This window comes from Moschus berezovskii, chromosome Y (genome assembly GCF_049115385.1).
Source record: "Moschus berezovskii isolate FMDL1 chromosome Y, NW_MosBer_1.0, whole genome shotgun sequence".
Taxonomy (NCBI): Eukaryota; Metazoa; Chordata; class Mammalia; order Artiodactyla; family Moschidae; genus Moschus; species Moschus berezovskii.
Window position 1 is genome coordinate 4,328,519 of NC_142489.1, and position 71,598 is coordinate 4,400,116.

Consider the following 71,598-nt stretch of genomic DNA (forward strand, 5'->3'; position numbering starts at 1 on the left):
TCTCCAGGCCAGAATACTGGAGCGGGCAGCTTTTCCCTTCTCCAGGGGATCTTCCCAACCCAGGGATCGAACCCAGGTCTCCCGCATTGCAGGCGGCTTCTTTACCAGCTGAGCCACCAGGAGAAGCGAAAAAATAATCAGACTGCTATTAAAACTCAGATTCAGATCCATAAAATGGAGATCATACACATGGGCGTTTGAGAAGGAAAAGCCAAGCTGTTAAACTGTAGCGGGAATTCACTCTGGCCTTATTGTTCAGTTTGGTGAATCATTCAGCTCAGTGGCCCAGGGTGGGTTACATGGAAAACTGCCGACTCGCCAATGCCCTCATTGGTCCATACGCAGGCTCAGGGTTTTGGCAGAGGTATTGTCCCCTGGGTTTAACCATAGGATTAAGGCAGATCCCACGCGTTTCTTTCATCCTGGCAGAAAGGAGTTCAGTTTCAGGGCTGAGCCAACATCTGAACTTGGGTTTGTTTAGCTCTCCTGAAAGCCTGTTCTCCTGGCAGGCAGAGAAGAACTATATAATGAGTCTGAAAATCTTAAGGAACTTGGATCACGCAGCATGGCCGTGTCATGCTTGAGGGCTTTGTCCGATGCGGTGAAGCAAAGCGTTCTTAATCCCCTCAGAGACACACACGCAAAGGTGAGCCCTGTTTAGATGTGCAGACTGTTTAGACTGTAGCCCAACAGGCTCCTCTGTCCGTGGGGACTCTCCAGACAAGAACACTGGAGTGGGTTTGTCTCCTTCCGAGGGGAATCTTCCTGACCCAGGGATCAAACCAGCATCGCCTGCATTGGCAGGCTGATTCTTGACCACTGAGCCACCTGGGAAGCCCCGTTTGCGGTCACACAGAATCAAAATCGGGGACCCAGAAAACTTTAAGGAAGGGCGAGAGTTCACCCCGTACCGGCCTTAGGACGGCGAGCGTGTGAAACCCTCGTGAGGACTCTGTCTAAAGCGCTCCATGCAGCCCACGGGGTTGAGCGGCGCAGGCTGCAGTTCTGAGAAACAGCATGGAGAGGCTCAGGCGGAGCGTGTCCATGGCTGCGGAGGAGTTCTCTGGCATCTCAGAGAGCAGCCGTCAAGCAAGAGGGATTCCCTGGCATCTCCACGCCCCTGAGACCTTTGACAGTGTCTGTGGACGCTCTTGGTCATGACCACTGTGGGAAGGGGCTCCTGGGGGGAAGACCTGGGATGCTGCTCCACACCCCACAACACACAGGATGCCCCACTTCAGAGAGGCGTCCGGGCCCCACATGTCAGCAGTGCGGAGGCTGAGAAATCCTGACTCAGCATTAGAGATCACATCTGTCTGTCTGTCTGTCTGTCAGCCATGTCTCTCTGGCTATATTGTCTATCTATATTCCTCTGTTGATCTGCCATCTCTCTGTGTGTTTGCCAATCAAAGACATCTGTCCATCCATCACCTATCTTTCTATCATGACTCTCTATCATCCGAGTCACAGCACTCTGATCTCTCTTTTCATCATCTCGCTACCTACATCATCACAGAAATATCAATAACCTCAGATACGCAGAGGACACCACCCTTATGGCAGAAGGCGAAGAGGAACTAAAGAGCCTCTTGATGAAGGTGAAAGAGGAGAGTGAAGAGGCTGGCTTAAAACTCAACATTCAAAAAACAGAGATCGTGGTGTCCGGTCCCATCACTGTATGGCAGATGGGGAAACAGGGGAAACAGTGGCTGACTTTATTTTTAGGGGCTCCAAAATCACTGCAGATGTTGACTGCAGCCACGAAATTAAAAGACGCTTGCTCCTTGGAAGGAAAGCTATGACCAACCTAGACAGAGAATTAAAAAGTGGAGACATTACTTTGCCAACAAAGATCCGTTTAGTCAAAGCTATGGTTTTTCCAGTGGTCACGTACGGATGTGAGAGTTGGACCATAAAGAAGGCTGAGGGCCGAAGAACTGATGCTTTTGAACTGTGGTGTTGGGGAAGACTCTTGAGAGTCTCTTGGACTGCAAGGAGATCCAACCAGTCCATTCTAGAGGAGATCAGTCCTGGGTGTTCATTGGAAGGGCTGATGCTTATATTGAAGCTCCAACACTTTGACCATTTGATGCAGAGCTGACTCATTGGAAAAGATCCTGGTGCTGGGAAAGATTCAAGACAAAAGGAGGAGAAGGGGACGACAGAGGATGAGATGGTTGGATGGCATGAGATGGTTGGATGAGATGGTTGGATGGTTGATGGACATGAGTTTGAGCAAGCTCCGGGAGATGGTGACGGACAGGAAGGCCTGGCTGTGCTGCGGTCCATCGGGGTCCCAAAGAGTCGGACACGACTGAGCGACTGAACTCGAACAGCAAGGCATGAAAGGGTCACTGACCTGCGTCTGCTGTGGCAGGTTTCCTGCTGGCTTCCCCCCAGCCTCACTTCTGCGAGTCCTCCGGGCCCGTTTGCTTTCCCCCCTCATCCCCTGCCTGCCTGTGACCACACTCTAGCCGCTGACCCCCTCTCTGCCTTCTCTGGATGACAGACTACTTCCGTGAGAAGCCCCCAGAGCTCCCAAAAGTCATTTTGCCCCTGACCCCTTACCGAGTCCCCCCACCCCAGATGCGACTTCCTCTGCTTCCTTCCTACATATGCGTCAGTCACATGTTACTGCCTGTTTGTTCCCATTCTCTCTCTCAGTTGCTAGTAACTACATCTTCCCCATCCAAGTGCCTGCAGAAACCCTTGTTCTGTTGTCTACGCGTGCATATGTTTGCACACGTCACCATGCACTTCCAACCCCGCATACTTGTTACCTTAATTGAAACCCACCGTTATAAAGTGAAAGCTTCAGTGGCTTCAGTCGCGTCTGACTCTGCGACCCCGTGGACTGTAGCCCGCCAAGCTCCTCTCTCTGTCCACGGAGATTCTCCAGGCAACAATACTGGAGTGGGTTGCCATTTCCTTTTCCAGGAGATCTTCCCCAACCCAGGGATCCAGCCCGGATCTCCTGCACTGGTAAGCAGATTCTTTACCAAGTGAGCTACAAGGGAAGCCTCAAGATATTTGCAGTCTTGATAGGTATGGTTTTGATGCAAGTTTTTGTCTGAAGAATGCCAGTGTATTCTTTTTTTCCCCAATTTTTTTTTGATGTGAATTGTTTTTTTGAAGTCTTTCTTGAATTTATTACAATATTGTTTCTGTTTTGGGCTTCCCAGGTGGCTCGATGGTAAAGAATCTGCCTGCAATGCAGGAGACCCAGGTTCGATCCCTGGGTAAGGAAGCTCCCCTGAAGGACAAAATGGCAACCCACTCCAATCTTCTTGTCTAGAAAATCCCTTGCACCGAGGAGCCTTGCAAGCTATAGTCCAAGGAGTCACAGAGACTCTGACGTGCCTGAACCTGCATGCACACATTGCTCCTATTTTATGTCTTGTGTTTTTTTTTTTTTTTTTGCCTTGGAGGTATATGAGATCTTAGCTTCCTTACCAGGGATCAAACCTACATCCCTCACATTGGAAGGCAGAGTCTTAACCACTGGACTCCTAGCCAAGCCCACCAACGCCCCCCCCCGCCCCCCCCGCCGATAGCCCTTTAATCACAGACTTCCTTTTATCCTGCATTTAATCTCCCCGTGCTGTGTCCCAGGACCTTGGTTTAAATGTTTCTGCATCCCTGGTGTATATGACTTCTGCTATTTTTGCACCACACTACTCTCAGAGTAAAACAAAACCAAACAGAATTATAACGGAGGGTTTCCCGAAACTGAGAGCAGTATTAGCGGTTATGCCTGACCCTTCCTTTTGGGCTCCCATGGTTACAGCCAGTGAGAAAGAAACTACAAACCTAACAGACTTCACTGCTGCGGCCCACGCACACAATTCACACCCGTTCCTCTTTGCCTGTGCGTTTACCGAGATTCTGGCCTCCGCGTGAGTCATTCTATAGGCATGCGGCTTCAGTGAGCTCCCGGTCAAAGCTCAAGCTTTCCTAGGCACCACCCTTAGCAGAAAAGTGGTTCTCCAAGCCAGGAGGGGTCCAGTCGGCTTTATTTATCCTGGCAAATTGGCTGGCAGTCGGCGATGGTTTTGTTGGCCCGGAGACGGCATCCAAATCGCTGAAACGTTTAGACTAATGAGATTTCCATTCGTCGCTTTGAACATTCTGCTTTGAGAGCCTTCTCTGTGTACCCACAGGGTCTTTCCAGAAGTCGTGTACAGATGTGAGAGTTGGACCGTAAAGAAGGCTGAGCACCGAAGAACTGATGCTTTTGAACTGTGGTGCTGGGGAAGACTCTTGAGAGTCCCTTGGACTGCAAGGAAGATCCAACTAGTCCATCCGAAAGAAGATCAGTCCTGAATATTCATTGGAAGGACAGATGCTGAAGTTGAAGCTTCAGTACTTTGGCCACCTGATGAGAAGAGCTGACTCATTTGGAAAAGATCCTGATGCTGGGAAAGATTGAAGGCAGGAGGAGAAGGGGACGACAGAGGATGAGATGGTTGGATGGCATCACCGACTTAATGGACAGGAGTCTGAGTAAACTCTGCGGGATGGTGATGGACACGGAGGCCTGGAGTCCTGAGGTCCATGGGGTCACAAAGAGCCGTGCGTGACCGGGTGACTGAACAACCAGATGGGTCTTTTCTCTTTCAGCTGGTTTTGCAAAGGAAACCTGTGCCTTTTTTCCTTTCCCCATGGGCCTGTTTCCCCTCGCCGGCTTCTGCGGTCAGGAGAAACAGCGGCATCGTCTGAATCACTGCCCCGTTCTCTGTGCTCTAGTCTTGTCCTTTTCTGCGTCTGCGATTCTTTCTTGCTGACTCCCGGGTGGGGTGCGGTAGGCTCTGTCTCTGGCTGTCCTTGGAGAGCCAAGGTCTTTCCGGGCAGCCACCTCTGCGAGCCATCCCTCGGGGTCCCCCACGTCCAGACACATAGCTTTCCAGGCCAGCCAGGACTTTGCTTCTGGACATTCCTGGCTTTGGTAGCAACTGACGGTTTTTCTGGGTGGGGGTCTTTATGGCCTCTGCTCCGGCCAAGTGAGAAAGATTTTATAGAAAGCTAATAAACGTTTCCCCAGTCTGCAAGCAGCACGTGTTTGGGGTTGTGACGAAGCATCTTGAAATCAAAATAAGAATCTCCGGTTTATGCCTTTGTATCAACCAGCCTGGAGGAGGGCATGGCAACCCACTCCAGTCTTCTTGCCTGGAGAATCCCATGGACAGAGGAGCCTGGAGGGCTACAGTCCATGGGGTCGCAGAGAGTCGGACACGACCTAACAGACTGAGCATAACACAGCATAGCATGCATTGGTAATCGCTTGAAATTCCCACTGAGCCAGCTATGGTTTGATTTTTGCCCTCAAAATCAAATCCTTCTTTTGGAATTTTTTTCCCCCAGTGTACGCCTTTTTATTTTATTTCATTTTATCAAGGGCATGTGTCAGTTTTAGCTTCCCTGATAGCTAAGTGGTAAAAGAATCCACTTGCCAAGGCAGGAGATGCGGGTTTGATCCCTGGGTGGAGAAGATCCCCTGGAGAAGGAAATGGCAACCCACTCCAGTATTCTTGTCTGGAGAATCCCACGGACAGAGGAGTCTGGAGGGCTACAGTCCATGAGGTCGCAAAGAGTCAGACTCGACTGAGCGACAGAGCATGCACACATGTATCCATTTTATAACTGAAAGTATTTTTTTTTTGGCTGCACTGCAAAGTATATAGGATCCTGTTCCCCACGTAGGGCTCAGACCCTCAGCCCGACCCCCTACATTTGAAGTGCAGAGTCTTAACCACTGGACTGCCAGGGAAGGCCTTGAAAACATTTTTATTGTGGTAAAATGCAGCATACAGTTTACCATTTTAAGCACTTTTTTTAAAGCGCACAGTTCAGTAACATTTAGGATGTTCGTATTGCAAATCATCACCACCATCCATCTCAAGAACTTTTTCGTCTTCTCGAGCTGAAACTTGGTGTGCACTAAACAATCCATCCCCATTCCTCTCTACCCTCGGCCCCTGGCGACCACTGTTTGACTTTCTGTATATGAATGTGACTGGCACGTTTTTAAGGTGAAGCATAGTTGATTCCAGTCCAGTTCAGTTCAAGCGCTCTGTCGTGTCCGACTCTTTGCGACCCCATGGACTGCAGCACGCCAGGCTTCCTTTACAGTAGAAATGTAACACTGTTCATTTCTACTGTATGGCAAAGTGATTCAGTTCATATATATGTATTCTTTTCGATGATATTTTATAGGGTATTAAATATAGTTCCCTGTGCTCTGTAACAGGGCCTTGCTGTGTCTCCATTATTCTTTTGGGGTCTTCAGCTCAAGTGAAAGTCGCTCAGTCGTGTCCGACTCTTTGTGACCCCATGAACTATGCCATCCGTGGAATTCTCCAGGCCAGAATCCTGGAGTGGGTAGCCTTTCAGTTCTGTCTGGCTCTTGACGACCCCCTGGACTGTAGCCCGCCAGGCTCCTCTGTCCAGGGGATCCTCCAGGCAGGAATACTGGAGTGGGGTGCCATGTCCACAACACAGCACAACGGCTCCATCAGAGTGCTTTTCCACCCCACACTCTGTGAGGCTCAGCTCTCAGCTAAATTGAATCATTCAACGCTTCTCAGAGACCCAGGATCCACACCCTGTCTCTTCCCCAAGATAATGTTCTGGCAGGGATGTTTGCCCGCCATCTGTATTTCTTGTGTTTAGTCGCCCAGGCGTCTCTGATTCTTTGTGACCCCATGGACTATAGCCAGGCAAGGTCCTCTGTCCGTGGGATTCTCCAGGCAAAAAACTGGAGTGGGTTGCCATTTCCTTCTCCAGCGGATCTTCCTACCTCCAAGGTGATTGAACCTGCGTCTCTTGTGTCTCCTGAGTTGGCAGGTGGATTCTTTACCACTGAGCCACCTTGTTCAGTTCAGTTCAGTTCAGTCACTCAGTCATGTCCAACTCTCCGCGACCCCATGAATCACAGCACGCCAGGCCTCCCTGTCCATCACCAACTCCCGGAGTTCACTCAAACTCATGTTCACAGAGTCGGTGATGCCATCCAGCCATCTCATTCTCTGTCGTCCCCTTTTCCTCCCGCCCCAGTCCTTCCCAGCATCAGACTCTTCCAGTGAGTCAACTCGACGCATGAGGTGGCCAAAGTATTGCAGTTTCAGCTTTAGCATCAGTCCTTCCAATGAATACCCAGGATTGATCTCCTTTAGAATGGACTGATTGGATCTCCTTGCAGTCCAAGGGACTCCCAAGAGTCTTCTCCAGAACCACACTTCAAAAGCATCAATTCTTCGGCGATCAGCTTTCTTCACAGTCCAACTCTCACATCCATACATGACCATGGGAAAAACCATAGCCTTGACTAGATGGACCTTGGTTGCCAAAGTCATGTCTCTGCTTTTTAATATGCTATCTAGGTTGGTCATAACTTTCCTTCCAAGGAGTAAGCGTCTTTTAATTTCATGGCTGCAATCAGCATCCGCAGTGATTCTGGAGCCCCCAAAAATAAAGTCTGACACCGTTTCCACTGTTTCCCCATCTATTTCCCATGAAGTGATGGGACCAAATGCCATGATCTTTGTTTTCTGAAAGTTGAGTTCAACATTCAGAAAACTGAGCCACCTGGGAAGCCCCATCTCTGCTTGACCAAACCACAAACCTCTGGGACTGACCCTTCCTCTAAGAATCCTTTCTCACCCAATTTGATTCCGACTTTTAGTCTGGGAGTAGCAGAGGCAAGGTCCGTCTAGTCAAGGCAATGGTTTTTCCCGTGGTCATGTATGGATGTGAGAGTTGGACTGTGAAGAAGGCTGATCGCCGAAGAATCGGTGCTTTTGAACTGTGGTGCTGGAGAAGACTCTTGAGAGTCCCTTATACTGCAAGGAGATCCAACCAGTCCATTCTAAAGGAGATCAATCCTGGATGTTCATTGGAGGGACTGATGCTAAAGCTGAAACTGCAATACTTTGGCCACCTCATGCGATGAGTTGACTCACTGGAAAAGACTCTGATGCTGGGAAAGGCTGGGGGCGGGAGAAGGGGACGACGGAGAATGAGATGGCTGGATGGCATCACCGACTCTGTGGACATGAGTTTGAGTGTACTCCGTGAGTTGGTGATGGACAGGGAGGCCTGGCGTGCTGTGATTCATGGGGTCGCGGAGAGTCGGACACAACTGAGCGACTGAACTGAACTGAACTGAGCAGAGGCAAACTTGTTGCAACTGAAACTCCAATCTTTTGGCCACCTGATGCGAAGAACTGACTCACTGGAAAAGACCCTGATGCTGGGAAAGATTGAGGGCCGGAGAAGGGGACGACAGAGGATGAGATGGTTGGATGGCATCACCGACTCAATGGACGTGAGTTTGAGCAAACTCCAGGAGTTGGTGATGGGCAGGGAGGCCTGGTGTGCTCCAGTCCAGGGGGTCGTAAAGAGTCAGACATGACTGAGTGACTGAACTGAACATACACAGCATATATAAACACCAAGGTCCTCTTGTATAGCACAAGGAACTCCGTCCGACATTCTGATAAACCATCATGGAAAAGAATATGAAAGAGGATCTTTATATGTGTATAACAGAGTCACCTTGCTGCAGGGCAGAAATGCAGACAACTGTGCAGATCAACTATACTTCAATCAAATAAAGTTTCAAAATTCTTTCAGGGGAGTTTGCAGGAGAAACGATCCGTGTATATGTATGCCTGAGTCCCTTTGCTGTCCACTTGAAACTATCAAAACATTATTAACTGGCTATACTCCAGTATAAAGTCTTGAAAAAGAAAACTCAACTACTCCTCTAAATGAACAGTTAATGCTGGTCTATTTCATCCCTGGGCTCGCTGGTATATCTCTCATTCGTGCCACCACATTGGGAATTGATCACCAATAGTAAATCTTCACAAAGCATCAGAAGATACAAATGAAGGAAGCTGATGTATATCTCAGGGCGTGAAATTCTCATGTCTCTCGAAGAACTCCATGCAAAGCGGACTACTGGTGAAACTCTACAGCTAAGAATTTGTAACTCAGTTCATAAACATGCTGGCATGCTGTCTCCTCGGCTATTGTAACAGCAAGCACAATAAAAACGGCACTTCGGGTCGCATGAAGCTAACATAAACACGATCGATAAGAGCAAAACCTGTTGCTACCTTGTACCGCTTATAAGCCCAAGCCATTAAGAGTCAGAGAGGAAAAGAAAAGTTTCCAAGCTCCTAAACGCATGCACACATGCAGGGTTTGGGTGGGAAGTGAGAGGCTATGAATTATTCCAACTTTTGTTTTTATTACTTGGTTTCTTTTCAAACCCATGTGGAACTCGTTAAGAGTTCTTTTCCATTGGAGTTCTCTGCTACACAGGAACAATAATATAATCTGGAAACCAAAAGGCCCGGAATTGGAGGGAAAAAAAAAAAACAAAAACAGAACCTGGGAATCTTTGACCCAGAGAATGTTTCTGATGAGATTGGCGGGTTCAGAGGCTCTCGTGTAGATTCCACTGTAAATCATATATCCTGCGCTTTTTCATCTCAGACTTCTCTCATACGAGTGAATCTTTATTACTCAACTCTGAGGCTTGGCTGTTCTTCCGGAAGCGGCTTCTGTTTACTGTGGCTAGCTAGCTGTTTAAAGAAAAAGTGGTCTCTCTGCATTTGATGTAGGGAATTCCAGTTAGGAAGCAGCTGTTTATATATTCACGGGGTCCGTGGAGAGTGCTGGGTGGGTGACTCGGTCACGGCTGAGGTTTCACATCCTCGGGGAAATCTTGGAAAATCAGGTCTTTAGAGACAGCTCCCTTAGATCCCATCTAATTCCAAACTCCCAGGCCCGCCATGCTCCAACTCCCAACCCCTCGGCAACCACACATCTGTTCTGTGAGTCTGTTTCTGTTTCACAGATAACTTTATTTGTGTCATATTTTAAATTCCACATATAAGTGATATCATACGGTATTTGCATTTTTCTGTTTGAATTACGTTGCTCGGTATGACCATCTCTAGATCCACCCAAGTTGCTGCAGATAACATACTTTTATTCTTTTTCCTGGCTGATTAATATTCCATCGCATATATGTACCAGGGCTGCGTCATCCATTCTTCCGTTGCTGGACACTTAGGTTGTCTCCACGTCTTGGCTATTGCAAATAGTGCTGCTATGAGTATTAGGGTGCATGGATCTTTTTCCATTAAGAGTTTTATCTGGATATATACCCAGGAGTAGGATTGCTGAATCATATGATAGTTCTATCTTTACGTTTTTTTTTTTTTGCAGAACCTTCATACTGGGCTTCCCTGGTGGCTCAGACAGTAAAGCATCTGCCTACAATGAGGAAGACCTGGGTTCGATCCCTGGCTCGGGAAGATCCCCTGGAGAAGGAAATGGCAGCCCACTCCAGTATGCTTGCCTGGAGAATCCCACGGACAGAGGAGGCTGGTGGGCTACAGTCCAAGGGCTTGCAAAGAGTCGGACACGACTGATCGACTTCACTTTCACTTTTCATACTGTTTTCCGAAGTGGCTGCACCAATTAACATTCCCACCAACAGTATAAGAGTGGTCCCTTCTATCCACACCCTCTTCAGCATTTGTTATATGTAGCCTATTTTTAAAAAATGATGGCCATTCTGACTGGTGTGAGGTGATGCTTCACTGTAGTTTTTTTTTTCTTTCTCTCTTACTGTAGTTTTGATTTGCATTTCTCTAATAATTAGCCAAGTTGAGCATCTTTTCCTGTGTTTATCGGCCATTTATATTTCTAGAAAGATTCTTCTTAACATTTGCTTTGTGGGGCCAGATGCAAATTTTCTCGAGTAGGAAAGTCCTTGTTTCTTTCCTTAGAGCATCAGCCAGAATGAGCAGCAGAAGCAGAGTTCTGAGCTTCACGTAGGTAATGCCCCTCCAGACGTGCTATCCTCCTATTAACCATCAGAATCTTTGTTTTCAGCCACGACTTTGGGATGAATAGCCATTAGTGTGTGCGAGCTAAGTTGCTTCAATCGCGTCCGTCTCTCTGTGACTCCATGGACTGTAGCCCGCCAGGCTCCTCTGTCCATGGGGATTCTCCAGGCAAGAGTACTGGAGTGGGTTGCCATCTGGTAGACATGAAGATGCGTATTATCTGCTTCTATGGATGCCAAACATCGAAGACATGTAACATCAACACATCACTGTACTTAAATTTGTAGCCGCTCAATTGTTGAATTAGCTCAGTGATTTCTTTTTAAATATTTCTTTATTTGACTGCATCGGGTTTTCGTTGGGGCATGTGGTATTTCTCCTTGCAGCATGCTGTCTAGTTTGGAACATGGGCTTAGCTGTTCCACAGCACGTGAGAGCTTAGTTCCCCAACCAGGAACTGGCATCCTTGGGTTTGGAAAGTGGATCCTTAGCCACTGCACCACCAGGGAAGTCCCTCAGTGATTCTCTCATAAAGAATTTTTAATTCTTTAATAAAGGAAGAAACTTAAAAGATTGAAAAAATTTAAAAATGCTTTTAAAAAATATGGGAGATGTCACTCACGCCCTTCTGTAGAAAGACTCAACCTCAAAAAAAAAAAAAGACAGAAATATTGCAAAACTAATCTTTGCTTTCAAAAAATTCCAATTGAAATGCTGATGAATTTTTGTTGTGAGATCTTTGTCCTTGAAATTTATCTCCAAGCAAAACTGGGCAAGAATGCAGATGGCAGTATGGAAAATATTAAGAGACTTGCACTGCCGTATTAACATATGAGATTTGCACTGTCATTAAAATATGGTATAAAACACTCTACGATAAGCCAGAGAGCAGACACCTGCAGGCATATTTAATGTGAGAAGAACTTATGGTCGGTGGGGAAATAACACATCAATACCTGCTGTTAGAAAAATTGGTTTAATTGGTCAAAAAAGTTAGATTTTTCATCTCATACCTTAGAGCTAAGTGAGTTACAAATGGTCTCACTTTTGATATTTGAAAGTGAAAAATATCTTAAAAGCTCAGAGGAGAATGTTTACTCTCAGAATGAAACACTTTCTAAACATAGCAAAAGAATTTTTTAAAAAAATGATAAAAATGAATGCAAGAGGGAAAAATGAGAGATATCTTCTTATTTCTCAACCTACTAATGATTTTAAAATGCTGTCATTTCAAAAACTGCCGTCCGTTCTACAAACAAAACTGCAAAAAAATGATGACTATATAAAAAAGTATTTGTGATACTTAGAACAAGTATTCATGCCTTGTTGTGTATTTGCGGTATTTAGGACATGCTCATGCCTTGTTATGTAAATTATTGTGATTACTCAGACAGCAAAGTGTAAACAGCTCAAAAGTTCATAAATAATTCTGTCATGAAATGAAAAGTTATGTATTTTGACTGTTAATGAAGAAGCATGAAAGAAAATACACGGGTATCTTTGAGTATGAAATTAGGGGTTCTTAAAATGGGAGCAGTTCTTGGGCAGAACGCGTGGAAACAGGTCTTTCTACGCCAGTACAGTGGCAACAGAAATTGGAAAGCCTTGTAGGGTTTTGTGAGGCAGTTCCAGAATGCCTGACAAGAACCTTAAAAATGTTCATACCCTTCAGGGCTGCAGTGATCCATCTCGGGATTCAGAGATTTATGGGAGAACCTCTGCAGAGATAGCCAAACATGGAAAAGACCAAGAGAGGATTCACCTCTTAATGGCGCGTGCATTGAAAGGGGTCTTAGTCTGACTGGAGACATGGGGAAACGCAAGTCATATTGTTATGTGTGTGCTTGCTGAATCACTTCAGTCGTGTCCGACTCTCTGCGACCCCATGGGCTGCAGCCCGCCAGGCTCCTCTGTCCATGGGATTCTCCAGGCAAGAACACTGCAGTGGGTTGCCATGCCCTTCTCCAAGGGCTCTTCCTGCTCCAGGGATCGAACCCAGGCCTCTTACGTCTCTTGCCTTGGCAGGCGGGTTCTTTACCCCTAGGGCCACCCGGGAAGCCCTAACACCATATAGTTTGGTTTATAAACAGAACATATATGTGTATACGTGTGTCTGTGTGTGTGTGCATGATATAATTGCTGCTCAATTGCTCAGTCATGTCTGACTCTTTGTGACCCCGTGGACTGCAGCATACCAGGCTTCCCTGTCCTTCACCATCTCCTGGAGCTTACTCAAATTCGTCTCCATTGAGTCAGTGATAGCATCCAACCATCTCATCCTCTGCCACCCTGTTCTCCTTCTGCCTTCAATCTTTCCCAGCATCAGGGTCTTTTCCAATGTGTGTGTGTGTGTATAATTTTTGCATACACTTACCAAAATCTGAGCATGTTCAGAGTATTTTTTTCCCCGCCTTGGTCCCTGGTAGCTCACATGGTAAAGAATCTGTCTGCAATGCAGGAGACCCGGGTTCGATCCCTGGGTTGGGATGATCCCCTGGACGAGGGCATGGCAACCCACTCCAGTATTCTTGCCTGGAGAATCCCATGGACAGAGGAGCCTGCTGGGCTACAGTCCATGGGGTTGCAGAGTCAGACACGACGGAGCGACTAACACACAATACAGTGTGAATTTCTGTGTTTTATAGTTTCCATTTTTTCCTATATTTGTTATTAATAGTTATTTATGCAACGTATACTACAGAATAAGGATTTACAAAAACTCAGTAGAGTACGAGCTTGCTGTGTGAAAACATTAGAAACTTGGTCTTCTCCTCCCAAAAGGCCCCCTACCCCCGATCAGATCTGGGTTTCGTTGTTATTATTGTTTAGTTGCTAAGTCCTTTCCAAGTCTTGGCGACCCCGTGGACTGTAGCCCACCAGGCTCCTCTGTCTGTGGGATTTCTCATTTCTGGCTAATTCTTTTAGTCTCTCCAGCAACCTGGCCTCATGGTGGGTGGCCATGTGAGCACTTTCCTGGTTTTTGCTGGAAAGACGTCAAGAAAGATCACTTTCCCCCCCGTTTTGAAATGGACTCAGTGCGGTATTTTCTGTAGGAAAAATCTCGGTAGTTTTTTTTTTTTTTTTTAATTATTAGTTTTAAATCCCGGCTTTGACAAAGAGTCTCACTTTCCAGAATCAACAAAAATAAAATGAAACAGCAGTGGATAGTAATCCTGTCCCCTGAAAATTGTGCTTTTAAGCTCCTCTTTTAACTAGTAATTTAAAATAGACCTGGAAGAAAAATAGAAAGAAAAAAAAAAAGCTTTTACACAGAATCTGTTTTTATAATCATTGAGAGAAAGATCTTGAGGAAGCCTATAAACTCCCAGCCTTCATCCAGACCCAGAAAAAGTATCACTGAATTATCCTGATATATTTCGCAGATTCTTATATACCATAAAGCAATAGAGAGAGACTGCAGGAACCTTCACGGTACACAGGAAGTCTCTTGGATATGTTTGATCATTATTTTAAAAATCACGTTGCCAGATCTTAATGGAGAAAATGTGTTAGTCCCTCAGTCGTGTCCGACTCTTTGCGACCCCATGGAACGTAGCCTGTCAGGCTCTCTCTGTCCATGGGATGCTCCAGGCAAGAAAACTGGAGTGGGTTGCCATTTCCTTCTCCAAATGGAGAAAATAGCCTTGTTTTTTTTTCCCTTCCAAAAGCTGTGTGTTTGTGCTTATTTTTTAAATAATGGAAAGTTGAATGAGGTTTCTCACAAACAGTGCCATCTCTGCTCCTAATCTCTTCATGAATTTGTAAAAATCAAAATACAGTTTATTCGTTCTCTTCTTTTAAAAATATTTGTGTATCTGGCTGCATGGGGTCTTAGCTGAGGCACACGGGATCTTGACTTGCAGCATTTGAACTCCTAGTGGCAGCATGTGGAACCCAGTTCCCTGACCAGGGATGGAACCTGGGGCCCCCTGCTTGGGGAGCGAGAAGTGTCAGCCTTTCCAAGGACACTGTGAAGGTCTCAGTGGTATACAGTGCATGAATGTGCTGTGCAAACAATAGCCATTTTAAACTGGAGGGGAGAAACAGCAAGAATTCTGGAAGTAGCAATGCATACTTGCATGCGTGTGCATTGTGTGAGTTGATTCAGTCATGTCTGACTCTTTGCAATGCCATGAACTGTAGCTCTCACCAGGCTCCTCTGTCCATGCGATTCTCCAGGCGAGAATACTGGAGTGGGCTGCCATGCCCTTCTGCAGGGGATTGATCCCGACCCGGGGATCGAACCCGCATCTCCTGTATCTCCTGCCTTGCAGGCGAATGCTTTATCTGCCGATCCAGTTTCGAAGTATCTCAGGACGTCTCACTGTGACTTGTCTTTACCAGAAAAATGTTTAAGAGTTGAGTTTTTTTCAGGAATGCTGTAACCAATTACACCAAACTGGGGGTCTTAACACAAGGCATTCCTCCATCCTTGATAACAGATGCCCATGTATCTGTTTTCGTCAGCACCTAGCTAGTTAGCTAGCTGGTATCTACCGATCTGCTATATATGTATGTGTCAATCATCTCTCTACACAGTTATTTCCATAATTCATCCATGCGTCCATCCACACGTCTGGATCTACATGTCAGATACTGTCTATGAATCATGCGTGTCATCTACTATATATTTATGTATCTATCACCTGTCTTTCTACCCATTCATCTATCCACACACCGATTTGTCTCATCTATCATTTAGCTATCTAATTTCTCGTATCTACCTATTTTCTGTCATCTCTTTTATCATCATCTAGCTAGCCAGCAATTACCTACTGTTTGTGTATGTATCCGAGCTTCCCCGGTGGCTCAGCTGGTAAAGAACCCGCCTGCAATGCAGGAGCCGCAGGAACTGTGAGTTCGGTCCCTGGGTGCGGGGAAGACTCCCCTGGAGGAGGGCATGGCAACCCACACCAGGATTGTTGCCTGGAGAAGCCCCACGGGCAGAGGAGCCTAGTGGGCTACAGAGCATGGGGTCGCAAAGAGCCGGACATGAATGAAGTGACTTACACGTAGGCACGGCTTTATGTATCTAGGAATCGTTTGTCCACCTGTCCCTCCATCCATCCACACATCTATCTTGCATATCATCTGTGTCTGTATGTATCATCCATCTAGGAATCTACATCTGTGTACCTATCAATCAATCATATCTATCAACACATACATATCTATACATGTACCTATCAAACATCTCTCCCTTTGTCTATCTACATACCGGTTTATCTATCTCATCTACCGTATCACTGAGAGAGTCAACTCCTAGGCAGGTTCATAAGAAGCCTGGGGGTCCCCAAGGGGAGAGGGGTCTGGAATTCTCAAGGAGGAGGAAAGGACAAACTTTTTCTTCTACATTGCTGCTTCACTATGCCAAAGCCTTTGACTGTGTCGATCACAATAAACTGTGGAACATTCTGAAAGAGATGGGAATCCCAGACCACCTGACCTGCCTCTTGAGAAACCTGTATACAGGTCAGGAAGCAACAGTTAGAACTGGACATGGAACAACAGACTGGTTCCAAATAGGAAAAGGAGTACGTCAAGGTTGTATATTGTCACCTTGCTTATTTAACTTATATGCAGAGTACATCATGAGGAACGCTGGGCTGGAAGAGGCACAAGCTGGAATCAAGATTGCCGGGAGAAATATCAATAACCTCAGATATGCAGATGACACCACCCTTATGGCAGAAAGTGAAGAGGAACTCAAAAGCCTCTTGATGAAAGTGAAAGAGGAGAGTGAAAAGGTTGGCTTGAAGCTCAACATTCAGAAAACAAAGATCATGGCATCTGGTCCCATCACTTCATGGGAAATAGATGGAAAAACAGTGGAAACGGTGTCAGACTTTATTTTTTTGGGCTCCAAAATCACTGCAGGTGCTGATTGCAGCCATGATATTAAAAGATGCTTGCTCCTTGGAAGGAAAGTTATGACCAACCTTGATAATATATTAAAAAGCAGAGACATTACTTTGCCAACAAAGGTCCATCTAGTCAAGGCTATGGTTTTTCCCGTGGTCATGTATGGATGTGAGAGTTGGACTGTGAAGAAAGCTGAGCGCCGAAGAATTGATGCTTTTGAACTGTGGTGCTGGAGAAGACTCTTGAGAGTCCCTTGGACTGCAAGGAGATCCAACCAGTCCATTCTAGAGGAGATCAGTCCTGGGTGTTCATTGGAAGGACTGATGCTAAAGCTGAAACTGCAATACTTTGGCCACCTCATGCAACAAATTGACTCACTGGAAAAAGACTCTGATGCTGGGAAGGATTGGGGGCGGGAGGAGACGGGGACGACAGAGAATGAGATGGCTGGATGGCATCACTGACTCTGTGGACATGAGTTTGAGTGAACTCCGGGAGTTGGTGATGGACAGGGAGGCCTGGCATGCTGTGATTCATGGGGTCGGGGAGAGTCGGACACGACTGAGCGACTGAACTGAACTGAACTGATGACTCCATTGCTAACACTAGTGAGGGGTACTCTTTCTGCCCCCTTCTGATGCCTATGTCAGAAGCTTTCTCTGTCTCCTTTATACTGTAATGAAACTCTATTACACAAATCGGAGAAGGCAATGGCAAGCCACTCCAGTTCTCTTGCCTAGAAAATCCCATGGATGGAGGAACCTGGTAGGCTGCTGTCCGTGGGGTTGCTAAGGGTCGGACACGACTGAGCGACTTCACTTTCACACATTGGAGAAGGAAATGGCAACCCACTCCAGTGTTCTTGCCTGGAGAATCCCAGGGACGGGGGAGCCTGGTGGGCTTCCGTCTATGGGGTCACACAGAGTCGGACACGACTGAAGTGACTTAGCAGCATTACACAAAAGCTCTGAGTGATCAAGCCTCGTCTCTGGCCCCGGACTGAATTCTTCTCCGGAGGCCAAGAATCCTGGTGTCTTTTGTGGTTTGGCAACAACCTTTCATCATCTAGCTATTTTTGGTCGTCTACCATATACTTATACTATGTAACGACTCGATGGACATGGGTTTGAGCAAGCTCTGGGAGTTGGTGATGGACAGGGAGGCCTGGCGTGCTGCATTCCATGAGGTCACAAAGAGGCGGACACGACTGAGCTGTATATATATATATATATATATATATATATATATATATATATATAAAACACAACTGGTTGTATATATCTATCAACCATCCATCCACCCATCCATCACCTATGTATCATCTAGCTAGCTAGCTATGTATTTTCTATCTATCAAATTGTGTCTACTTAAGATCTTTTATGGTGGTTCTCAACTAAGGGTGATGGGGGAGGCATTGAAAATATTTAGAGCCATTACTTGACTACCACACACCTGGAGTGCAAGACACTACTGGCGCTCCATGGGTGTAGCCTACAGATGCTGCTAAACACCCCACGATGCACCCCACAGCCCCCGCTCCAGAAAATGACCCAGGCCCCGAAGTTCAAGCTGCTAATGTTGACAAACCCTGTCCGAGGTAGAGCATTTGTCTATGGAGCATGAACGCCTCAAGCAGGACATGTTTCCAACACATCTGGGTAACCCCTGGTACCCCATCCTGGTACCAGGCACATCCTAAGGGCTGTGGAGTTATCCTTAAGCCCATAAATGGATTCACGTGTTGAGACAGCATCCTCGCTTCCCAGAATGGTGGGAAACCAAGTTCTCTTTTGTTTCTATGACTGCTATTTCTTTCCAGATTGGCGGCATGGTGAAAACTCACCTTCTTCCCAAATATTTATCTTGTTTTTTACCTGCTTCTCGGTGCAGAAAGCCAAAAAGTGCATGGGACATGAGGCGAAGATGTCTCTTTCCTAAAGAAAATTAGCTGCAGGACTGTCGTGACACCATTTTTTTCAGCCTCAGATTATCTTGGTTCAGATCAGAACTGTTTCTACCCTTTCTTCCTGTCAAAGGGGTCACCAGAGCCACCCCCTTGGACTCAGTTTCTTTGTAATAAAAAGAGTTTCAGAGAATGGCATAATTCTAGTGTGGTGGATAAAAGCAATTTTTAACCAATCTGATTTATTAAGATTGTTTTTTTTTTAATGTGGCCCACCATTTTTAAAGTCTTTATTGAATTTCTTACAATTCTACTTCCATTTTAGGTTTGGGTTTTTTGGCCCTGAGGCATGTGGGATCTTCAAAGTCTTAACCACTGGATCACCAGGGAAGTTAAATCAACCAATCTGATTTAAAACTCAAATGCAACTCATGTGCTTTTGCCCTTGAAAAATATCACTGTCATGACTGCTTGGCTCTTTGGAAAATATTATTTTATTATCCAATGTACATTATATAGACCTTAAAAATACAGTAAAGCAGTCATGGAAATAAGAGATCAACTATCAGTGGACACAAACAGACTGGGGGAAAGTGATTTCCGGGCTTGTCCAGAAGGCAGTGGGTTTATTCTCTGGGGTCACAACTTTGCTTTCTGCTCTGTCTCATCTCATCTCCCTGGGATAAATTTTATTATAAACAAGGAAATTCAATATGTCACTCCCACCACAGGGTCCCTGGGAACAGTAATATCTTCGTGGTTCATGAATTTGAAGGAAGTTGAGGAAACTTGCTTCAATTGCATTTCCATGCCTGCTCTAACGTATCCAAGTCTTGTAAAGACCAATAATTTATTATTTTTAATGAGAAAGAAAGTATGTCTTTTGCCTTTCTACTCTCATCGTCTGATTAGAAAGAAAAAAAAAAATATATATATATATATAAAACACTATATAAAAAGTGAGTTCCGGGAAGAAAGCATTCTTATAAAACGAGATGTATTGTATGACACTTGTACATGGGAGGAAAAATAAAAATTCAATCATTGTGGTTCTCAGCCCTTGCTGGGCAAAGCGGAATGTTGAAATAACGGAAACATGGATACTCGTTCTAGAAGGTTCTATCGTGTTGAAACTGCAGCAGGTTAACTAGGGAACGCATTTGGCAGGCAGGTAGCAAGGCACGGTGAATCTCTATGATTTATTTGCAGTGAGTGCTCCTTAGGGATCCTACAGACGCTCGTTCAAGGGGCAGGGTGGTACCAGCGACTCAGAAGTTGAGATCCGCACCCAAGTCCCGTGAAGAGCAAGAGCGGAGCGCTTGGCATCCTGTAAACACGTCGCAAAGCCCCCCACAAAGCGGCAGACACCTCCTTACAGGGTCTGTGGTTGTTTCCTCTCGTCATGAAGCGTGGGTCAAGGTCAACACGAGCCTGAAACCCACCAACCTGTAGAGGGGCCGCCACCATTGTTGCTGTCCAATCACTCAGTCGTGTCCAACTCTTTGGGACCCCATGGACTGCAGCACGCCAGGCCTCCCCTGTCCTTCACCATCTCCCCGGAGTTTGTTCAAACTCATGTCCATTGAGTCTCTGATGCCGTCCAACCGTCTCATCCTCTGTCATCCCCTTCTCATCCTGCCTTCAATCTTTCCTGTCATGCCACCATGATCTGAGACAAATCCCTTTCAAGCTCTGACCTTCTGGCCCCAGCTGTGACCCCCAAAGCAGGCTTCATTTTAGGTGAGTCTGAGTGAACTCCGGGAGTTGGCGATGGACAGGGAGGCCTGGCGTGCTGTGATTCATGGGGTCGCAGAGAGTCGGACACGACTGAGCAACTGAACTGAACTGAACTAAAGTGATCACAACCCACTCTAGTATTCTCGCCTGGGTAATCCCAGGGACAGGGGAGCCTGGTGGGCTACAGTCCAGGGGGCGTGGGGTCACAGAGAGTCCCACAGGACTGAGCAGACGAAGACGTCTGCTTTCAAGCGACCTAGGTGGAGTCCCCCGCTGCCCTGTTTGGCGTTTCAGTAGATGTGGACGTAGGTGGTCTTAGAGTCGCTGCCCAGGAGGTTTTTTGCAGTGCATTTGTAGAAGCCGGCGTCTCTCTGGGTGGCCTGCTGGACGGTTAGGGATCCCTGCGGGTTCAGGAATCTGTTGCCATAGAGACGCGGCTGAGTCCCCGCGGTGAGATGCGACTTGTCCGGCAGCTCCCAGCTTATCTCGGCTTTGGGGATACCCATGGCCATGCAGTTCATCTTCACGATGCTGCCGGGGCGGGCGTAGATGACCGGCGTGGGCTCGCTGGTGATCCGTGGGGGATAGGCGATGACGATCACTGGGACGCTCACGACGGTAGGGCCGTGTTCGCCCTCCGCATTGCACACGTAGGTGCCCCGGTCAAAGACCGAGGCGTCCTGCACGGTGAGGGTGCCGTTCTCCCAGAGCGCGAAGCGTCCCCGCACCTGGGGGCCGTCCAGCACCACGCCGCTGGGCAGCGTCCAGGAGGGGCGCGTCCCCCGGGCGCCCGGGGGGACGCAAGGCAGCCGCAGGGTCTCCCCAGTGACGATGCTGACCAGGTTGTGGTAGCGCTTGCTCGCCTCGGGCTTCAGCCCCACCTTCAGGGACACCAGCCTCTCCGTGTGGCCCGCCGCGTTGCTGGCCACGCAGCGGTAGGCGCCGGCGTCCTCGGACGAGAGGCCGCTGATGTGCAGCCGGCCGTCCCCCTTGTGGAAGAACCTGTGCAGCCGCTGGCCGCTCCGCAGCTCCGTCCCGTTGGGCAGGACCCACAGCAGCGTGGGCCTCGGGGTGCCCGCGGCCGAGCAGTTGAGGCTGATGGTGTGGCCGGCCATGGCCGTGATCTTCTCGCTGACCGGGTCGTGGAAGACGGGCTTCTCCAGGGGCTCCAGGACGGTGAGCTGGACCACCAGGCGGGCTTCTCCACCCTCGTTGCGGCCGATGCACTCCAACTGCACCGAGTCGCTCATCCGCAGGCTCTTGATGTCCAGGGTTCCGTTGCGATGGATGGTGATGCGGTTTCCGTAGTAGGGGGCGGGCAGGACGACGCCCTCGGGGAAGGCCCAGAGCACCCGCGGCGCGGGCACGCCTTCCGCCTGGCAGTCGATGAGCTTGCGGCTCCCGCCGGGGGCCACCTCCCGCACCGTGGTGATGGCCTCGCGGTAGCCGTTGATGGTGGGCGGCTGTACGTGCACGTGGATCCAGACGGTCTTGCGGTCCTCCCCGGCGCTGTTCCTGACCACACACGTGTAGTTGCCGCTGTCCGAGCGCTGGGCCTTCTGGATGAGCAGTGTACCGTCCTGGTACACCTGGTACTTGTCGGACGAGGCGGGGATGAGCCGGTGGGTGGGGGACAGCCAGGTGACCCTGGGCGCGGGCTCCCCTTGGGCCTCACAGGCCACGGTGACTACGTCCCCGTAGGGCACTTGGATCACCGAGTACGTCTTGTTGCGGATGGCGGCCGGCTGGCTCACCACCTTGACGCGCACATGCATCTGATCCTTGCCGACCTGGTTTTCGGCGAAGCACGTGTAGTCCCCTTCCTCCCGCAGGCCCACCTCGTTGAAGTAGAGCGTCCCGTTCTGGAACACCACGTAACGCTTGGCCCGCCCGCCGCTGTCGTCCGCCTGCATGAAGGAGTTGACGAGGCTCCCGTCCGGGAGGCTCCAGGAGATCTCGGGGTTGGGGAGCCCCGTGGCCAGGCAGTCCACCTTGAGGTCGCCCCCGTAGAGGACCCGGTGGTTGCTGGTTTCCTTGTGCTGGATCTTGGCGGCTTTCATGACCACGTTCACCTTGAGCGCCACGAAGTCGTCGCCCACCTTGTTCCGGGCGACGCACAGGTAATCCCCCGCGTCTTTGTCGGTGACCGACTTTACCACCAGCGTCCCATTGGCGAATGCCTTGATCCTGGTGTCGAAGCTGACGGGGAAGAAGAAAAGGAGGAAGAATGTCAGTCTCCCAAATGCTCTCTCTCGCCTGGCTTGAGATCAGTCTCCCAAACTTGAGATCACCAAAGCCAGGCAGAAACTTGGGGTTCTGAGAACTACCGGTGCTCGGGCTGTTGTTTATAGTCGCTAAGTCGTGTTCAACTCTTTGCCACCCCGTGGACTGTAGCCCACCAGGCTCCTCTGTCCATGGGATTCTCCAGGCAAGAACACTGGAGTGGGTTGCCATGCCCCTTCTCCAGGGGATCTTCCCCACCCAGGAATCAAACCCGCATCTCCTGCATCGCAGGCGGATTCTTTACCACTGAGTCACCTACTCCATGGGATTCTCCAGGCAAGCATACTGGAATGGGTTGCCATGCCCTTTCTCCAGGGGCTCTTCCCCACCTAGGGATCAAACTCACATCTCCTGCAGTGGAAGGTGGATTCTCTACTGCTGAGTCACCAGGGAAACTCCACCACTACACAAGGCTGCCACTCAAAATGTCTGATGGTTTTTGCAGCCGAGAGGGGACACTACCCAAACGCAGGAGCAATTTATTTACCATGAATAAGAACTTCCCGGTGTAGCCTGCCCTCTGGCTGGCCTGGCCACGGATTCCAAGTTGTGAAATGCAGCCTACGACATCAACCCTGTTAGTGTAGGGGGCGGTGTGTGTGTGTGGATCAAATATTTGCATGCTGGCCAGTGTGCTGCTTAGGGTAATGATAAAATCAGACCAAATGCTACAGTCACAGACAGGAATGAATATGCATTAACCTTAGGAAGAGGTGAAATCTTTCGTAAAGAAAGCACTTTACGGACGATTTCTACCCTTGACAAATCTCATGCTGCTGGACTGAACTGTGAGACAAACAGGAAGCAAAGTGGCGACACCATGGATCCCGGAGGTGTGGAGATCTGAAGAGTTTCGATGCTAAAGTAGGATGCTTCAGAGCTTGATGCTGTTGGTCTACAAGCTTCTTCTCTAGAATGTGTCGCCGTCCGTGTGGTCAGTGGCTCAGCCGTGTCTGACTATTTGCAACCCCCATGGACCGCAGCCCGCCAGGCTCCTCTGTCCATGGGGATTGTCCAGGCAAGAACACTGGAGTGGGTTGCCATTTCCTTCTCCACTAAAGCTTAAAGACCCTCACCAGCTTGCACTCCCCTCTGCTGACATGCCATTTCTCCACGCAGCAGACCTGCAGTCACTGCATTCACACGCTGCTGAGTTAATATGTAAGAAAAAAAAATTTTTTTTTTCAGCATAAAGGGGCAACACGGAAAGAAAGACAGAAATAGCTACCCTAGGCACGGGACATTTTTATAAATATATATTGGCATCTCCGCCAGCAGTGCAGAGCTGATGCTTTGAATAACGGGTTAAGACATCTGGGAAGTTGCTACTTTAAAAGTGTCCAACATCTCAATCACTTACAAGTGACTGTTCTGGCCTCTGTAGGGGGAACTTGAACATGCATCCCTAAATGTTTCCTGCACACTGCATCATTCTCATAGCATGTATGGAACGGTTAATCAAAAAAGAAACGCCTATGCTGGAATTCAACCTGATAACCTCATTATTGTTGTTAAATCATGGTTGACTCCTTAGAGACACCATAGGCTGTAGCCCGCCAGGCTCCTCTCTCCATGGGATTTCCCATGGCAGGTATACTGGAGTGGGATGCCATTTCCTTCTCCAGGGGATCTTCCTGACCCAGGAATCGAACCCAGGTGTCCTGCAGTGCAGAGAGATTCTTTACCAACTGAGCTACAAGCACCTATTGACAAGGACCAAAAAAACTGTTTTGCTGGCCATGAGAAAGAGAGTTGAGTCTACATGAATTCGTCAGTCACTGGATAGCAGTGGAGAAGACAAAGATGTTTAAATGTGTCTTGCAGTCAGACTCCAGAAATGTACACAGTAGCACATGTCTGAAAAACATTGAGAAATGCCTATGGCAGCAAATCCTAGTTTTGGTCACAATCAGAATCAACAGGGCAAGCCTGAAAAAGGCACCTGGCTCCATCGCACAGGAGACTTGGCTTCCAGACGCCAAAGTCCAATATCTCTGTTTTTTTTTTTTTTTTAAACAATCCCAGCATGCAGGCAGGGCAGAGAGCCCGCTCCTTTGTAAAACTCCCATGGGCTGTTTAATGACACATTTTTCTGAGAATGTCATTAGCCAGAAGCTAGGAATAATGAAGCTACAGAGACTGCCATTTGTGATTTACAGCGAGAAGCTGTAGGACGGCCCCCGTCGACGCTGGAATGAGCCTCCTTCATTTCAGCGTCCCTTCAACACTTGCCTCAGCCTTGCCAACGCCAATGGAAAACAGGCCTCCGCGTGGCAGGACACCGGCCCAGCTGGAAGATATTCTGGGGAAAACTGGGTACGTGGTATTCCGGATCGACTGTGCAAAAGTTCGCGAGGTACCACCCAGCCGCCTGAACTTAAAATAGCCAGGCTGGGAGAACGCGACAGCAACCTTTTCCCGCACTGGAAGGAAACTGGGTGGCTGCACGGAACCCTGGACGCTGCTTTTTTCGGTCCTGTCCCCGGGGAGGAACCCACACGGAGCTGCCTGGCTCTGGAGGCTGAAGAGCTGGGGAAAGGGGGAGTTTCAACACGGCGTCAGGGGCATGGCTTTGCCTCCCTGCTGCCAACCACTGTCTCCTTCCTCTGCAGGTTGAAACACTGAATAAAGAGACGCTGTCTTTGGGGGAACTAGCCCAGGATTTTTCAGCTTTGGACTACTAATGGACTACTAATATCAGGGCCTGGATGACTGTCCATGGTGGCATGTCCTGTGCGCGGCGGGTCTATACTGATTAAACAGCACCATGTATGCATGGATGGATGGATGGATGGATGGATGGGTGGATGGAGGGATGGATGGGGGATGGATGGATGGTGGATGGATGGATGGATGGGTGGATGGATGATGGGTACATGGAGGGATGGATGGTGGATGGGTGGATGGATGGGTGGATGGATGATGGGTGGATGGATGCATAGATGTATGTGTGTATGCATTGATGGACAGATAGATGTGTGCATGGATGGATAGATGGATGGGTGGATGGACGGATGGATGGGTGGTGGACAGATGATGGATGGATGGATGGATGGATAATTAGACAGCCACGTAAGCGAGGTCAGGGTTTCTCAGCCTGGGTTTCTCCCCACTCTCTGATGTGGGGTGTCCTCTGCACTGAGGGGTGTGGAGGAGCATCCCTGGGCTCCACTCACCAGGTCCCAGAGCAGCCCCCCCAAGTTGTGACAACCAGAAGTGTCTCTGGATGTCGTCATATGTCCCCTGAGGGCCACGTCATCCCTGGTGGAGAACCACAGCTAGAGACAGATGGATGGATGGATGGATGGATGGATAGATAGATATGTGTATGGACGGATGGATGGACGGATGGATAGATGGGTAGATGGATGCATGGACAGATGTATGTATCTATGTATGGATGGATGGATAGATGTATATATGGATGGATGGACAGATGGATGCATGGATAGATGTATATATGTATGTATGTATGGATGGATGGATGGGTAGATAGATGTGTGTATGTATGGATGGATGGACAGATGGATAGATGGGTAGATGGATGGATGGACAGATGTATGTATGGATGGATGGACAGACGGATGGATAGATGGATAGATGTATGTATGGATGTACAAATGTAAAGATGGATGAATGGATGGATGGATGGACAGATGTATGTATGTATGGATGGATAGACGGATGGATGGATGGATGTATGTTTGGATGGATGGATAGATGTATGTATGTTTGCATGTATGGATGGACAGAGAGATGGATGGACAGATAGATAATTAGAAAGTCTCTCGTGCTAGTTGAGGGTTGCTCAGCCTCAGCCCTACTGACACCTGGCCTGGATGACTCTCTGATGCGGGGCGTCCTGGGCACTGTGGGGTGTGGAGGAGCATCCCTGGTCTACACCCACCATGTGCCGGGAGCCCCGCTTCCCCCGCTCCTGAAGTCACATCAACCAAAACTGTCTCCCAAAAGAGCCCAACATCCCCTGGGGACAAAATCCCCCTTGGCTGACACCCGTTGCTCGAGAGTCACACATCTGGGACTCGAAGACAGGGCAACACGGCAAGGTGCTTTTTCTCGTAGCCAAAATGAACTTAAAGAATTCCACATGTGCGATGCTGCCACCATGACTCTCAGTGTTTCGCTTTTCCCTCCTTTCCTTCTGTTGCTGATACATTTTAACATAACATGTGGAGCTCCTATGTGTTTTGTTGAGATTCGATTATAAAAACTGTTTTTATCTATTCTTGTGTTGTTATTGTTTAGTCATTAAGTCGTGTCTGGCTCTTTGCAGCCCCATGGTCTGAATGAAACCCGCTAGGCTCCTCTGTCCATGGGATTTCCCAGACAAGAATACTAGAGTGGGTTGCCATTTCCTTCTCCAATCTATTCAAAATGGTGTTGAAATATGATCACGGAAACAAAAGCTATTAGCTAATCTTCCTTTGTGTGTGTCTGGGGGGGACAGCTGAGGGACAGGTAAGGGCCAGGTGTCTGTCGATATCTCTTGGGACTTCCCTGGCAGTGCAGTGGTTAGAACTCTGGACTTCCACTAGCAGGGGGCAAGGGTTGGAGCCCCCGTAGAGGAACTAAGATCGCACATGCCACACAGTGCAGGGAGAAGAAAGATTTCATCACGTGACAAAGAAATGCCTCCTGCTGTCAGAAGACACAGGACCGAGTGTCTGTGACTACTGATTCCAGTATGTGTTTAGTCACTCAGTCGTGTCCGACTCTTTGCAACCCCACGGACTGTAGCCTGCGAGGCTCCTCTGTCCACGGGGATACTCTAGGCAAGAATACTGGAGTGGGTTGCCATGCCCTCCTCCAGGGGATCTTCCCGACCCAGGGATCGAACCCAGGCCTCCTGCATTACAGACGGATTCTTTACTTCTGAGCTACCAGGGAAGCCCAAGAATCCTGGAGAGGGTAGCCTATCCCTTCTCCAGCGGATCTTCCCCACCCAGGAATCGAATCAGGGTCTCTCCTGCACTGCAGGCAGATTTCTTGTTTTGTTTTTTTTTTTTTTTACCAACTGAGCTACCAGGAAAGCCCATTCATTCCAGACAAGGAGTCGTTCCCTTTTCTGTCCAACCCCACAAAAAGATGTCCCCCCCCACAAATCCCAATCATTGGAAAAGACCCTGATGCTGGGAAAGACTGAAGGCAGGAGGAGAAGGGGACGACAGAGGATGAGATGGATGGCATCCTCGTCTCAACAGACATGAGTCTGAGCAAACTCTGGGAAATGAAGGACAGGGGAAACACGGCGTGCTGCAGTCCATGAGGGCGCAACGAGTCGGAGACAACTGAGAGATTGAACAACAACGGAATTCCAAGGGGAGATCTGTTGGGACGTGACCCAACAAAAAAAACTTCAACGGGAGGTACAGGTAGGTGCCCGCGGAGGTGTCCCCGGGAGCGCGCACAGGTGCCCGGGGAATGATGGCGAGGCCGGGGCGCCCCTGTACGTTCGTACCTGAAAAGCGCGTCGATCATGCGCTTGGATGGCAGCCTCCAGACGATGCGCGGCCAGGGGTCCCCGGAGGCGCTGCAGTCCAGGCGGAGGGTGCCCCCGTAGCGGACGTCGGTCCTCTGCGGGGAGGTGCCGGTGATGCGCGCGTTGGCAGCCGCGCGCTGCACCGTGAGCTGCACGGTGCGGCGCGCCGAGCCCACCAGGTTGGCGGCCACGCACTCGTAGCGCCCGCTGTCCTGGGGCGCCAGGTTGCGGATGTAGAGGGTCCCGTTGGGGAAGACGAAGAGGTTGCCGTGGACGAACTGCGAGGGGCGGATCTGGGTGCCGTCGCGGAGCACCCAGCGCACGCTGGGCAGGGGCGCGGCACGGGCCGTGCAGTGGATGTGGATGCTGAGGCCCGGCGGCAGCGAGATGTTCTCCGCCTTCTCCTGGTGGATGACCGGGGGCAGCGCCGCCACGTGCAGGCGGATGGCCAGGCTGTCGGCGCCCGCCGCGTTGCTCGCCACGCACTTGTAGACGCCCCTGTCTTGGAAGGACGCCTCCTTGATGCTCAGCGTGCGGTTCTCGTGCAGCGTGACCCTGCCCTCCACGGGGGACACGGCCTGCCACACGCGCCCGTCCGGGAAGACCCAGGAGATCTGCGGCGCCGGGGTGCCCTTGGCCAGACACTCCATGGCGATGGTGTCGCCCAGGTAGACGGTGACGTCCTTGTAGTGGGAGGCCAGGATCTGGGGCTGCTGTGCCGCGACGGACAGAAGGACCACCATGCGGTCTGCCCCGTGCAGGTTTTTGGCCGTGCACACGTACTGCCCCCGATCCTGCACCTGGACGCTCCGGATGACGAAGGTGCCGTTCTTCAGGACCTCGAACCGCTGCAGCCTGGAGTTGGGGGTCATCAGAGCGCCTGGAATTCAAAAAACACCAGCCATCAGGCGCCACGCACACCGAGCCCTATTCCACAAGGATGGAATAAAGATGATTAGTTAATGCATCTGTGCGTGCAGCTGCCCAGTCGCCAAGTCATGTCCAACCCTTTGCGACCCCACTGGACTGTAGCCCGCCAGGTTCCTCGGGCCATGGCATTCTTCCAGGCAGGAACACTGGAGAGGGTTGCCATTTCCTTCCTCCGGGGGATTTTCCTGAAGTAGAGACTGAACCTGAGTCTCCTGCATTTGGAGGGGTGTTCTTTCCCACTGAGCCATCAGGGAAACTGTTTAATCTGATTCTCCTCTTTATGTCCAAACAGCAAAAAAGCAAAAGGCCCAATCCCCAGGACTTGGACCAATCTTCTCACGTGCGTGCGTGTGCTAAGTCACTTCAGTCGTGTCTGACTCTCTGTGACCCCGTGGACTGTAGCCCGCCAAGCTCCTCTGTCCATGGGGATTCTCCAGGCAAGAAGACTGGAGTTGGGTTGCCAGGCCCTTCACCAGGAGATCTTCCCGACCCAGGGATCGGACTGGAGTCTTCTGCACTGGCAGGTGGGTTCTTTGCCACTGAGCCCCCCGCGAAGCCCTTTAATTGACTGACTTCTCCTCTTTACGTCCATACAGCGAAGAGCAAAAGACCCACCCCTCCAGCACGCACGTGATTGGGGAGGTACCGGGGGTGGGTCTTTTTGCCTTTGCTGCTCGCTGTCGCAGAGAGCTGGACAAGACTTAGCACTACGCCATCTATTTCTTTCCCACTTAAAATGTGCTGCAGTCCGTGGGGTTGCAAAGAGTCGGACACCACAGAGCGACCGACCTGAACTGAACTGACAAATGATAAACCCCGGAGAGGGCGTGGAGAGAAGGGAAGCCTCTTGCACTGTTGGTGGGGATGGAAGCTCATACAACCAGTGTGGAGAAGACCACGGAGACTCCTTAAAAAACTAAGCACAGAGCTAACACGTGATGTAGCAATCTCACTCCTGGGCATATACTGAGCTACCAGGGAAGCCCTTAGCCATGCACCCCAGTGGTTGCTGCACCACTGCTTCCGAGAGTCATGACACAGAAGCAACCCAAGTGTCCATCAACAGACGAATGGATAAAGATGTGTCACACACACACACACACACACACACACACACACACACATATACTGGAATACTACTCAGCCATGAAAAGGAACGAAATTGAGTCCGCTGCAGAGATGCGGATGAACCTAGAGTCTGTTGTACAGAGTGAGGGAGGTCGGAAAGAGAAAATCAGGTATTGTCTATTAATGCCTAGCTACGGAATCTGGAAAGATGGTCCTGATGAACCTGTCTGCAGGGCAGGAAGAGAGGCACAGAGGTGGAGAAGGGACGGGTGGACACAGCGGGGGCGGGAGAAGGTGCGGGGAGTCGTGACAGCAGCACGTACATAGACACACAACCGTGTGTGAAGCAGACGGGCAGAGGGCAGCTGGGGCACAGCCCAGGGAGCTCAGCTCGGGGCTCTGTGACGACCTAGATGGGTGGATGGGGGCTGGGAGGGAGGTTCAGCAGGGAGGGCATCTATGGATACTTATAGCTGATTCACGATGTTGTACAGCGGAAACCAACCCAGCATTATGTAAAGCAATTATATTCCAGTAGTAATAATAAAAACACTGGAGCTAACTAACAAAGGAAAAGCGTTAGTCGCTCAGTCGTGTCTGACTCTTTGCAACCCCCATGGACTGTATCCCACCAGGCTGCTCTGTCCATAGGGATTCTCCAGGCAAGAGTCCTGGAGTGGGTTGCCGTGCCTTTCTCCAAACAAAGGCAAAGCTGGTGCTGGAAGCAGAATCCCGGTCAGGTAGAAGAAAATGCATGATGGTCTTGGGAGGGGGCGTGGTCCAGGGACGCTCTACGATGGAACAAGCTACAGAGGATGCTAAGGAAGAACGCAAATGGGGTCTCTTCAGTGGAGGGACATGCCTTCCATCCGCGGCCCAGTCCTTTCAGAATGAAAATCCCTGCGTTGTCCCCTGCTTGTTTCCTCCAGCAAATTCCTCATTAAATCGTTAGGGAAGCATTTGGCGTCCAACGTGGAGTCTATCAAAGATGCCAGTAATCTGCCTGCGTCCAGCGCCTCTTCTCACGACTGGAAAACATCCAGCACGCGTGAGATCAGCAGAGAACGTGCAGCTGTCTCTAGTGTAACGGCATCAGTCACTTCCTGGGTTGTCCACATGGCAGATGGAGGGGGGGAAAAAAAAAAAAAGCAACCCTCTGAACAGAATCCAAGCCTGAAGGACACAGCTGTGCTTGAAAGAGACGGAAAGGCAAAGAGGAAAAGGGAGGGACGTTCCCGGAGACTGCAGGGCCGGAATAGAGAGTCAGGTTTGTGGACACAGCAGAGAAATGAGAGAGTGGGATGAACCGAGGACAAATATACCCCACACGTGTAAAATACAGAGAGCGACCGGGAAGCTTCTAAATAACACCAGGAGCTCAGCTCGGTGCTCGGCAATGACTTAGAGGGGCGGTCAGCACGTTCAGCTCCTCGCGTCACCTAGAATCTGTTTGGACATCCAAGCAGATGGGTCGTTTCGGATGAGGCAAAGCGGTCTTTGCAGCACCCCGGCCTGCCAAGTAGAGACCGTCATATAGACGCTTGTTACATGCGCTGAATTTTCTCCTTCCGCCATCAATTCCTATGTTGGAGTTGGGACCGCCTCCCCCCAACCTAGAAGCTCAGAATGCGGCTGTGCTTGAAGATGGTCTTTAAAGAGGGGATGGAGGTAAAAAATGAGGTCTACGAGGGTGTGTCCCGATCCCACAGGACCGGGGTTCTGATAAAAAGAGGAGATGGAGACATTAGACCACAGACGGATGACCATGTGAGCAGATGGCTGTTGACACGCCCAACAGGATTCCGGAGGAACCAGCCCTGCTGTCACCTGGATCTTGGACGTCCGACCTCCCAAACGGTTAGAAAATCATTCTGCTGCTCCAGCCGCCCCGTGTGGGGTGCTCAGCAATGGCAGACGGAGCTGATGCATGGAAATCACAGCTCTAGGCTCAAAGCAAACCGACGCCCGCCACGCTCAGACCAAACGCCAGCCAGCTTCCAAGCCAGTGGGTGGATGCAGGGGACCTCCCCTCACCCTCCCTTCCTGCAAGCCCCACGTGGCTTGCGGGTGACTTTTATACCGAACCTCACGGGGATAAAGCAAGAGGTTCCTTTGCGGAACATTTCTAAGCCTCGGTTTGTCATCATTGTTTAGTCGGTAAGTCACATCTGATGCTTTGCGACCTCGTGGACTGTACCCGCCAGCCTCCTCTGTCTGTGGGATTCTCCAGGCAAGAATACTGGAGTGGGTTGCCATGCCCTTCTCCAGGGGATCTTCCCGTCCTAGGGATGGAACCCGTGTCTCCTGCATTGGCAGCCTTCCGAGCGCCCTGGGAAGCCCTAAGCCCCTGTTAGGAATGCTACGTGTTTCCACGACTGCTTTGAAACAAAAAACACCTCACACCCTTGCTCATTTCTTACTTCCCCGTCCCTGTAAAGGGTTACACCGATCGACAGATTCTCTGGAGTCCTTTCCCATCCCATCTGATTGTCCTCTTCTGAGAGTCTCTGCTTCTACGTGGACTTCGTACACTCAAGGAACTCCCCCCTCCCCACCTACCAGCCCCACCTAGAACCCCCAATGTGTAAACGCCCTACCTGTGGACAGCTTGGTCCAAGTCACGAAGGGCTTGGGCTTCCCCGTGGCCTCACAGGGGAACGTGACGTCCGTCTCCGCGGTGACGGTCACGGCCTGCGGGGATTTGGTGACGATCTGCGGCTTTTCCCCGAGCGTCCAGGATTTGGACGCAGGCGGCCCTCCGGCAGAGAAGAGCTTTGAGTTGCCTTGATGGAAGCTTCTGGAGGGTGGGGCGGAAGACGTCGCGAAGGGGACGGAGCTCCGGGTGGAGGAGACCGGGGGGACGTTCCGTACGTTCGTGGAGGGGGGCGCTGTGGTCCTGGGTGGGTGCAAGACGGGAGGCGCTGGGGGCCCCAGGTCCATGTGGAAGATGCTCTGAGAGTGGATCCGAGTGTAGGGACCTACGTTGACCTTTTGGTCTCTCAACGCCGGGGCTGGAGAGCTGGGTCCCTGAGGTTTCGGAGTACCTCCCGGCTGGGGAAAAGACAGGGTCCTGTTGATAAAGAAAGGGAATCTTCCGCCGGGAAGAGGCGGCACTCTCGAATTTGGAAGCTTGCCCACAGGGTCTCTTCTTAGATCGGGCAGGAGGTTATTTGCAAACGATCTGGAGTTGCCCTGGAATCGGTCAGCTCCTTGGCCGGTCACCATACCCGGAACGCTAGGTTTGGACCCAGGCCGCCAAACCACCACGGGAGTCGTCGGATAACTCGGTGATCTCGGAGTCGTCGTGTGCCCGCCCTCCGGCCAAACCCTTGACGGGTACGCGGTGACTCCAGGTTTGCGGGTCAGGTGATGAGGGGGCTGGAAGGTGACCGAGTATCTGAAGGGGCTTTGTGTGACCGCGAGCGGGGGTCTCATGGTTCCTCTTGGCAGGATCGGTGTAGCGGGAACTCTGGCTGGTTGGTGGAAAACCGGGACCCTTCCAGCCTCGTCTGGACTGTCTGGAGCACGGGGAAGCGTGTTTTTCATTGTACCGTCAAACGCTTCCTTTCTTAACGCCTCCTCTGGAATCAAGGTAGACCTGTCCTGCTTGGAAGGGGGCGTGGATGACTGGTCTGGCTTCACCAGATGCCGAGTTACTTCGTTATTCACGGAAGGCGCTTTGGTTTCTGGGGTCCCCACGTAATGGAAGGAGACGCGGTGTTTGGGACCTTTCCAGGCCGGGGACGTCCCTGAAGGAAGAGGCGGTGTGGGCTCCGTGGTGGTCTCTGCGGATGACGTGAGAGTTGTGGGTGGGAATGGCGATCCTGGCTCCTCCACCGGGGCGGGAGGGGACACGCGACTCGGGGGTCCGATTTCAGACGGGACGGTAGCGTGAGCGGTTTCACGGCCTCTCTGATCACGGGTGGTGGTTTCCGCCAGACTCGAGGATGCCTCTACTCTTAGGACAGGGAGAGTTGTCGAAGGAGCCACCCGTTGGGGTTGAAACAGCATAGAGCCCACCGCTGAAGGCGAAAACTCAGTAGGCAAACCTTGATCTGCCGACTCTCTCACAGAGGGTGATTCTGTAAGAGCTTCCGAAGGGCTGGTAACAGGTGGGTCTGTGTGTTCCATCGCAGGCTGGCTTGCCCCTGGGGGATCCCAGCTCGTCGTTTCTGGAAAGGGAGACGTCAGAGACGCCTCCTTAAATCCTCTCGTAGGGGAGACCTTGGACACAAAAGGTGATGTTGCGTGAGTGGCTGAGTCTCCAGGGATCAGACCGTCGGTTTGATAGTCCCTGAGGTCTGTGACACCGTGCTTCTTTGTTTCCTTTCCGTCTGACGCGGGTTCGCGTGTGATTGGAATGGTCTCTCGGAATCTGTCAGGAGATGACTGTGTTTTGCTGATGCTGGCAGTGCTATAAGCTTCCACGCCGGTTATCTCCCGTGGGTCTCCAGTGGTGAAAGAGATGGTCGTAGGGGAAAGTGCAGCTTGGGAACTGGGGGGAAAAGAGGTTTTATGCTTATCTTCTGGAGAAAGGCTGGGCTTGGACACAGAAGCCGCAGAGCTCAGGGTAGAAGTGATGTATCTGTGTCTGTTGGGTCTCTTGCCCTGTTTCCTGTGTGGGCTGCCCCTGGATACTGGTTCGGTGTGCTCTTCCGTGTCCAAGCGTCCTGGGGTGCCTATGGCACTGTTAACCCTGGTCATAGGAACCAGAGAACTCGCCACTTGGCTTGGAGTCTTCACTTTGGGGACTTGGGTCGGTGGAGTCGAGAAAGTGTCTGTTGGGGCAAACGTCGTATGCGGGGTCTGTTTATGGCGCTGTCGGAATTTGTGGGGTCGGAATCGCCTCCTCCCGTGGGGCCTCTTTCGAGAAGAGTGAGTGGTCAGCGCCGACGGTGAAATGTCCTTTTGGGCTGGTGTGGTCACTGGTGCCGTGGTCGTGTCCTTGCCAAACACGACGCCAAGCGTGGATTCCCCAGGATGCTGCAAGTCAGTGATGCTGTTCACCACTTCCAGCGTCGAGTCAAGCGGAGTGGTTGGGTCTACGACTTGCCTGTTTCCCTCGACGCTTCTGGAGTCTGTGGGGTGCGTCTCTAGTGTACCCGCTTCCTGAAGTGTCTGAGACGTCTCCTTCGTGTCCTCGGGAGTCAGTGGGTGGCCTGGAGTGCTTAAACCAGTTTTCACAAGCTGCGGGCCATCTGTCTGTTCCTGGAGGCGCGTTTCAGCTGGGACGTCGGGATCCCCTAAGGCGGGGTCTCCAAGCGGCTCAGACGTCCTGGCCTCGGCAACCCACGAGGCTGGAGTTGGCGTGAACTGTGTGGAGGCCTGTTCTTTCACGGTCTTCTCAGATGTTTGTGAATTTGTCCCCAGATCGGGGTAAACGGAGGTCACGGTCTCAGACTCAGCCAAGGGTACGGCGTCCATCGGAGATTCATCCTGAGGGGATGTGGGCTCCGGCACGGATCCAACGTTGAGGGTAGACCAGCCGTCTGTGGCTACGCTTTCCTTGGTGGGCTCTTTGTGCTCCATTTCCAGGGTCTGCAGAGTAGAAGACTGATAAAGTACAGATGACGGTGTCGTGACTGGGGTCTGGTTGGAGTCAACTTCAGTGGGAGTCGCACCCACGGTCTTCTCAGCAGAGTTCTCGTCAATAAGCTCTTCCATGTGTGTGCTTGTCACTCTGGGTTCACTACCAACGACTCCGTCGTGGCCAGGTTGAAGCGGAACAGTCCTAAGGGAGGAGACAGTGCTGGAAACCTGCTCTTCCTCGCCAAACACGGACACATCTCCCGAGGATTCCTCCGCACTGCTTGTGGTCTGCACAGGCAAAGCTGAGCCGGGAGCCACGGCAGGCAGAGGCGGAGTCACTTCCTGCCTGCTCAGTGGAGGCGAGCTGACTGCAATGACCTGCGGTCCTTCCGTCCCCTTAGGGAGACTTCTCCCACGGACTCTGGCCAAGATATCTGCCCAGCGCTCTGGATTAATCTGCTTGTTGGCCACGTTTATCCTCCGCCTGGACTCGAAGACTCTGCGGCCTTCAGCGACGTTGGTCTCCGGCTCCTTTGCGGGGTGCTTCCAGGGTTTCAGCTTTCTGCGCCCTTTCCTGGTTTTCTTACCCCCGCCGAGGGTGTCGTCCGTTGCTCTGATTAACACCTCTTGGTCCTGCGGATGGAGGACTATCCTTGATGTGTTTTGTTCATCTCCCCCGCCGGATCCGCCTTCATCCTCCACGATCCCGCCTCGCCCTCCGGAAAGAGTCCTGCTTCCTGGGCGCCCGCGTCTTTTCGGAGACCCGCCGGACCCCCTCTGGCTCACCTGGACTCCCACCGTAAAATGATCCGCCCCTCGCTGGTTGACTGCCACACATCTGTAGTAACCACTGTCGCTGCCTTGAACCTCGGGGATGGAAAGAGTGCCGTCGGCTAGCATGTAGGTGTGTGAGGCGTTGGCCATCGCATTCAGCATTCTTTTGTGTGGAAGGATCCAGCTGATCTGGGCCTCTGGGACAGCCAGCGCCTGGCAAGGCAGCGTCACGGGCTCCCCTGGGTTCTTCTGAATGGTCACCGTATACGCGTCGGGAGGCTGAACGACCGGCGGCTGCACCAGGATCCTGTAGAGCATCCGGTCCGTCTCATCCCTCACCCGAGCGACGCACTGGTACAGACCAGCGTCCGACGGCTGCGTCGACCTGATCTTCAGCCAGCCGCTGGTGAGGACGGAGAACCTGCCATCGCGGTCTTCCATCGGCGCTTTCACGACGGACCCGTCCGGAAGCACCCAGGAGATGGAGGGGCTCTCGGAAGCCCTCACGTTGCAGCTCAGCTGGCAGGGGCTCCCCTCCAGGACGGTCTGGGCTCTCTGCACGGCTCTGCCGGGCTCAATCATCACCCAGCTTCTGCTCCGAGACAGCCTGGCGTCCTTGGCAGACACGACCAGGGCGTGCCGGAACGAGTAGGACAGCGCCACCACTCTGGCAGAGCTCAGACGCCGGTTGAGTTGCAGCTCCACGGAGGGCTGCGTGACCCACTCCGGCTCGGCGAGGATGTCGGCCCTGACGCCAGTGTAGTACAGCGCGCTGTCGTCGTCGGGATCTTGTCTGTACTGGTAGCCGAGCCTGGGGTCTCTGCCAAGCGCCGGTTCCCGGTGGAGCTTCAGGGGGACCTCACTGTAGTAGGCGATGAGCTTCCAGAGCTTCTCGTAGTTCTGTCGCGTCATGGGACACTCAAGGTCCAAGGCGACCGTGGCGTTGATCTCTATCTCCTGGGGGTCCGTCTGGTTCAGGTGCAGCCTGGACACGTCCGTGGGCTTCTTGATGTCACAGAGCAGGTGGACCGTGTTTCCATGCTCGTCACTCATGTTCACGGACACGTTCCAGGCAGGGAACTGGAAGCCGTCTGGGGGGAAGGGGTGGTCGGCATCCTCCTCTTCATCCTGATCTTCTTCGCTGCTCCGGCTCCGGTTGTGTCTCAGTGGGGACTCGATAGAAGGCTTCTGACAGGGGACGTCCTGCAGTGTCTGAAGCTCCCGTCGGCGCCACTTCTTGGGAGTGAAGCACGTGGAGCAGAGCTGACCCCCTGCGTACGCTTTGTCCTTTTTGCACTTGAGGACTCCTGAAACACAGCAGCAGACAAACGGGCTCTAAGCCAACGACCCGAACAATGGACAGAGGATAGAGGCTCTGTTTGCATCTTTATCACCGGGCTGCATCTCAGCCAAGATTCAAGACCTTACCTACCTGGTGTCCGCGATGTCACCTAGAAGCTTAAATCCACTTAACCCCCGTGTGTGGTAACTAACCAGTGTCTGAGAAGTTCTTGACAGGGAGCAATGAGTACTTTTAAAAAGATATTTTTAGGGACTTCCCTGGTGGTCCAGTGGCAAAGACTCCGTGCTCCCAATGCAGGGGGCCTGGGTTCCATCCCTGGTCAGGGAACTGGATCCCACATGTGGCAAGGAAGAGACATTTTTAAGCTGACAAAGAATCTCTCTTTGTACATATGATGCAATTCTCCTTTTGTAAAGGTCCAGGAGACCTTGTAAGTCTCTGCAAACCGTGGACGTATTTCCAGGTCCTAGAACCAACTGTGGGCTTTTTTGTGGCTCAGATGGTAAAGAATCCGCCTGCAATGCAGGAGGCTGGGGTTCGATCCCTGAGTCAGGAAGATGCCCTGGAGGAGGGCATGGCAACCCTCCCCAGTCTTCTTGCCTGGAGAACCCCGTGGACAGAGGAGCCTGGTGGGCCACAGTCCATGAGGTTGCAACGAGTCAGACGCGACTGAGCGACTAACAGTTCAGAACCAGCTGTTGGCACGATTTGCATCATGTCCACCTTTCACAACTACATTTTCTTTTGCAATCGTTTTTCCTTTCAGGCAGCATTTTCTTTCTTGGACTCACATTCGTACTCTTGGCTTCCTGGACACTCAGTCCCCCGGAACTGTGTCCTTCTCGGGCCAACCCTGACGCTTTGAGCGTTTCTCTGCCCAACTCATTATGGATGAACTATTCCTGGACGCGGTCTAAGCCCCCTCCCTTCTTGCCCTGCCCTGTCATGGAGGGTCTCACCCACAGTGGGGGTGGTTTCAGTTACCGTCTACTGGCCAACGATGACGAGTTCTGTCTATGCTTCTCCACTCCAAGCCCGTCCTAGGAGAGGCACCCCGACGCCCTGCTTGGCAACGCCATCAAATGGTACAAAGGCTCCTCAAACTGATGTCTACAGAATCAAACTATATTTTTCTCCCTGCTCAACGTCCCGCGGCTTTTCTGTACTCATCCGGGCCAAGTCGCTTTAGCCGTGTCCGGCTCTTTGTGACCCCATGGACTGTAGCCCCGCCAGGCTCCTCTGTCCGTGGGGATTCTCCAGGCAAGAAGACTGGAGTGGGCTGCCCTTTCCTCCTCCAGGGGAATCTTCCCAATCCAGGGATCGTACTCACGTCTCTTTCATCTTGTGTGTTGGCAGACGGGTTTCATTACCAGCAGCGCCACCTGGGAGGCCCCTTCTGTATGTGTAACCAGTGCCAACATGTCTCCCCCTGGGGAGACTTGAGAACTACGATGTATCGTGACAGTCTTCGTGGCCTCTGCCTACTTCTTTCCACTCCCACTGGAAATAAACCAGCCAAGGTGCCATCATTGATGACTTGGAGTATTATAAACCTCCTCATCCCCGTGAGCCTCCATCCCACCACACCCCGACCTACCCCTCTAGGTCACCCCAGAGCACTGAGCTGAGCTTCCTGTGCTACAGAGCAGCTTCCCACGAGCTGTCTGTTTTACCCACAGTGGTGGATAGATGGGGCTTCCCTGGTAACTCAGCTGGTAAAGAATCTGCCTGCAGCGCAGGAGACCCCAGCTCGATTCCTGGGTTGGGAAGATTCCCCTGGAGAAGGAAAGGGCAACGGCCTCCAGTGTTCTTGCCTGGGAGATGCCACGGACAGCGGAGCCTGGCGGGCTACAAGTCCCCGGGGTCGCAAAAGAGTCAGACACAGAAACTGAACGATTATGTACATCTGAATTACGCTATGGAGGCGTCTTGACATTTCCATTATAACATTTCCTGCCTCATTGATTTGAGGATGTGATTTCACCCAAGCCAAGAGGAAGCAACAGCAGAAGAGTGGAGTTATCTGTCCAGAATGCTAAGGGTCGGCAGCTCAGAGTCACGCTGCCTCTCCGCTGTTGTTGTAAGTATTAGTCGCTCAGTCATGTCCGAGTCTTTATGACCCCATGGATTGCAGCCCTCCAGGCTCCTCTGTCCATGGGGATTCTCCAGGAAAGAATACTGGAGTGGGTGGCCATTTCCTTCTCCAGGGGTATCTTCCCGAAGCCAGTGATCGCATGCAGGACTCCCGCACTGCAGGCGGGTTCTTGACCGTCTGAGCCGCCTGCGCCGTTCCTACCTTTGGATTTGGCGTCCCACTGCAGAAACCAGGCCATGTCGCAGTCACAGGCCCACGGGTTGCCGTGCAGGTAGAGGTTCTCCAGAAGCGGCATGTTCTGCAGCATGCCGGCGGGGAGAATGCTGATGGCGTTCTCGGCCAGGTACAGGTGTCTCACGGTGGAGAGCCTGAAGTGGTCCAGGAAGGTGAAGGTGGAGAAGGTGGCGGGGTGCAGCTGGCGAAGCAGGTTCCCCTCTAAGTGGAGGAGCCTCAGGGAGGTTAAGCCCCTGAACGCTTCTGGGTGGATGAACTCGATCTGGTTGTGATCCATGTGCAGCCTCACCAGGTTCCACAGCCCCTGCAGGGTCTCGCCCGTGATGACGCGAAGCTTATTGTAGCTGAACTTGAAAACCTGCAAAGACCGGAAGTGGGAAATGTCGCTCAGTCGTGGGATAGCCTTTCCCTTCTCCAGGAAAACATTTCCAACCCAGGGATCGAACCCAGGCCTCCCGCATTGCAGGCGGATTCTTTATCAGCTGAGCCACCAGGGAAGCCCTGTTTATAGTTTAAATAAAAGAAAACACCACAAACAGGAACATAAAGCAGTTCAAAGGGCAGGGAAGGAAAGACATGAAGCCCGTTTTTCACGTTTAGAAAAAGTGATCGTTTCATTCATTGTGAAGGAGAATTTCAAAGATTCCCTCTCCATGGCTGGTGATAGAGGTTGCAATTAGTGCTGGTCATATATGCCCGTTTGTTTGGTTTTAGTAGCTACGTTGTGACCGACTCTACCACCCCGTGGACTGGAGCCCACCAGGCTCCTCTGTCCATGGAATTCTCCAGACACCAACACTGGAGTGGGTTGCCATTTCCTCCAGGGTTAGGGTTAGGGTTCCCCGCCCAGAGAGTCTCCCAGAAAGGTGTGTGTGTGTGTTAGTCGCTCAGTTGTGTCAGACTCTCTGTGACCCCATGGACTGTAGCGCAACAGGCTCCTCTGTCCTTGGGGATTCTCCAGGCAAGAACACTGGAGTGGGTGGCCATGCCCTCCTCCAGGGGATCTTCCTGACCCAGGGATCGAAACAGTGTCTCCCGCACTGTAGGTGGATTCTTTACCGTCTGAGCCACCTGGGAAGCCACCACGCCCGGTTTACCTGGAGCGAAATGAGGTCTCTCAGAGCCCCGTCAGGGATGCTGGGGATATCATTTCCATGGATCATGAGGAGCTCCAGCTTGGTCAGTCCGGCAAATGATGTTTCCGACAAAGCCTGTATGCTATTAAACCTAGAAAAGGAAAAAAGGGAAAAAAAAGAAAATGGAAAGTCATTTCTGGGAAAAAAAAAAAAAAATCTTTGGGGCTGTCCCAACAGGAAAGAGCCACTCTTTCTTTCAAAACAGGAAAGATCCACTCTTTTCAACGCTGAATGAAACCCTAAAAAAACATCTGTGTTGGAATGAAAATCAGGAGTGCTCTGCCAATAATCGGTCACTCCCGGAGGGTTTTCAACCCTCTGCAGAGTGCTAACAGGCAACGCAGACCCTGAGTTCTATCTGGAGTGGACACTGCTGTTGTCTGTTTTTTCCCGGCAGAATGCACCATGCCAGCCTTGTTATCTCCTTTGAGGTTGGACTTCCCTGGTGGCTCAGACGGTGAAGAAGCCACCTGCAGTGCAGGAGACACGGGTTTGATCCCCGGGTGGGGAAGATCCCTTAGAGAAGGGAATGAAAACCCAGTCCGGTATTGTTGCCCGGAGAATCCCATGGACAGAGGAGCCTGGAGGGCTACAGTCCACGGGGTCACAAGAGCTGGACACGGCTGAGCGATTAACACTATCCGGAACCAGTGCTGTGATATTATGAGTGATATTCTTCTACTCTGTGTTCTTAATTTTTTTTAAATTTTCAGTTGGAGGATAATTGCTTTACAATATGGTACTGGTTTCTGCCATACATCAACATCAATCAGACAATAAAAACATGGCACGTTGAATCAACTTACAAATTAAGCCAGATGGAAGTATTATGTGTTGGTGCCGTGGAACTAGTCCTTTTTTTTTTTTTTTTTCTTCTTCTTTGGAAGGACTGATGCTGAAACTCCAATACTTTGCCCACATGATGCAGAGAGCTGACTCATTGGAAAAGACCCTGATGCTGGGAAAGATTGAGGGCAGGAGGAGAAGGGGCTGACAGAGGATGAGTTGGTTGGATGGCATCACTGACTCAATGGACATGGGTCTAGGTGGAGTCTGGGAGTTAGTGATGGACAGGGAGGCCTAGTGTGCTGCGGTCCATGGGGTCACAAAGAGTCGGACACGATCGAGCGACTGAACTGAACTGAATATTACACAAAACCATCTCAAGATACTGTTGGCGGAAGTAGGAAAAAGAGTCATTTTGATATCTGCCTTTGCTTCCAATGGCAAAGCCTTTGCATGCTCAGTCGCTAAATCGTCCCACTCTTTGCGATCCCGTGGACTGTAGCCCGCCAGGCTCCTCTGCCCGTGGGATTCTCCAGGCAAGAATGCCGGAGTGGGTTGCCATTCCCTCTTCCAGGGGATCTTCCCAACCCAGGGAATGAACCTACATCTCCTGCGGTTCCTACACTGCAGGCAGATTCTTTATCGTTGAGCCACCAGGGAAGCCCAAGAAACAAGAGTGATCAGAGATGAACTCTCTTTTCCTTTCTACAAACTCACAGAGCCCGTGCTATCTGATTCAAAGCAGCTTTAGCTCCTCTTCTGCATAAATTGGAAGACTGTGAAAAGGAAACTGGTTTTCAAATTGTCAAATGATTTAAAGATTATAAAAAGGAAACGGTTACTATTCTCTCCTCTGGCAAAGACAACGTCTTTTCCCTGTGGAGTGATCATCATCGTGCTTAGATTTTTTCAGTCAAGTTTGCCAAGCTTTTTTTTTTTTTTTGGAGAGAGCTGTTTCATGGTCCATTGCTATGGATTTGCAAAGTGTTTATCTCACTCTGTTAACTGCCCATTCCTTCACTGTTCTATTGGACCTTCTAATCAGCAAAGGCAAGAATTTTCGAGGCTCTGTACTCAGAGGACTTTGTCTTACTGGTCATTTTGTCTTACTAAAATGTCTATTCATCAAACCCTAAATGGTTTTGTTGTTTTATAGGTGGGAGGAAGTAGCTAGCATATTTTGCCGAAGAACTCCAAATGATTGTTTACTATTAGAATTGTGTAAATGATGGTTTAGTATGAAAATTTTATGAGTCCCTATAATTCACGGAAATTGACACTCAGGTATAGAAAGTATATTATGGGTATAGAAGAAAATTGAAACATAAAAATTCTACCTGAAATGCTGCACTAAAATATCTGTTTAGGGGACTTCCCTGGTGGTCCCAGGTGGCGCTGGTGGAAAAGAACCCACCTGCCAATGCAGGAGATGTACGAGACAGGGGTTTGATCCCTGGGTTGGGAAGATCCCTTGGCAGAGGGCATGGCAACCCACTCCAGTATTCTTGCCTGGAGAATCCCCATGGGCAGAGGAGGCTGGTGGGCTACAGTCCATGGGGTTGCTGAGAGTCAGACATGACAGAGCAACTATCACTTTCACTTTTTGATGGTCCAGTGGTTAATACTTCATGCTCCTTCCTAATGCAGGGGGCCCAGGTTCAATCCCTGGTCTGGGAACTAGACCCCACACACCTCATCTAAGAGTTGGCATGACACAACTAAAGATTCTACATGTTGCAACTAAGGCCTGATGCAGCCACATAAAGAAATACATTAAAAAAAAAACCTGTTTAAAAGACATCAATATTTTAAATAGGCAAAACCTGAAAGAACTCTTACTTCATCAATGTCACGATTGCATCATAGTGATAATTTACAGGGTCAAAGATGTTTCACTCATTCTATTTATCATTTTGTAATAACTGCTGAAATCTATTTAAATGCTATCAGTATATTTATGCATGCGTCATATATTTTGCATCTGCAGGGTATTAAAGAACTGTTATCAATGGAAATGTATCAAGGAGCTGAAGCTGCCTCTGATGGTTCATAATCAAGCTTTGTGACAGAGATTCGTGCTGATGAATTAAATCAGATACTAGCCCCAAAGGACCACATTTAGTAGGGTTATAAATGCCCTCTTGATGAGGCCCACATCATGCAAGACACGGTGAGCCACACACGAATATACACTCACAGTCACATATGTGCTCACACACTCTTACAGGAAAGTCGAAACCCGCCCGCCCGCTCGCTCGCGAGGAGGCTGAGACCGCTCCGAAGGAATGTGGTACAAACCCCAGATTGATTCTTTCCACATGTGGAGAAATCCCAGCGGGCACGGAAGCCAAGGAGCGGAACGTGCAGTGGACTTCGCTGGGGACGTAGCAGGCGCAGGGGTGGGGGCAGGCCAGTGCCACGTGGGGGCGTCCCCAGAGCAGAATCAGCACCACGGACAGCGCTCGCCACGGCGCCCATGTCCTCGGCATCTCGTCCTGGTGGGCCATCCCGGCACACCTGTCGGGGAGCCACACAAAGCTGGGTGTCAGACGACCCTTCCGTACTGCCCGCTGGTTTCACCTGCACTGTGCATCACGATGCTAAGCTTCCCAAGGCGTCGGCATGGGGCATCTGAGCGACGCAAAGCCTGTGCGTGGAGCAACACAAAGCTTTAAAAATTTTTTAGAAACCGTCGTTCGCCACTCAGTTTAATGCAACTGTAGAATACAGCCGTCACCCCTGACATCGATATTACGACTTGGAAATGTCGCTGTGTTGTAACGGAGGGTATGAAATTGACAGGCCCTGTGGAGTGGGTAGCTGTTCCCTTATCCAGGGGGGATCTTCCCAACTCAGGGATCAAACCCAGGTCTCCTGCATTGCAGGCGGATTCTTTACCAGCTGAGCCACCAGGGAAGCCCAAGAAGACTGGAGTGGGTAGGCTATCCCTTCTCCAGGCGATTTTTCTAATCCAGGAAGCCAACCAGGGTCTCCCGAATTGCAGGCGGATTCTTTATTAGCTGAGCTACCAGGGAAGCCCTGTACATACCGACAAATACACAAATGGGTTTATATATACAAATACACATTTGTATAAATGTATGAAAAGTGAAAGCAAAGGGTTAGTCAATCAGTTTTTCATGTCCGACTCTTTGCAACCCCATGGACCGTAGCCCGCCAGGCTCCTCTGTCCACGGGATTCTCCAGCCAAGACTACTGGAATGGGTTCCCATTTCCTTCTCCAGGGGATCTTCCTGACCCAGGGAACAAACCCAGATCTCCTGCACTGCAGGCAGATTCTTTACTGTTTGAGCCGCCAGGGAAGTCCTATATTCATAAATATGTATTTGTAAAAATGTATATATATACATATACAAATATATGTATATGTAAATATATATTTGTATAAATGTATATATAAGGGCTTCCCAGGTGACTCAGTGGTAAAGAACCTGCCTGCCAATGAAGGAAAGTCAGGAGACAACAGGGTTCAATCCCTGGGTCAAGAAGATCCCCTGGAGGACAAAATGGCAACCCACTCCAGTATTCTTGCCTGGAGAATCTCATGGGACAGAGGAGCCTGGCGGGCTATGGTCCATGGGGTCACAAAAGAGTTGGACATGACTTAGCAACTAAACAGCAATGCATATATACACACAAGTATATACTTGTATAAATGTGTATATATATATTTGTGCTTACATATAGAGATGAGAAATTCCATGGACAGATGAGCCATGGGGTTGCAAAGAGTCAGACAGGACTGAGCGACTAACACCCACACATATAGGGAAAACAGATACATTCATGTTTCAAGTCATAAAAGAAACTGTTATCTGTCCACCTCTGAGGTTTAGCTCCAGCCGTTATGTACTGTATATAACTGAATAACAAGCTTCTCAGGAAATCCATTATGACCAGAAGTATTTCCTTCTTTTAATGGCATTCCTTAGTGTTTTACTCATACCATCTTCAAGGGCTTATAGAGACGTTCACGAAAGCAGAATGTATTCCATTGTAATGTGGGTTTGTCTCCTCTCCTTAATTTTTCCCCCCCTTGGAAGAATCAAACTGTTGAGAGGGCAAAACATTATTCTTTACCAGGGAGCAGATTTGGAGAAACCCCTGAAAAATCTGCCATGAGAGAAAGAGCCTAGGAATAGCCTGAGGAAGAATCTTGAGGCAAAGAAGAAACGTCAGTAAGACCAAAAAAAAAAAAAAAAAGACAGAAAGGAAGGAAGGAGAAAGGATAGAAGGGAGGTCAGAAGGAAAAAACCGAAAGAGAAAAAAGGAAGGAAAACAGATAAAATATTAGGTTGCATCAGCCGCGGCCCCCTTTAGAAAGTCAGTGAGTGTTTCTTCAAGCATCAGTCACGCCTTCATCAAAGCACACTTTGGCCAACTCTTGCACGACGTTTATGGATCGGTCAGTTAACAACACAGGGAAAGTGGACAAACAGGTTAGAGAAACGCGCCCGTTCCCGACGGTCCCCTGCTCTGCGCGAACGCTGACTTCCGATCATAAACAGGCCATTTGCTCCCGCGCTGTAGGGACACCCCAGATGCACAGCGTTTCCCTGGGAACAGGCGTTTTCTGAAGCGCTTAGGCGTTTCGTTTTTCAGCTGCTTCTAAAGAGCTGACGGTGCAAGCAGCTTTGCAAACACCGAGCCCAGGCGCCTCCTCTCCGCCTTGGAACCGACCGGCTTCTGCAGAACTTTTTCTCGGTTCTCCGGGCCCCTCACCCACGCGCTTGACCTCCACAAGGGCTCATGCCCAGGCCCTGTGTCCGCAGGCCCCCGGCGTCCCGAAGCCTCGCTCCCCGCGCTCGGTTTTCTACCCAGGGCCCCGGCCCCACTCTTAACCCCAATCCCGAGGCCTCGCGGGGAAGCCTCCCTGAGTCCGCAAGATCTCCGCGCACGCCCGGCGAGCCCCGGGACGCTGGACTCGGGGCGCGAGGCGGTCGGCGGGCGTCCCCCCGGCGGGGGAGAGTCTGGAGGGGCCGGGCGCGCGGCCTTGCGCCCCTGGCCGGCTTCCAGCGCGCGCTCCGGACGCCCCCGCGCAGGCTGCGCCGTGACTTCACCATCGAGCTTTCCCGGAGCGCGGCTCGGGTTACCCCGGGGGTCTCCGAGGCCGGAAGCTCGGACACCAAAGGGCGTCTCTCCCCCAAACGATGACTTCCCCAGCTTGCGCGCGGCTCAGAGACCCCTCCAACCCCCGTCCCCCGGCAGAGGAAGGGGGCTGCTTTGAGTCTCCCCACTTTGCAGGGCAAAAGAAGGAGGTGGGCGGGGGCTAGGGGTGGAGAGTCCTAGGGATCTGGAGAAGTTGGGGAGACGGCCCCGCAACTGTGACTTGCCCGTCGCCACCAATGCAGGAGGGCAACCGGTGACACTTGAGGGTCTTGTCGGGAGGGGGTGTCCCCAGGAAACCAGGGATGGAGGAGGGAGAAGCCACTTTGGAAACGGGCCCTTAGACCTACTCTGCGCTTCTTCCGGAATGATTTCCGTCAGCTTCTGTGCCGGATGGTGCTGTGCTGTGCTGAGTCGCTCAGTCGGGTCCGACTCTTGGCGACCCCACGGAATTCCATGGGATTTTCCAGGCCAGGGTACTGGAGTGGCTTGCCATTTCCTTCTCCAGGGGGATCTTCCCCACCCAGGGATCGAACCCAGGTGTCCCGCATGGCGGGCAGATTCTTTCGCCAGCTGAGCCACCAGGGAAGCCCGTTCTGGATGCTAGCTGGACGCTTAACGCAGCGCCAGGAAACATTTCCAGAAGTCTTCTTTGCTTTCGCCCCCTGCTCCCCGCAACGCAACACCGGTCCCCTTTCCAACTCTCTCCACCCCTTGCAAACAGAGCCGCCCCCCCACCCCCTGCCCAGCAACCGCCGGGGGCGCCCAGGCAGCCCTCGGTCCTCACCTGTCCGTCGGAAGCCGCGACCCACGGGAGCGGTGCGCCCAGAGCACCCACCGGGCCGGGGCGCGCGAGTCACCGCCGGGGGTCGGCCGGGGCCATGTTCTGCTGCCCGGGGGGCGAGGCGAGGCGGCTCGGCTTCCCAGCGCGGCGCCCTTTTATTCCCGTCGCCGAAAGCCTTCCCCAAGAGCACGCCTCGGCCCAGCCCCACCCTGCCCCACCCCGGGGAGACGGGGCGCGGGGGACCCTGGCCGCGCCGCCGCCGCGCTCTCAGCCCTCCTCTCGGCTCCGCATGGCGCCGCGGCCCGGGTGGGCACGCCTCGGCCACGCCGGCGGGGCGAACCGCTGCGGCCCCGCGCACACGCGGCCGGCTGGGGGACGCTGGAGGGGCTGGTGGGGGGGTCGCGGTGGGCTAAGTATCCGGACCCCCTCACCACCCCCCCCCCGAGAGGAACTCCGGGGGGTACCCGAGGGACGGAGAGAAACCCGGGAGCGCACAGCCCCTGAGGTCTGCGCCCGGAGCGCCCTTCCCAGCAAGAGTTGGAGGAAGACTGTGTCTTTCTTTTCGGGGGGTGGCGGCGGGGAGAGAAAAGGAATACGGCTTGCGCTCCCCCAGGCGGGCTGGAGTTTTCTCTGGCGGCGCCTCCGGACCCCGAGTGCAGCCTGCCGGCAGCCGGGGGCGCACGCCGGCATCTCCGGAGGAGCGGAAGGCGAGGCTGCAACCAGAGCCCCCGGCCACGCCCTCCCGCCTCTACTGCGGCTCCTGGCAGCCACCAACCCTCCTCCAGCCTGAATTCTCCTGCCGAAAAAAAAAAAAGGTGGAATGCTTTCTTTCTTTTGCCTCGTCCCCGTTTGGAAAGCCTGAAGGGGCTGGGCAGGGATGAGCGCTTTGGGGAGCCCCGAGGTACTGGCTGGGGCAAGTGTGATGGAGTGCTGGGGAAGTTGAGGCTGGAGAGGCCCGTGCTGTCCGTAACGCAGAAGGGGAAGTGGGGACAGAAGGACCTGTTTTGGTTTCCAGGAGGAAGGGCAACTGGGGAAAAAGCGCAAGGCGTCAAGGTGAGGGCTGTCTCCAGTGAGGCCACCTGGGCAGAGGTAAGACAGGGTAAGCGCAGTCACTGGGAACAGAGAAAAACAGGCTGAGCGCCTGAAGAACCGATGCCTTCCAACTGTGGTGCTGGAGAAGGCTCTCGAGAGTCCCTGGGGCTGCAAGGAGATCCAACCAGTCCATCCTAAAGGAGATCAGTCCTGGGTGTTCACTGGAAGGACTGAAGCTGAAACTCCAATCCTCTGGCCGTCTGATGCAAAGAGTCGATGTACTAGAAAAGACCCTGATGCTGGGAAAGATTGAGGGCAGGAGGAGAAGGGGACGACAGAGGATGAGATGGTTGGATGGCGTCACCGACTCGATGGACATGAGTTTGAGTAAACTCCGGGAGTTGGCAATGGACAGGGAGGCCTGGCGTACTGCAGTCCATGGGGTCGCAAAGAGTCGGACATGACTGAGCGACTGAACTGAACGGTCTGAATATTCCGTTGTATACATGTGCCACAGGTTTTAAACAGAAAGCAGTGGGCTCGGGCTCACAGAGCAGTGAAGAGCGCTGGGATCGGCAAAGGGGTGAGATGGTAACAAAGTCAAACCTTGTAGCTGAACTCACTTTTTTTCATCTGAGAAGGGAGGGTGTATAATCAGGCTATTTTTGCTGATTCATTTGTATTGAAGTGTAGTTGCTTTATTGGATTGCAGTAAAGCTGCTGATGGACAGGGAAGCCGGGCATGCTGCAGTCCATGGGGTCCCAAAGAGTCGCAAAGAGTTGGACACTAATGAACAAGTAACACACACACACACACACACACACACACACATTAGTTGCTTTTGGGCTTCCCGGGTGGCAGACTGCAGGTTCTTTTTGGACTCTTAAGGAGACTTAGTCCTGGGTTCGATCCCTGGAGCAGGAAGATTCCCCCAGAGAAGGGCATGGCAACCCACTCCAGTCTTCTTGCCTGAAGAATCCCCATGGACAGAGGAGCCTGGCGGGCTACAGTCCAGGGGGTCGCCAAGAGTCAGACACGACTGAAGCGATTTAGCACACATCACCACCTCTTTGTCCATGCCTCTGTTGATGGACATATGACTCAGCAGTCCCACTCCTGGGCATCCACCCAGGGGGAGGAAAAAAAAAAAAGAAACATAATTCACAAAGATACATGGACCCCGATGTTCACTGCAGCCCTGTTTACAATAGACAGGACGGGGAATCAGCGGTAAAGACCATGCGGTTGCAAAGACTCGGCCAGGACTGAGCGGTTTTCAGTTCCGCTGCTTAACAGGGGTTGCAAAAGTGAATCCTGCCTGCACGACCGCTCCATCAACAGACGGACAACTAACCCTCAATATTCTAGGGTGAGTGGAGACAAAAGGCGGTGAAAAAAAAAAATAAAGAAGTCTTTGCACAGGAAATGTGTCCTGGCCCAAGCCGGGGAATGCCAGCGGTGGACTGGTATCTGATGGGGAGGCAGCATCTTTATTTGAGCAGGAAGAGGCTCTGAGGAACGTGGCATGTGAAACCTGCCCCCCGGTCTTGTCTAGGGGGAAGCCTTCCATGACAATCCAAGCTCCTGGCTCTGAGAATGAGGGGTTATTTTTGTGTTTCTTCCTTCCTTCATACCACGATCGCTGGAAGTCTCCCGTTCCATGGCGTTCACTCAAATGTTTCCAGATTTTTCTCAACTGCGTATTTCAAAATAGAAAATAAGAAGGACCCATCAGAGGGAACTTCCCAGATCTCCCGAGCTCCGTTGAATTATTTCTGCCAAACAGGCTGGAGAAATTTCTGGTCAACCCAGAGGGTAGCCTCGCAGAGATGTGAACTCAGAGTGACCCATCTTCCTGGGGATTATGAGAAAAGGGATTTCTGGACAAAATGGAAACTATTTTGCCATAGGCGTCTGACTCTTTGCCACGCCATGGACTGTGGCCCGCCAGGCTCCTCTGTCCTTGGGGATTCTCCAGGCAAGAAGACTGGAGTGGGTTGCCGTGCCCTCCTCCGGGGGATCTCCCCGACCCAGGGATCGAAGCTGCATCTCCTGTGTCTGCATCACTGCAGGTGGATTTATCACCCGTTGAGCCATCGCGGAAGCTGGTGAACTGGGATGAGCAGTCTCACTTACGGATGAGTTTACAAAGCGTCGTCTAAGTCACTCGGAAAGCAGACAAGGCAGTGGACCGCCAGGCAGGGTCCTGAGATGCGTGTTCTAAACTCACCACCCACCTTCTCCCCTACGCGTCCTTCAAGAGCCTCTCAGACCCTAGCTGACTCTGTTTACTCAGCTCAACGTCCCGTATCCTCAAGTGACACACCTCAGGCTTCGATCTTATGTAACCCTCTTTCCGAGAGAGACCAAACATTTCCCAACGGTGAAGGAAGTAAAACAAAGAAAGCGGGGACGTGATCATATGTAAACTTCCACTCCGGGGCCAACACACCTATGAGACGCCTGCAGGATTATATATATATCACTCTACAGTGTATTTTGTGAAGGAATACAGATAACAATTTACATACTTTCCACATCTGGAAACAGTCCATGCCGGCTCAGTCGCTTCCCTGGTGTCCGACTCTTTGTGACCCCGTGGACTGCAGCCCACACCAGGCTCCTCTGTCTGTGGGATTCTCCAGGCAAGAAGACTGGAGTGGGTTGCCATTCCCTTCTCCAGGGGATCTTCCCCACCCAGCGATCAAACCTGGATGTCTTGCATTGGCAGGCAGATGCTTTACCACCAGCACCACCTGGGAAGCCCCTAGAAACAATAGTCTGTGTGTATACTTGGGGTATGTGTGTGCTAAGCTAATTGGAGAAGTACTACACTGCTGCCAACCTTGATAGGGGTAGGGGACCGGTACAGACCCAGAGGAAGTCAGATGACCTGGATCCTTCTGTAATGTTAGTGGTTAGGAGACCTATAGAGTTGTTGTTCAGCCACTCAGTTATATCCAATTCTTTGCGACCCCATGGACCGCAGCACACCAGGCCTGCCTGTCTAGCACCAACTCCTGGAGCTTACCCAAACTCATGTCCATTGAGTCAGTGATGCCATCCAAACGTCTCATCCTCTGTCATCCCCTTCTCCTCCTGCCTTCAATCTTTCCCAGCATGAACAGACAGCCCATGGGCTGAACTCAGGACGGCTGGCGTGCAGGAACCTTTGGAAGAACAGGTTAACTGTGCTTCAAGAGGAAATAAAATTCAATAGTGGGCAGTTTCCTACCTGCTTATATAGTTCCCATCTGATTTTATCACCTCATCAAGGGCTAAATTAATTCCATACCGTTCCTGCCAAGCTCCCAGCCAGACTACGAAACTTGCCCGCCTCCCATGATATGAGCTTGAGTGGCAGGCCAAAATTCGTGACATGCAGCCCTACACATCCATGTCTCCGTAACCTTCGTGGGTCACAGGTGTGCCCACCCCCAGGGGACATGTAAGCGTCTAGGAGTACTTCACTTCCCTGTCCTGTTCAGTCGCTCCGTCGTGTCCGACTCTTTGCGACCCCAGGGACCGCAGCACGCCAGGCCTCCCTGTCCATCACCAACTCCCGGAGCTTGCTCAAACTCAGGTCCATCGAGTCGGTGATGCCATCCGACCATCTCATCCTCTGTCGTCCCCTTCTCCTCTTGCCTTCAATCTTTCCCAGCGTCAGGGTCTTTTTCAATGAGTGTTCCTCTCCCTGGCTGCCTTTTAAATGTTAAAAAAATAAAAATAAAAATCCCTGTACTTCCTGTGCTTTATTTACTGTAGGAATAAATACACGTCCGTGCATGTCCTGGTTAAAACCCTTGTAGCAGCTGTTGCTTTTCTACATTGTTTCAAAACGGGGCTTCCCTGATGGCTTAGAAGGCAAAGAGTCTGCTTACTGATGCAGGAGACACAAGAGACGCAGGTTCCATCCCTGGGTGGGGAAGATCCCCTGGAGGAGGGCATGACAACCCACTCCAGTATCCTTGCCTGGAGAATCCCCATGGACGGAGGAGCCTGCTGGGCTGTAGTCTACGGGGTTACAGAGAGTCGGACAGGCCTGAGCGACTAACAGTCAGAAGAATGTCCATGAGCTGAGTACGCCCTCTTTGAACCACTTCTATAAAAGTCCTCAACACCCCTTCATAGTGTTAAGACTGGCAGAACACGCGTATGAAGAAAATACCCTTAGATGATTTGACGATTTGAAGATGCGAGAATAAATAAAAACGGAGCGGGAATGCATATTGGTGCAGGCGTTGTGGAGAACGGTATGGATGTTGCTTAGAAAGCTAAAAATGGAGCGACCATGTGACCCAGCCATCTCACTCCTGGGCATATATCCAGAGAAAACCATAATCACACGTATGCCAGTGTTCACAGCAGCACTATTGACAACGGCCCAGAGATGGGAACAAGCTACGTGTCCATCAACACACGAATGGAGAAGACACGCGGTGTGGGGTATTGCTCAGTCATAAAAAAAGAATGAAATAATGCCATGTACAGCAACGTGCGTGGGCCCACAGAGGGTCATAGTAAGTGACATACGTCAGAAAAGGACCAATAGCGGTTCTTCTCTTCCTAGAATATTATTGGTGCTAATATATCACATTATATAATTAATCAATATAACACTCCCTATATAATAATTTTTAGAGTAGTTATTATATCGTGGCAAAAATATATAGTAATAGGTATTACGGTAATACATATTACTGTACTATATATGCTTATAATAATATATATTATTATATATTGCATACACATTGTAATAATACATACCATTATTATTGTATTATACTGTTATATACACATAATAATATATACTATTATTATAGATAGGAATAATATATAGTATTATGCTATATATTATCATATATACATTGTAATAATATACATATTATTCTTATATGTTATATACACATTGTAATACATAGTATTATATATTGCTACATACACATTATAATTATTATATATGCATTGTAATAATATATAGCATTATTACATTATATATTATATATTGTAGTATATAATATTATTGTTATATATTATCATATATACATTGAAATAATATATAGTTAGTATACATATTATAATGCATTATTACTATACTGTATGTATACATCACAATAATATATAGTATTATTATATTGCATATTATATATGGTAATAATATATATAATATTATATATATAGTAAGAATATATAGCATAATCATATATTATATACATGGTAATAATACAGAGTAGTATATCACACCAGAGAAGGCAATGGCACTCCACTCCAGAACTCTTGCCTGGAAAATCCCATGGACGGAGGAGCCTGGTAGGCTGCAGTCCATGGGGTCGCGAAGAGTCGGACACGACTGAGCAACTTCACTTTCCCTTTTCGCTTTCATGCATTGGAGAAGGAAATGGCAACCCACTCCAGTGTTCTTGCCTGGAGAATCCCAGGGACGGGGGAGCCTGGTGGGCTGCCGTCTATGGGGTCGCACAGAGTCGGACACGACTGACGTGACTTAGCAGCAGCAGTGTATCATACATATAGACGCTGCAATGATACATTGCGTTATTATTATTATATTGCTGTCTTTTGGTGGAAGAATTTATCCGTCTGGCTCAAATCCCACTGCGTTAGGAATCATCCGTGCAAATTAAACGTGCTTGCTGTCCCTTGTTTGTCCTTTCTTCTCCCATCTCCCAGTCAGGAGGCTAACAGACAAATCCTTAAACCCGCAGGAAACAGGAGCTTTTCTTTGAAAGCAGAAATGCGGACCGAAAGTATTTTAAAAGATTCCTCCCCATATGTGACACTACCTTATGGATCCGATGTTGCTTTGATGACTTTCAGCCCCCTGCCTTCTGGGTGTTTTTAAAGGATGCCTTTTGCATTTGCAAACCATTAGAGGACGAGCATTTGGAAAATAGGAGCGACATCCCTTCAAAAGGCTGGAAACGTCTTTGTTTTAGCTCTGGAGTCAGAGGTCACCTTTGATGTTCCAGAAATACTTTGCATCTTTAATTCGACTACATGCAAAAGAGTGGGAGGAAACTGACATTTTGAGACATTTTCATTTGAATTGTTTTTACAGAGGGGCCACAACACACACACACACACACACACACACACACACATCTGCCCTAATTTTACTGCATGAAAAGTGTTAGTGAGTGTCAGTCACTAACGAGTATCCTTTTTTGTGACCCCATGGACTGCAGCCCTCCAGGGTCGTCTGTCCACAGAGGGACCACAACACACACACACACACACACACACACAAATCTGCCCTAATTTTACTGCATGAAAAGTGTTAGTGAGTGTCAGTCACTAACAAGTATCCTTTTTTTTGTGACCCCATGGACTGCAGCCCTCCAGGGTCGTCTGTCCATGGGATTCTCCAGGCAAGAATACTGGAGTGGGTTGCTGTTCCCTCTTCCAGGGGAACTTCCTGACTCAGGCATTGAACCTGGGTCTCCTGCATTGCAGGCGGATTCTTTACCCTTGGAGCCACGCTCGTATAAGACAATGCGATAAATGCAAAACATAACACATCTTCACTGAAAATGCAAACGGTGAAGATTCATTACAAGTACCAGACATGAATGGAATCATCCACAGTCTACAGCATGTCAGTGTGTCAAGGGACAAAAAAAAGAAAAAAGAAAATTTAAACTTATAAAGAGAAGCAAATGCCTCCGCTTTGATGATTCTGGCCAAGACCTTGAAAACTGCAGCTGTTCAGAGCAGATGCACATAGGATTCACTGTCGCGGAGCAGGTAGATGAAACGAGCAGAGAAAGTGGTGGTCAAAAAAATACGACAAGAGGAGTTTCAAATTGAGTAGAACAGATGGCAAGGGGCCACCGCTTAAGCCACTGTACATCTTGGAAGACAGATTCAAAAAGGAAGCCAATTTCCAAATTAAACAAATAAAGCCATCGCGGAAAGAATGGTTCCTTTTTTTTTTTTTCCTTCTTCTTTGTGCGTACTTGCCCAGTTACCAATCATCTGGGAATTTGTAGTGGCAGATTTTTTATGTATAATTTGTTTTGAAGAGTTCCATGGTACCCTGGAATGGGAGTGGATGGTTTGAGGGGGTGGTTAGCTTCGGTTTAGGGGGAAAAAAAAAATGATGAAGCGTCTAAAGATTCTTTCTCAACGCTGTTTACTTTGAAAGAGGTTTCAGGTTCGCTTCTGGCTCATCATGGATGCTGTGTTAAATTAAAGGGTTGAGGGCAAGCGTCTATTAAAGAGATCTAAAAATAAAGTAAAAATGCAGATGCTGTGTCTCTCAGTCATGTGAAGGAGGTGCTGGGGGGGTGGAGAATGTTCTCATGGATGGACTGCCTGGTAAGCACTTCTTAAAATAAAAACAGTGCTTTCTGATTTCAGGACATACAGTATTATGTGTTACGCTTTGCAAGGAGAAAACCCCACAACCACATATGGATCAGAGAAATCTTGCTAGGTCAGTGCTTCTAAAGTCTCAACGTTCTTTTGAGTCACCCAGGGGTCTTGGTACAGTTCAGATTCTTATTTGGGAATATTCATTGGAAGGACTGTTGCTGACGCTGAAGCTCCAATACTCTGGCCACCTAACGCAAAGAACGAACTCATTGGAAAAGACCTTGATGCTGGGAAAGATTGAAGGCGGGAGGAGAAGGGGATGACAGAGGATGAGATGGTTGGATGGCATCACCAACTCGATGGACGTGAGTTTGAGCAAACTCCGGGAGTTGGTGATGGACAGGGAGGCCTGGTGAGCTGCAGTCCATGGGGTCACAGAGAGTCAGACACAACAGAGATTCTTACTTGACATATCTGAAGTAGTGGCCCCAAACTGGGCATTTCCGATGCCTCCCAGGGGATACTGGTGCTCTGGATCCATGGACCGCAGTTTCTGAGTGGCAGATCCACTGAAACGAAACCTCCTGGATTGAGAACCTAGCAGTGGATTTCTTCTTCAGCTTCCCAGGCCATGTTGCCATGCAGTCAGGGTTGTAAAACTGAGATTGCAGCTTCTACCGTGGCTCAGTAGTAAAGAATCCACTTGCCAATGCAGGAGACACGGGTTCGATCCCTGGTCCCGGAAGAGTCCCATGTACCATGTGGCAACGAAGCCTGGAAGCTGCAGCTATTAAAAGCCTCACGCCCTAAGAGCCCATAGTGCTCCAAAAGAGAAGCCACCGCAATGGGAAGTCCACATACCGCAAGAGAAGAGCAAGGGATGAAGAGCAGGCCATACAGAACTGAAGCCGCCTTCTCTCTCTGCAGCTAAATGGAGTGGGGCTAAAAAAGGCAGGGGCCGTCCGAAAACTCTGTCCTTCTAGAAAGAAGTGACTTCTTTTTCACGGCCGTTAGCGCTGCAGCAGAACGTTAAGAAACACGTTTGCACAGGTCGTCTTGTTGGGAAACTACATATGGAGAAATGTCCTTTGGTAAGTTCCCTGGCGGTCCGGTAGTTCAGATTCTTGCACTTCCAATGCAGGGTCACGGGTTCAATCCCCGGTCAGGGAACCGACATCCCACATGTCCTTCCACAAAAATAAAAAGACTTTACAAATCTGTTTAAAAAGAGAGAAATATCCTTTGGCACTTTGGAGAAACCACCAGCGAAGGACACTTCCAGTTTCAAACTGGACGGGATGGTTAGGAATGAGTTTCTGCTATGGTCCCACTCCTGCTGTGTTGGTCGCTCAGTGGTATCCAACCCTTTTTTACCTCCTGGACTGTAGCCCGCCAGGCTCCTCTGTCCACGGGGATTCTCCAGGCAAGAATACTGGAGTGGGTGGCCATGCCCTCCTCCAGGGGATCTTCCCGATACAGGGATTGAACCCAGGTCTCCCGCTTTGCAGGCAGACTCTTAACAATCTGAGCCATCAGCTTTATGGTGGAACAAAAATGCAATAATTGTCTGTACCTCCCCCCGCCCCGTCATAAACTATTCTTACTTGGATCATCATTTTCATTTTGTTTTTTCTTTTTTTTTACCCCCTTAAGTTAGTCTTCTCCTTGGCGGGAGCTCAAATAGAAAAAAAGCAAAAGCAAAAAAAAAAAAAAATGATTTCTAGCAAAAAGGTTCTGTTTCACACACACAAAAATTCACATTTATTTATGTGCTGAAAGAACTCCAAGATCCTGATGTGAAAACAGAAGAAAAGAAAAGGAAGCCCACTTATAATGATGACGCTGAGCTCTGAAAGGCCTTCTTGTGTAGACAAGTGGCTTAAGAACTCAAGAGACAGAAGCCAAACCCTGGGTTCAGGCTTCAGGTCCCACTTGGATCGTCCTCAGAGCCCCGGCTCAGAAAAAAATAACGTTCCCTGAAGCCATCAGCCCAGGACCGATCACACACGGAGAGGACTTCCAGAAGCTACCACGGTGATGACTTTCACAACACTTTCAGAAGTCGGTTCGTCGCTGTCTTGATGGACCCATCCAACAATTAGCTCTTTATTCCTCTTCTTAGCATTCCAGACAGGCTGCCTACCGAGAAGACGCTGGGATGACTTAAGATACGCGTGGGCGCGGAGGAGGGGCCGCCGTGGAGATGTGGAAACATCCCTGGAGAATTAACAGAAGAACAACACGCCCGAAAAAAGAAAAAAAAAAAAAGGACCAGCGATCGGAAAAGCAGAAAACAATGATTTATTAGAATCCGGGGCTTTGGCCAAAAATGACCTCAAGCAAGCAGCGCTTTAGGTAAATCACGTGTGGGAGGTTTCCGAGTGGAATAATATCCAGCGTGTGTGTTTGGGGCGGGGGGAGGCAAAAGGTGAATTTGGGTGGGAGGGAGGCGTTAAGAGGGAGGGGATCCGTGTCTACATGAGGCAGATTCACTTGGCTGTGCGGCAGAGAGCCACACGACATTGTAAAGCAATTATACTTCAATGTAAACAGAGAAAATAAGGTGACGTGATGGCAGGCAGGGACGTCATCTCTCCTGTACCACAGAGCTGTCTGTCGCCGGCTCTGTGGCCAAAGACCCAGGGTCGACGGGGCCAGCCCACGCTCTCTGCGCGGCCAAACGCACAGTCTGGACGTGGAGAGAGTGCTCCGATCAGAACCCAGTGCAGAACCTTTGCCGGGAGTCCAGCTGCAAATGTCGGGCTCAAGAGGCCGCCTGCCCTAGCTCACCTCCAGCAGACGCAGGGAAGCAGCTTAGGACGGCTTCTTTGGAAGCCGGGAACATATTTCCCTGGCAGGGGAGTTTCATTTGCCTGCTTGATCTTGGAGGGATTTTTTTTTTCCGGCTGGGGTTGGTCCTGTGTTGCCTGCTGTGTGCCGCTGTTCAGTCGCTCAGTCATGTCTGACTCTCTGCGGCCCCGAGGACCGCAGCACGCCAGCCTTTCTGTCCTTCACTATTTCCCGGAGCTTGCTCAAACACGTTCCCATCGAGTCGGTGACGCCATCCAACCATCCCATCCTCTGTCGTCCCCTTCTCCTCCCACCTTCAATCCTTCCCAGCATCAGGGTCTTTTCCAATGTGTCGGGTCTTCCCATCAGGTGGCCAAAGGATTGGAGCTTCAGATTCAGCATCAGTCCTTCCAATGAATATTCAGGGTTGATTTCCTTTAGGATGGAATGGCTGGATCTCCTTGCTGTCCAAGGGACTCTCAAGAGTCTTCTCCAGTAGCACAAATTCTAACACTTCAACTCTTTGGTGTTCAGCCTTCTTTATGGGCTGTTTCCATTGTATTCTTCACTGTCTATTGGTGTGGGGTGTATCTGACAAAAACGGAAACCCACTCACGGCTCGGCCTCTGTCGATCTTATCCTCTGTTATGACATCTCCCGCGTGGCAGGCAGGGTCTTTACCGCTGAGCCACCGGGGAAGTCCTCACAGTCTTGTATTTAAAGAAAATGTGCCCGGAAGAGACAAAGTGATGACACACAGGAAGCTGTAGGTTGGCTGGATGCAGAGGTCTTTTCTGAGACTGGAGACCGGAGGAAGATGAGCAAAAAAAAAAAAAAAAAGGATGGGAGGAGAGACTAAGGAGGCCCAGGAGTGAGGATGCTACGCAGCCGAGGAGACGCAAGGGGGTCGCCCTGGGAGGGCAGGGGGTACCCCAGGAGACACTGACCACAGCTTCTCTCTCTGCTCCTGCTACCGGAATTCTCGCCTGTCCTCTGCCCACCCCCTGCCCCCCCGGGGTGGGGAGCTTCTGATCTCTTCCATGGCATGCTTTCGTCCACCGCATAGGAGGCGACTTTCCGCTCCAGGAAAGTCGGTCCCGCCGGCAGTCACCAGATTCTCGCCCGCAGCATTTCCTGTGGCCTCCAGGAGACCACGATGCACTGCTCGAATCCTTGTTGAGGTCTTCTAGGAAAGGCAAACCTCTCTCAGCTCCTTCCTGGGATTTCCCTGGCGGCGGTGTGGGGGGTGCGGGGTGGGGAGGGTGAGGATGGATGCTGACTCCTTGTCCTCCCCTCCCTGGACCGGGTCATCTGCCCCTTTTCCTTCCCAGGAGGGCTGGCTGCTGTCCACACGCCGGCCACATGAGCAGATGGACGGCCTGAAGCATCTGGCCGAGAGGTTCTCCAGAGCGTGGTCAGCAGGCTCGGGGTGGAAACAGCATTTGCAGCTCAGCTGCTGAGCCGAGAGTTGCTGACACCAGCAGGTTCATCTGGGTAAACAACTGCTTCCCATGAACAGATTCTGGGGGGCAGCAAGGACCTTCCCCGTAAAGAAGGCTGAGCGCTGAGAAATTGATGCTTCTGAGCTATGCTGTTGGAGAAGACTCTTGAGAGTCCCTTGGATTGCAATTGATGCTTTTGAACTGTGACACTGGAGAAAAGATTCTTAAGGGTCCCTTGGACTGCACAGAGATGAAACCAGTCCATCCTCAAGGAAATCAACCCTGAAGATCTCCTTGCTGTCCAAACGACTCTCAAGAGTCTTCTCCAACACCACAGTTTGAAAGCATCTGTTCTTGCACGCCCAGCCTTCTTTATGGTCCAAGTCTCACATCCATACATGATCACTGGAAAAACCATAGCTTTGACTAGATGGACCTTTGTCGACAAAGTGATGTGTCTGATTTTTTAAGGTGCTGTCTAGGTTGGTCATAGCATTCCTTCCAGGCAGCAAGTGTCTTTTTTTGTTTAAATTTCATGGCTGCAGTGACTGTCTGCACTTGATTTTTGGAGGCAGTCACTTGGCCAAAATTCTCTTCTACATGAGGAATCTCTCTCTCCTCAGATTTTTCAGAGCTTGCCACCGCTCTGACAACGGATGATATCGTTGGCTCGATGCATAAGATCCTAACTGTGTTCCTTCTTTCCGGAGATCTTTGCATGCATCGCATCTTCCGTGGGAGATCCATCTCCCACCAGCCAGACCAACCCACTCTCTCCCTGTTAACACATCCCCGCCCCCACAGCCAGCAACTTGTTTATTCGCCTCACAGCACCTACCACAGTCGACTCATCTGATGTTCTAATGAGTCTGGCCGTGCTCACTTCGTAACCCGCCCAACCACCGAGCTTTGGATCTGGCGTCGGGCAGGCATGTAACAAAAACAGCAAGAAATCTGACGGATACAAGGAGTGTGCCACAGAGCTGTTGCAAGAGTTCGCTACCAGGAACTGCCTGTCTTGGCCGAGAAAGTTAAACAGGAAACTGCGTCCCTCGGGAGCTGCTCTTGTGGCCCCTGGCGATGATTCTCAAGAGCAGAGAACGTCCTTGGGAAGCTCAGGCTCCACAATTCGTGACCGCGTCTGAAGCGCTTCCTTATTGCACCCACCGAAACGCACTGTCTTTAATGCCTTTTTATTTTGTTTGTTTCGCACCTAAACATTGGCATCCGGAGCGTAAAGGATCAATGCTGTGCTTGTCTCAAGGGCTATGAATGCTAATAACTGCCTGATTCTGTTTATGCCTTGGGGCTGACGAGCGTGTTGGGATCCGTCTTCTCGAGCTGCCAGGAGTCAGGTTCAAGGTGCCTGACTCGGGGCGAGGTAGTTAATGAATGGTGAACATTCTTTCTCGGCGCGGATGGCATAATCCTTTTTTCTTTAGATTTTTAAATTGAACAATAGTTGATTTACAGTGTTGCGTTAGTTTCGGGCGTATAGCAAAGGGATTCAGTTAAGGTATATGTATCTGTCTGCAATGCAGGAGACATGGGTTTGATCCCTGGGTCTGCGAAGATCCCCTGGAGAATGGAATGGTTACCCACTCCAGTATTCTTGCCTGGAGACCTGATGAATCAAACAGACAGAGGAGCCTGGCGGGCTACCGTCCAAGGGAGTTGCAAAGAGTTGGACGTGACTGAGCAAATCACACACACACACACACGCACGCACACACACACACATATTCTTTTCCATACAGTTCCCTGTATGGAATATAGTTCCCTGTGCCATACAGTAGGACCACGTTGCTTATCTATCTTACATACAGTAGTGTGTACCTTCTAATTAAACTTCTAATTTATCCCTTTCTCCCTTCCTTTTTCGGTGTCCCTGGTGGCTCAGATGGTAAAGATCGTGTCCACAATGCAAGTGTTGGGTTTGATTCCTTGGGTCGGGAAGAGCCCCTGGACGAGGGCATGGCAACCGACTCCAGTATTCCTGCCTGGAGAACCCCAAGGACAGAGAAGCCTGGTGGGCTACAGTCCAGGGGGTGGCAAAGAGTCGCATGTGACTGAGCGACCAAGATGGTTTCTGTTCCTTTGCCTTTGGTAACCAGAAATTTGTTCTCCACCTCTGTGCATCCGTTTCTATTTCGTAAATAAGCTCATTTGTATGGTCCTTTATTCCCTTTCAGAGTCTTTGAAAAGGAAAACAGCTTTGATCCACCATAGCTCTCTGGTTGCATCCTGAAATGATGGGTTCCTACTGTTCCATTTTCTCAATTGCTTCCATGGTGGTATGTTAGTGATTCTGGGAAGACGCAGCAGATGGGAAAAGGCAGTAGTATGTATGTGTATATTTGCACATGGAATTCCATCAACATTAAGTGTGTTTCTGTGTTTGGTTTGGATCTAACAGATGAATGGATAAATAAGTTGTGGTACATATATACAATGAAATGTGTGTGTGTGTGTGTGTGTGCCCAATCAGTCCAACTCTTTGTGACCCCATGGACTGCAGCTCCACAAGGCTCCTGTGTCCATGGGATTCTCCAGGCAAGAATACTGGAGTGGGTTGCCGTGCCCTTCTCCAGCGGACCTTCCTGACCCTGGGAATCAAACTCGGGTCTCCTGCGTTGGCAGGCGGATTCTTTACCACAGAGACACCTGGGAATTGCTAAAAAAAAAAAAGTAACTAAAATTGTTTAACAGTTGCAGGCGTGTCTGGCTGCTGTGTGCAAAAAGACCTGTTCCTTCATTTCTGTTTTCAGTGCAACAGTAACATGAATGTTGCAAGCCTACTCCTGCAAAAGTATCTATCCTAATCCTCTGCAAGATAGGAGAGGGCCAGGTGGTTTCATCTTTGTCACAGAGGGATTTTCTTTTTCACCGACAACAACCAACCATTAAAATCAATCATCTGCTAACACAGGGCGTCCTTTGAAGGTGGAACAAGCTTCGTTTGTTTCCCAGTGCTGTGATCGCGCATTTTTCTCAACAGTCCCTTTGGGAGTAGAGAACAAATGTGGCAGGTGGTGCCCATACATTAATTAATATGTGAGTTCGGTCAACGCAAATCAATAAATGAATACATTCACGGCAAAACGGAGTGCCTGCCAACGTTATCCGTCTCAACGTTTTAAGAACTGTCTTTACCTTGGCAGCAAACTGCAATTATTTTTCTGCAGAAGTTTTTGTTCCTTAAAGAGATAATTTCCCGTCTCTTTCCATGCAAGATTTTTTTTTTTCTTTCTGTGTCGAGTCTTCATTGCTGCGGGCTTTTCTCTAGTCGCGGCGAGTGGGGGCTATGCTCTAGTTGGGGTGGGCAGGCTTATCATTGCTGTGGATTCTCTTGCTGTGGAGCAGAGACTCTAGGTATTCTTCTTATAAGGACCCCCGTCCTATGGGATCAGGACCCACCCCAGTGAACTCATTTCACCTTCATCCCCGCTTCAAAGACTCATTCTCAGGTCCTGAGGGTCAGAGCTTCAACGTGAGGGTTTTGCAGGGGACAGAATTCAGCCCACAGTAACCTTCTTCTCTATAAACATTATGGTCCTTGACCCATTTATTTTTTAAAAAAAACTTTTTGACTGCACCAAGGGGATCTTGACTTCCCTGGTGGTTCAGTGGTTAAAAAAAAAAAAGAATCTGCCTGCCAATGCAGGAGATGCAGCTTTGATCCCTGGGTCGGGAAGATCCCCTAGAGAAGGGCGTGGCAACCCACTCCAGTATTCATGCCTGGAGAATCCGATGGACAGAGGCGCCTGATGGGCTATAGTTCATGTGGTCACAAAATAGTCGGACATGACTGAGGTCGCGCGCGCACGCACACACACACACACACACGGGGCTTTTAGTTCTCCAACCACGGGTCAAACCTGTGTCCCCTGCCTAGAAGCATGCATTCTTAACTACTGGACCACGCCAAAGTTGCCCCATTAATTTCCCAGACTCAGATACCAGATACACACACACACACAAACAGATTGGTAGAAATATCCACTGGGATAAATAAAACCTCTGTAGTTGGCAATTTTACTTCTTTCTTTAGAGTCACTCCTGGATTCAGCATTGAGGGCCATTCAGCCCTCCAGAATATCTCCATTTGAGGTGGTCAACGAACTCACTGTTCTTGTTTAGTCGCTAAGTCGTGTCCAACTCTTAACACTCACCAAAAGACATTTTCTTCACGAGCCTACATGCGAATGCCTGTAAACAGGTGAAGATGGGCCTCGATTTTGTCTTATATTTTATGATCTTGAAGTAAAAGTCACTTCAGTGCTCAGTAAATTCTAAGAAAATGAAGAACAGCTCTAAAAGACAGGCGATTGATGAAAAATGTCTAATGGCAGATACACCTGTTTTTCCAGGAGAGATTAATTCTGCTTCCTCCATGTTCGGGTAATGGCTTTCAAAAGGATAATATCCCCAAAGAATAAAAATGCATATGGACTTGGTCTGTTTCTTGGAGTTCCTGTCTAACAGGGTTAAGAAATCTGGAAAAATGAATTCTCTGGCCGATGAACTAATCGTTGCGAGGAAAGTATACACTGAACCACGTGTGTGTGCCTTTCACCCAATCCACATTTTGGAAGACAATTCTTTCATTTTTTAAACCTTGCTGCTGCTAAGTCGCTTCAGTCGTGTCCGACTCTGTGTGACCCCATAAGACGGAAGCCCACCAGGCTCCCCCGTCCCTGGGATTCTCCAGGCAAGAACAGTGGAGTGGGTTGCCATTTCCTTCTCCAATGTGTGAAAATGAAAAGTGAAAGTGAAGTCGCGTAGTTGTGTCCAACCCTTAGCAACCCCACGGACTGCAGCCTACCAGGCTCCTCCATCCATGGGATTTTCTAGGCAAGAGTACTGGAGTGGCTTGCCATAATTTAACCCAAATATTGCCACTAATTCAAGAGCCCAGCCTTAAAAGAAAGGGTAACTATGTTTTGAGTGCGTGAAACTGAAGTCACTCAGTCGTGTCTGACTCTCTGAGACCCCAAGGACTATACAGTCCATGGAATTCTCCAGGCCAGAATACTGGAGTGGGTAGCCTTTCCCTTCTCCGGGGGATCTTCCCAACCCCGAGATCGAACCCAGGTCTCCCGCATTGCAGGCAGATTCTTTACCAGCTGAGCCACCAGGGAAGCCCAAGAAGACTGGAGTGGGTAGCCTATCCCTTCTCCAGCGGATCTTCCCGACCCAGGAATCGAACTGGGGTCTTCTGCACTGCAGGCAGATTCTTTACCAACTGAGCTGTCAGGGAAGCCCACTCAGTGCATACCATTGCTAACTAATTCCATTTGCAATACGATGATACAGATACAGGGCTTAAGTGGCTTGCCAACTTTAAACAGTCCTTTGAGGTTCAGTTCAGGCTTTAATTTAGGATCAGTGGCTCTACCAGGGCACTTTTGCCAAGACTCTTCTGATTTGCCATTTGCCGTTGTTGCTGTATAGTCGCGCAGTCGTGTCTGACTCTTTGTGACCCAAAGAACTGCAGCACGCCAGGTCTCCCTGTCCATCACCAACTCCCGGAACTTGCTCAAATTCACGTCCGTCGAGTCAGTGATGCCATCCAACCATCTCATCCTCTGTCGTCCCCTTCTCCCCCGGCCTTCAATCTTTCCCAGCATCAGGGTCTTTTCCAATGAGTCAGCTCTTTGCATCAGGTGGCCAAAGGATTGGAGCTTCAGCTTCAGCATCAGCCCTTCCAATGAATATTCAGGACTAATCTCCTTTAGGATGGACTGGTTGGATCTCCCTGCTGTCCAAGGGACTCTGTGTTCACAGCAGCACAATTGATGATAGCCAAGACTTGGAAACGCAACCGGATTGGTCCATGTTACCGATGCCCTAGACTCGCAGAAGGACTGTGGAAACGGCGACTCCAGAGTTGGGGTTAGAAAGTGGAGATGCAGGGGCCATGGTTTCAGATGCAATGGTGGTGTTCAGCATCCTAGGTGTGACCTTGGAAAAGGAAGAGTTGAGGGACGTCAAGGGAAACATGATTTTGGGTTCATAAAATCAAAGACTACGCGGGGCGACAGGCACGACAATCCACTCCAGTATTTCTGCCTTGAGAATCCCATGGACAGACGAGCCTGGCGGGCTACAGCCAGAGGGTCGCAGAGAGTCAGACACGACTGGAACCACTTAGCACGCACGCACATCGAAGGCAACTCAGGGGTAGCAGGCATGAGTTTTGACAAACTTCACGAAACGTTAGAACTCTAACGACCCAACCTGAATACCATCTGCGTTCTCAGTTGGCCCAGAGAACCCATAAAAATAACTGAACACATTTCTAAGGTTACCGGAGACACAAGAATCTGTTTTCTTCATTCCTCTGGCATTTGGGGTAGGTGTACTTTATTACGATCATGACTGTCAGTGTGACTTCGTGTGCCAGTAAGATCATATATATATATTTTTTTTTTCCTTTGTGGAAATATATAAATTTAAGAAGAAGGCACACTGACACGATAGATTATGAAAATACTTTAGGAAGAGAAAACTCGTTAAATTATTTTCTGGGAGTGCTTTTTGGACATGCCTTCGGAACCAAAAAGAAAAATAGGTGACACCCAGCCAAGAGCTGGAAAAAAAAAAATCAGGATGGGGAAGACGAAAATTCAGAGTTTGGATTCGGTTCGCGGTAAATGAATGCACATTTCTTTTGACAAGTCTAACTCTTAGATAAAAAGTTTTGTTTTTTTTTTTAACAGTCTTTTTAATCCAGGAAGAGAAAAAAAAAAGCAGCCTGGTTTAAATCTTCTTCATCAGTGAATAGACCCGACATGACAACAGCTAAGTGTTCAGAAGTCAAGTGGCTTCAGATGGTATAATCTTAATGAAGTGCTATTCAGTGTTTCATCTCGGTAATGTTTCTTACTAATACGAAGTAGCTGAGTCTGAGCTAGACCAGAAAGTGTGTTTGTGTTGGCAGAGATGAGCCATGGATTGTATAGGGATTCTCCAGGCCAGGATACCGGGGTGGGTAGCCTTTCCCGTCTCCAGGGGACTCTTCCCAACCCAGGGATCGAACCCAGGTCTCCCACACTGCAGGCGGATTCTTTTCCGGCTGAGCCCACAAGGGCAGCCCAGAATCAGACTGGTAGAAACCCATTCCTGGGTCATTCCCCAAACCTGACAGAGAGCTATCACCCAGGGCGCTGAGACACGAACCCCGTGAGACTGGTGGGAGCTGGACATGCACTCATGCACATTCAAGGATGGACCTTGCTCTTTCTTCTTCTAAATAAGCAGACGCATCAGATGGAATCCGTGCTGCACTACACACAATGGACCGATGGATGGTGTAGCTGTCTGCTAAACCGCCATGACAAGGCCAAATCTTCCTCAAATGGGGATAATAACAAAAGTTCTTCCTGGAGTAGCTATAAATGTGTGTGGGTGTGTGCAGGCTCCGTTGTGTCCAAATCTTTATTTACTCAGATGTGTCTGAGTATGCCCAGTTGTGTCGGACTCTTTGTGACCCCATGGACTGTAGCCCTCCAGGCTCCTCTGTCCACAGAATTCCCCAGGCAAGAATACTGGAGCCGGTTGCCCTGCCCTCTTCCAAGGGATCTCCCTCAGCCAGGGACCAAACCCACGTCTCCCGCATTGGCAGGCAGATTCTTTACCACTGAGCCACCAGGGAAGCCCATGGCCAAGCGTTTAATGGAGCTTTCAGAATGTAACAAACTGCTCATAATGGTTTGATGACATTTCACAAGATAGGAATATTATTTTCGCTGCATAATTTTTAAAAAGCCCTGGTCAGATTGCTACCTGAAAACTGAAATAATTTTTTTTTTTTAATACACAGTTTAGATGGGTTTCTGCAATGCTATGTTTTGGGGTTCTCTGCGGGTGGATGTGACGCGGAGTTGACGAAGCCAGGTGGTGTCAGGTTAGGAAAAGGAGCCATTGTGTCCATGGAAGTTTATTTTTTTAAAAATTTTCACTGGAGTTTAACTGCCTTGGGCTTTGCCGGTGGCGTGAGTGGTAAAGAACCCGCCTCCTAAGGCAGGAGACGTAAGAGATACCTCTTACGGGTCTGGCAGGTTCGATCCCTGGGTCGGGGGAAGATCCCCTGGAGGAGGGCATGGCAACCCACTCCAGTATTCTTGCCTGGAGAGTCCCTGTGGACAGAGGAGCCTGGCGGGCTACAGTCCATGGGGTCGCAAAGAGTGGATCATGACTCAGCGACTTAGCACACACGCACGCGTGGTTGCTTTGGAGTATTATCTCAGTTTCCACCGCACAGCAGAGTGAATCAGCTACGTGGACACATACATCCCCTCTTTTCTAAGGATCCCATTTAGGTCCCCACAGAGCAGTGAGTATAGAGTTCCCTGTGCTGTGCAGTGGGTTTTGGTTAGTTTTCCATTTTATACAGAGTGTACATATGTCCCTCTCAATCTCCCAGTTCATCCCACGCCCTTCTCTACCTGTGTGTCTCATTTCTGCTTTGCAAATAAGATCATCGCTACCTATTTTTTCGGCTTGCACGTATATGCATGAATATACGGTATCTGTTTTCGTCCGTCTGGCTGACTTCACTCCGTCTGACAAGACACTAGGTCCATCCAGGTCTCTGCACAGGACCCGATTTTGTGTTCCACGGGACGTTAAAGCCTGCTTTGCACCAGGTGAACAAGAAGGAACCACGGGCCTTCTGCTCAAATGGCTCACTGACACGGAGTCTTGGAGGTTCCAGTTTTTACACGTCCCGTGCGGACAGGATACGAGCTGTGCCCTGCTATATAGGGGACCGATTAGTTCTGCATTGTGTCAACAGGCATCTGTGCTGAAGACGGAAAAGTGCCTTCAGGTCATGTGATTGGAAACAGAGCTTCCTTTGGTTTTAGCAAGTACTGAATATATCTAGATAAAGCTACAATGATAATCACTGTCAGGTAAAAAAAAAAAAGAGAGATTTGCCATATCATTTGTAACTTTTATCTTTTGGAAAGTATTTTTTTTTACTGTGGGAAAATAAGTTGCTGTTTCCTGCCTTCAATTCAAAGCTTTCTCAGGGGTCATTTCTCCTTATATCACCTTCAAATACACACAGAGCTTGTGTATATTCTGATTCAGGAGGTACTGTTGCGGTTGTTCAGTGGCTAAGTCGTATCTGACTCTTTGTGACCCCGTGGCCTGCAGCACGCCAGGCTTCCCTGCCCTTCACTGTCTCCCTGAGTTTGTTCAAAGTCATGTCCATCGCGTCGCTGATGCCATCCAACCACCTCATCCTCTGTCGTCCCTTCTCCTCACGCCTTCAATCTTTCCCAGCATCAGGGTCTTCTCCAATGAGTCAGTTTTTCACATGAGGTGGCCAAAGTGTTGGAGTTTCAGCTTCAGCATAAGTCCCTCCAATGAACACCCAGGACTCATCTCCTTTAGGATGGACTGGTTGGATCTCCTTGCAGTCCAAGGGACTCTCAGAGATGTCAATAGGATAGTAAAATAGATTGCTGTTCAATTTACCCCTGAAACTTTAATAAAATACGTTCAGTGACAGAAGCTCTCATATACCACAAGTAGCAAATACCGTGTTTAGAACAAAATCCTATTTTGCAATTTCCACTGAAATCCTTTCCCGATACTGTGAATAAATAAGCTATTCTAGGCAATCCATATCTGCTAAAACCATTATTAAAAAAAAATACCCTCAGGTATAAACAGAAATTGTTTTTCCTATTCAAAAGTATTTGTCAGACTCAGGACAAATGTATATATGGGTTACGGTAATAAAAAGAGTCATTCCTTGGAGAAAACACCTCATTCCTAGGCGTGCAGTGCATAGCTTCTATAAATGGTAGGATTTCGATGCTGGAGGTTAAGACCGAAAACGTGCCATCTTTCATTACCGTTTCTTCTGAGGTGATGTCTAGATGAATTTGGTAAAATGGATATACAAATCTCTAACTTTCTATGGTTCCTATTCTGGCCTGTGTCCGTGATGTGTTTCTCAACTTATTGCATTCTGTACAGAATACATGAGAGTCCCTTGGACCGCAAGGAAATCAAACCAGTCAATTCTAAAGGAAACCTACCCTGAATATTCCGTGGAAGGACTGACGCTGAAGCTGAAGCTGCCACACTTTGGCCCCAACACTTTTGTGAAGAGTCGACTCCTTGGAAAAGACCCTGATGCTGGGAAAGATTGAAGGCAGAAGGAGAAGGGGACGACAGAGGATGGGATGCTCAGATGGTGTTTGAGTAGGCTCCGGGAGATGGTGAAGGACAGGGAAGCCTGGCGTGCTGCAGTCCGTGGGGTCGCGAAGAGTCAGACTCAACTGAGCGACTGAACAAAACCAAAGAATATAAGATGGGATTGCTTGATGAAAGACTCGGAAAATTAAAGTGGAAATTACAGGAGATTATAAATCCAATGAAGGCAGCAGTGAACCCCACAAAAAGTAAAGCAGTAAGTGGAAGTCATTCAGTCGTGTCCAATTTGACCCCAGGGAGTGTGGCCCACCAGGCTCCTCTGTCCATGGGATTCTCCAGGCAAGAAGACTGGAGTGGGTTGCCACGCCCTCCTCCAGAGGATCTTCCCAACGTTGGGATTGAACTTCTATTTCCTGCGTTGCAGACAGAGATTCTTTACCATCTGAGCCACCAGGGAAATCTAAGAGCCTCCCTATTTTTTAAAGTTATTCATTTTTACTCAAAGGATAATCGCTGTACAATTTTGTGTTGGCTTCTGCCATACAACAACATGAATCAGCCCTAGGTAGACATATATCCCCTCCGTGCCGAACCTATTTTTAGTTGGTTTTCTTTCTTTAAGGCAAGACACGGCTTCCCTGGTGGCTCAGTGGTAAAGAATCTGCCTGCCCAACGCAGAGGCCGTGTGTTCAATCCCTGGTCTGGGGAGATCACACTTGTCACGGGGCAACCAAGCCCGTGTGCCACAACTCCTGTGCCCATGGGCTGCAACTACTGAAGCCCTTATGCCCGAGAGCCTGTGCCATCGCAATGAGAAGCTTTGCAGACACACCACATCTAGAGACGAGCCCCCACTGGCCGCAGCTAGAGAAAAGCCCACACGGCAAAGGCCAAAAATAAACAAGATGA

General features: G+C 50.0%; 1 protein-coding gene across 1 annotated transcript; it reads right to left on the minus strand.

Annotated features, from left to right (window-relative positions):
• Window positions 1–19,810: 19,810 nt before the first annotated feature.
• LOC148773010 (matrix-remodeling-associated protein 5-like) lies at window positions 19,811–48,217 on the minus strand. The gene is made up of 7 exons (XM_088834363.1): window positions 47,920–48,217; window positions 44,304–44,522; window positions 41,181–41,310; window positions 40,051–40,441; window positions 32,746–37,758; window positions 28,130–29,030; window positions 19,811–22,566 (listed from the first exon to the last, which is right to left on the minus strand). The coding sequence occupies exons 2-7, from the start codon at window positions 44,510–44,512 to the stop codon at window positions 20,658–20,660; spliced, it is 8,553 nt and encodes a 2,850-aa protein (XP_088690489.1). The 5' UTR covers window positions 44,513–44,522; window positions 47,920–48,217; the 3' UTR covers window positions 19,811–20,657.
• Between the last annotated feature and the right edge of the window lie 23,381 nt (window positions 48,218–71,598).

Bases quoted from the DNA above. Each gene is read 5' to 3' on its own strand.
- LOC148773010 (XM_088834363.1), bottom strand. From the start codon at position 44,512: ATGGCCCACCAGGACGAGATGCCGAGGACATGGGCGCCGTGGCGAGCG. The intron at 41,311-44,303 runs GTTTGTACCACA...TTCCTTTTCTAG, and splicing joins GTGGAAAGAATCAATCTGGG to GTTTAATAGCATACAGGCTT. The intron at 22,567-28,129 runs GTACGAACGTAC...CTTCCCCGTCAG, and splicing joins ATGATCGACGCGCTTTTCAG to CTTCGACACCAGGATCAAGG.